Source organism: Drosophila teissieri, chromosome X, assembly GCF_016746235.2.
Source record: "Drosophila teissieri strain GT53w chromosome X, Prin_Dtei_1.1, whole genome shotgun sequence".
Lineage (NCBI taxonomy): Eukaryota > Metazoa > Arthropoda > Insecta > Diptera > Drosophilidae > Drosophila > Drosophila teissieri.
The window spans coordinates 20,326,415-20,387,362 of record NC_053034.1 but is presented as its reverse complement, the minus strand read 5'-3'; the positions used below and the strand labels follow the sequence as shown (position 1 = coordinate 20,387,362).

The following is a 60,948-nucleotide window of genomic DNA, read 5'->3' as shown; positions in this document are numbered from 1 at the left end:
GCAACTGGTTTATTTGGCGCTCGACAAAGCGACATCGAAACTTTCGCCAGTCGAAAAAGTTTCTGCTACGTATTCCAGCTTGCAACTGCAGATGCTCTTCTTCCTTTAGCCAAACCCCCCTTGGCCACCGCCCCTGAAGGGGGTTCCAATTGGAGCGTCCCTCTGGCTGTGGCAGCTTTAATTGGAGTCCGACTGGGCATTTAATTGGACTGTGATTTGTGGTGCGCATCGCAAACGTATCAATAACATGCTGCAAATGTTTAAAAAGCAAAAACTATACACACCGAAAAAGATACCCCGACGGAAGATAACTAGTTCGAAATGGAGATACTCTAGTGCAGGGAAGTAGCAGGGGAATTTTCGCGACTTATTAACGAAACAACTGAAACAGTAATGAGCAGTTTTACGAAGTGAACTTCAAACTTTCAATCGGGTAATCCATGCTTTTGAAATGCTTTCTTCTTGGGCACTTTAATACCAAACTGATATTCGGCAATATCTACATAGTGATGGCAATTTAAGCTAGTCTTTCTCAATACGATGAGTCATTATGTACGGAAACTATGATATGCCGCTCGAGCCTTTTTGGCTGCGGGGTATTGAAATAAAGGGCATCCCAGGTAAAAATTATGCGGGCGGCTGTCGACATTGGGGTGGACCTGTTTTGGTCCTTTCGTAGTTTTTTGTAACTCGCTTTGCGGTCGGACCACACAAACCGCAACGGTAGCTCAACCAGAAGAACCTGCCAACTCCAACTCCAACTCCAGCTCCACACATATTGTGCACACAATACCCGTGCGATTGGCCAAAGCATTCTGGGTCTGTCGGGATTTCCCGCAAGACGAGGCTAAATTGTGCTGACTTCAAATCGGATACCAATTAATTCGCTGGCATGCCACGAAAATTAATAATACTGCGGTGGATTTTCTTGACCCTTGTGGCAGCAGCTGGGGCCCCAGAAATCATGAGTGTTGAGACAATTAGAGACAATTAGGTAATACAAACAATTACGCTAGATTTATACGGAGAAGGATTGTAGCTAACTATAATAAATATAAGTTTTCTTTTTAGATGATTTTATTGAGATCAACGAGAATCCATAAAAGTGGAATCTCGTTTCAATGACTTGTATTCACAATATATTTAAGAGTTAAGCCAAGTTATTAACATAATAATCAAATTCAAACTTGCATTTCAAAATGATTGAATTCGTTTTTTGAGATAATGACTAGATATCAGTTCTCTGGCTCATCAATTTTACATTTGAATTAATTGCGCGGCGGCTAACGTTTGTTACCTTCAGTTGTTGCCCCATTTATTTGCCACATTTCCCAGCTTTCAGGCAGTTGCTTTGTGTGCTTTTGATTGAGGGACTTGCGGTGGTTCCTGTGAGCAGAAGGGCCCCCTGAGGGTTAAGGGGGCTGCGAGGGGTTAATACAGGTGGGCCTGCGGCACACGCACAGTGCACCTCGCCAAAGATTAAATCATATTTAGCACAATGAGCCAGGAGCCCTGGGATGAATGAGGCCTGAGATTGTTTCAATATTTGCCAGTCGTTTATTTTGCGCTAATTTAAAACTAACATTATAAATATTGATGGGGTTTGAGACCCTGCCACGCCCCCTAACCTAATCGCCATGCGAAAGGGAAAGCGAAAAGTGTGGCATGCCCCCTGTGGCCTTTACAACGCCAACGGGTTCACTGACTGCTTTTAATAAGCATGCACTGAAAGAAATTCAGCCGCTGAGCTCTACGGTTTTTGTTATGGTAATGGTATCACTTCTCTTTCATAGCACGAGTTATTCGAGAGATCTTTACTGTTTTTAATGACAACTTTAGAGAGGAAAAATAGTTTTGCTTTATTAATTTATTTACGCACTTTATCAACATTGAATTTGTTAATACTTTGTGTGGGTGATGACTCACCCGACCAGCTCCAATTTTTAAAATGTTTACTTCTACCGCTCATTGATATAATAATCCATCAATCTATTAATCCTTTTAATTGGTGTACCACTCTTTAAGATCGAGATTTTGTATGTTCTTGAACTCTTGGAGATTTATTTATTCTATTTTATATATATAAAGAATATACATACGCTCATTAAATGCTTATCAACTGAGTAACAGTTAAATAGTCTATGCATTTTACATACCATTCCTTATTAGTTTAATATGTCACTATTTTCAAAGAGATTGACACCCAGTTTTAAGTTTGTACTTATTGTGGAATTTTCACTTTATTTCTTGCAGTGTGGTTAAACGTCTTGCAGGCTGGCAAACATTTGCCGTGCGCTTAGTTAACGGCCTGCCACAGGTACGCGTACCACCGGTTGCCCAACATGGTTGAGTGCCCCTGACGCGGAGCGGCGCGAATTAAGCGCAAACAAACAGGAGGCAGCCACGCCTACTCCCCCTTCCCCCTCCCCCTCCCTCACACGCGATCCAGCCATCCACCCCCAACACCCACGCCCATGGATTCCCAAAGGCCCATCAAATACACGCGTGCCGAGCAGCTGAAAATCAGCGTTGGCGGCTTTCTAGTCGGAAAAGTAGCCAAACTAGAGTAGTGAGTTATGAGTTGGCTAATGATCAAAGATAAATGGTTCTTAACATTTTTAATAAATTTTTTAAATGCTAAATGTGTACAACATTGTTGAAAGGTTGTCACTTATTTCACCTAAAAGTCATAACACATTTGTACAAGCGCTACAGAGGATAGCCGCTAAAGTTGACGAAACTTAAGTTTGGCTATGGTTTCATTGCAGCTTTCAAAATAGCCAGAAAAAGCCTTGGAAAATATTCGTAAGTCCGCTGGAAAACAGGAGCAGAAGCTGAGGAGCGTTCGTGGGTCCCTCAGCAATTGGTTTGCCGCTTTTGCTATCATTTTCAACAACTGTTGCAAAGAATCAAGGGGATTACCCCTATGTCTTAGGACTAACTAACCGGCACACTCGATAGGAATATTACCCAGCACTTGAAGTTCTTCTAGTTATGTATTGCAAGTGAATTTGACATCCCAAAATTACAAATTATATCAGTACAAGAATTTCTGAATGCTAGCTAGCGAATTTCTTGCAATTAAAAACTTAATGGTAATTTGAAATACAATCCTTTGTGGGCTCATCCTTAAAATTCAGTCTGAAAAAGGCTTGAGAATTTAAGATTTTGGGCATACCCCATGGCGATACCCATTGACCTATTGAAACAGTTGAGGCTTGAAAAGCATGAAGCCATGATTCGTGAGTGGCCAAAGGAGTCCAAACAGCAGCCCAGTTCGCTTTCCTTTTGCCATTTCCCATTTCCCATTTTCCGAGCCCCCCCCTTTCACTTTTTTCACCCCCTGGGCACCATTTTCCTGCGTGGGCGCGAGTTGCGATGATTGATGACAATGTTGGGAGTCGCTTATCCCGGCCTTTCACTTCTCACCCCTCGCAACTAGCCCTCCCCCAGTGCACTGAGAAAAACAGCAATCTTCATTTTTAAATGATTTATTTTCAACAATAATGGTAAACCAATATTAAAATATTCATAAACTGCGAGCATAGGAATTATGTGTCTCTAGAGAAATATTACATTCTTACTAAATACCTTAAGGAAAAAATAATTGGTTTAAATTGTATTCAGTTTAAGGAAATCAGGCTGCCATCATTTTGTTTCAATGCCATCTAAGACATCATATGACTTTTTTTTCGGTGCAGTTGAACCATTACGTTTTGGGGCACACCTGCTAAGTTTGGTTATGACTGTTGTTGTTGTTATTCCTTTTACTTTTCTGATTTGTATGGATTTCCGACTTCCCCTCTTTTCGCGTGGGTTTATTTCTTTCTAATGTTTATTTCATTTTGGTTATGCCCCTGTCTTTTTGGCCTCAGATTCGGCGGGAGAAACATATGTAAAATTCATAAAGCAGCGGCCAACTTTTCCCTTTTCGAACCAGGCACTTCCCTCTTAATTCTCGCTCCCCTTTTGATACGTGGCTTGGGACATCAGGCAAACATTTTGGCCGTGGCCAAGGCAAACGCAAACACGGACGGGAGAAGAAATGCTTTCTCGGCCGGGCTTTGTCTTTTTTGGGTTTCTTTGTTATATTTCTGCAGGCCGTCTCACTTGTGTGTCCAGCATCCCAGTTGCCTTTCGCTTGCTTTTGTTGCACGCAAGGCTACACTCAGAGAAACCGCATGAACTGGTCACTCACACTGGTGCATTAGACGTCTAACATATAATATTGATATTCCCACAAATGGGTTATACGGTTCTAATGTCAAATTGCTTAAAAATGGTAAGAAAATATATTGGATTGATGCACACTGTTTATAAAAGTTTAAAATAGTACCATTTATATTTATATAGAATAACATTGCATTAATATGTAACATTCGTATTGCCTTCTTTAAAATTGTTTTTTAGATCTAAGATAAATAACACTTTAAAGGACACTGTTTCACAGTGAAAATGACAGGATAAGCGGCTAGAAAGTTGAGAACAAACCGCAATTGATGGACTTCACTTATGCTGCCTAACAAATTTGGAGCTGTAGCGGGTCAGCATTTTTTCTTACCTCCATAAAAAAATATAAAAAAAAGCGAATCTAAATCAGCCAAAATTTTAAAGTTTAAACTCTTTTTTTTTTAAAGCATAACGAACACTTTTTTCTCCATATAATAAGGATTTCTTGTACATTTTGTATATTTCGATGAAGTCTTAAACCCATAAAGTTACTCGGTCTAATGCTTGCGTTTTTAACTGGCTTTACAATATACAAACTACTTTAAATATGGCGCATAAAATGCATAATTTTCTGTAGTAAATAATTCACTTTAGATTTATGTCATGAGCTGAAATACAGATATACTGTTCATTGGTGCGATGTGCATACCTGATTTAGTTACTTTTCCTGCGATAATGCAATCATAACTTCTGCCTATTTTGTAGGCACTGAATGCATCAAGGAGATCGGTTATACATGGATTTTTCACATTGAAATTAAGTATTTGATAGGGACTAAAATTAGTTTTTAATCTATCCAACCAACTTGGTGTGCAGGAGGATTGTCTACCCGACCAAGCGACTCGGTATCCTTAAAGTGGTTTTTCTTCTGTGGGCGGGTGTCCAGCTAATGTACTCCTACTGCTGGCTGGTGGGGAAATCCCCGGCCATTTTGTGGGGGAAAACCCGTGTCCTTGTCGCTGTTATGCACAAATGTTTGTCTTTAAATTAAGCTTCATTTCGGCAACTTTATGCGGCCTGTCCCTGTTTTTCAGTCCCTTCCGCCCAAATTCTACGTGCCTCGCTGCCACTTCATTTTCCGTGGAAAAGCGGGAAAAGTGGGAGGAGCGGGAGAAGTGGAGAGCCGGGGGCGTGACGGTGGTAGTGGGCGGTTGAAAACGAGAAATTCATTTTTCAAGTTGTAGACCGGCCTGGTCGGATGCTGCTGCACGTTGAGACTTTTACTTGTTAACGGGGTCATAAATCATGCGTGAAAATATCGAACGGAAAACAGATTTTCCTGCTCTGTACCGCCCGTCGCGACCCACCCCATTCCACCCTTCAGTCCACCCCTCAGTCCACCCCTCAGTCCACCCCTCAGTCCACCAGCAAACAATGAAGAGCGGCTCAAGCTGATGCAACCACGCTTTTTGGCCAATACGCAATCCGTGTCCGAGTTTTGAACTTCTCGAAAGACTTCTCAAACAAGAGAAGGAAAAAAACTCACTAGCACACGCACAGAAAAGGGGAATAAATCCATCCTTAAAAAAGCATATCCTGAACCCTTTTCGGTATGCGTATGCGTGCTAATAATCGATTTGTTTGTTTGTTTTTAATTTCTTTGGGGCCGAACTTTGACTGCTCACGTAGGACACCAACTCAATGGCAATCCACGGTCCTTGAATCCCGACTTCCGAGTCCCGAGTTCCGTGTCCCGAGTCCCGAGTCCTGAAACCTAAATCCCGATCCCAAACTCTTTGGCTAATGTGCAGCTGCTTCCGCTTTTTGGCCCATTCATCGTTTTTCTATTTGTCATTTTTGATACTTTGTATTTTGGAATGGGTATGCTGCGAATGTGAAATTTGAGACCTACTTCCGCAATACATATCCTGCAGATTAAACGCAGTTTCTGGAAACTATTGCAAGACACCATTCTATTTGGAATGTTCAATAAACTAACCAGACTTTTAGAGCAGGAGCTGTGAACTCATTTGAAGGGCTTATGGGTAAAGCCGTTTTTAAGAGGTATTTAAAACCGAGTCGGAGTTATCAAAAATTCCCAGTCCCCTTTTTGCAGTTGATTTTGTTGTTTTCTCTTAGTAAGCTCTGCTTTTTTTGTTTAGCATCGCAAAGCTGATTTTATAACGATTTTCTTTTCAATACCTGGGTGGCTGGGTATAAAAAAATAAGTTCGAAGCCCCCTAAAAACCTGAACCACTCACGTGGTTTTGTGCACTGCGTGGCTTTCAGTCGCTCCTTTGGTCCTGCCCCACTGCCCCCCTGCCCCCTTGCACCTTGTTTTGTTGCTACCTGTGCTGAGTTTTTAATGAAAATCACATCAAATCGATATGCACAGGACGAGACCCTTTAAGCCATCAGCGGAGAGCCCCTCGCAGCCGGGCCATGTCGCCATCGCGCTAAACTTAAAACGCTCCACAAAACGCAGCTCAGGCCAGAGTCCTTTTCCTGTTTGCCAGAGGCGTTGGCACAGGGGGTTGGTCAAGGACCTGGCAAATAGGCGATAATAATGCCCTTCGATTGAAGTATTTTCCAATGCTCATGGCTGCAATTCCAGAGTAAGTTCTCATTATAGCGGTATCTTTCATATCGTTCGTAATATAATCTTATTTAATATTTATGTTTTTGTAAAAGTGGTCTCTTGTTTCAATGCAATGATTTGTTGAAAGATTTTCTATAAGTAAAACTCGTCTGTTATCCTTGGAACGTGTTTGCCAAACATTCTTGCTGAAAGCGCGCAGGGTTTATTATCTTATGAAGTATAGAACCCCATGATTATAATATTTATTTGCTTTAAGTATATATTTTACTAATAAAATATACATTAACATTTAAATTGAATGCCTTGTGACTTTTCTCGTTAGTTTATTTGAATTTATAAGTGTTATTTTGGAGGGAAATCGCGGTCCATTTGCCTCATTCGAAAACGTTACTAATTTAGCACATTTTATCGCCTACACCTCTGAGTCCTGGAAATGCTTTCAGACTCTTCAATATGCACCGGTGTATTTTCAACAAAGTGGATTAGAATGGTCCTCATGACCAGGCATGTCCAAGACAGAGGTCCTTCCAGGGGAGCACTTTCAGAGGGTTCCCGGCTGCCCGGAGCGAGAGACAGCAGTTAGATGAATGACCATCGATGACTAGATGGAGCATGGAGCATGGAGCATGGAGCATGGAGCATGGAGCATGGAGCATGGAGCATGGAGCATGGAGCATGGAGCATGGAGCATGGAGCATGGAGCATGGAGCATGGAGCATGGAGCATGGAGCATGGATCATGGAGCATGGAGCGTGAAGTGGGGAGCATGGAGCCACAGTAAACTGCGGTTAAGGTGCAAAGAGTCCAGAGAGAAAGAGACAGGCAGATCGAAGGGTCGAAAGGCATGGGTTGAGGGGGCGAAGGGGGAGGGCATGGGTATTAGCCCAATGCATTTCATATTTTTCTGTTACGATGGTAAAACCACCGCAAAAGCTCAATGGCCAAACGATGGCCCAAAGCAAAATCACAGCCAAAGCCCACAACCAAATGAACCATCACCTTTTTGGGGTTTGCCAGGATTTTTATGCCGTTCGGTCTGGAAAAAGCCTTTTACCATTTTACCCATTCGTACAACTATTTTTCGATATGGTTTTTAATACCTTTCCAAATGGAATTAAGGTCGTACGGGTATATTTGCTAATTTAAAGGCCTGCCAAGGGAAATTTCAAGAGCCAATATCTGTAAATTAGTGTACAGCCTGAGCTACACAAACATACTAAATAATTAAAACGATAGTTAGGCCTTAACTAGTCCATAATTAATTAGTGAATAATAAAATTAATAATTGAATATTGGAAATTTCATTCAAGTTTGGCGTGAGTTAGTGCATTCAAAGCATAATGACCATTTAGCTTTTCTGTTGGGAACATTTTCTGTTCCGTTGGCATTTATTTTATATATTTGATTTTCGACTCGCTTGTGTGTTCTTTTAAGTTTTTTTTGTTGATATCATACTATTTTGGTTTGTTGACGATTTTTTCCCATTTGTTTGTATCTACAGATACAGATACAGATTTGGGCGGAGAGCAGCAGCCACTGACAAATTCTAATTGAACTCCGGTGCAATTGGCAGGGAAAAGTGGGGAGCGGTGGGGAGTGTATGGGGCACATATTGGGGGAGTTGGGGATCTCGTTTGAAAGGCGCTTAGCAAGCCGAGACAAGGCAGAACAAAAATGTTTAGTTACAGTCGAGTGACGGTCGCCCTTCACCCTCCCTGGAGTTTTGGCAACTGTCAAAATACAGATGCTGGCCAGGGGCGCGCCCAAGGGGAGGCCACCACCCCCCATGGCCTGGGGTGGAGACTTTAACAGGGGGGAGATGAAACAAACAAACACCGCAGACGTGAGACGAACCGATGATGCCGACACAGTCGTATACACACGGGTTAAGCCGCTGGTCATTCGTTGATTGCCACACTATCTCTCTCGTTCCCTCGATCCTTGTGGCATGCAACCAATTAGGTGACCCTGTATGACACTCACCCACCTGCCAGCACCTCCCACCTTGCCACGCACCTTGCCACCCATCAGCCCTTTGAACAGGGCTCATAATGTCGGTGGAAATGCAAACTTTTTCATTCCCCTTATTTGCACGGCATTCTGTTTTTGAAGTTGGGCTAAACAACGGAAGTGAAGGGACATTTAATTGTATTTCATGGCTATGTTATAATTAAAAAGCTGAAAAACAATTGTTGGATTATATGTACATACATAGAACCCATGATCCTTTAACCAGCACATGCATATATAGCAAAGTAAACAATGCCAACAAAATTCGATAAATTCTTAATAAATAGAGGAAGAGGAAGATTCGATTGCATTATTGAATGTACAAATACCACCCATGTTTCTATATTTAGCCAATTTTTCACGGCTTACTTATGTTCAAACACTTTGATTAATATTCAATACAATGCACTAAAATTGTTTTAACCAACACAATATTGATTGAATTATTGTGGCATAGTGTATCAAATACGTGCTGTATGTTGCGTATTTACACTGCACATTGGGCAGAAACGACTACTTTTAGGGCAAAAAACTTATTACATTTTAGGGATACTTCCATTATTAATTGTATCTTATGGTGGAAACTATTTCGCTTATATATCATATATTGATATTTAATGCTTTTTATTTCATTATATTGGGGAATTAAACCTTCAAGAAGTGCTTCTTTGGTAATATGACTTAGTATATAGTATATTTTGTTCGACTCTTATTATTATAAACTATTATGACGAAAATATAAAATTAATTAGCTTGCCAGAAAATCGTCATTTCATCCCACTGTGCGCGGCATCTGCATCTGCATCCTTCAGTTTCTATCTCCGGCTGGCCAGAGTTGAACGCACAATTGCGGTGGCCAGTCGGCTTGCCACTCACTTACTCCCGCACACAGGCAGTAATGATGATACTGATGCACTTGAACTTCGCTGGCAAACTGGCAGAAAAATGATAAATTGTTTACTTCATTCCTAAACTTACAGTATAAAATAAATCAAATATTAATATGTTAAAGGTGATAATTTGTAAATAAAGTCCACAGTAATAAATGGCTTCATCTATTTGAGTAAATACACTTCTCTCAGTGTTACTGTGCTGCCAGCAGATGCTGCCCCCTGAATGTTGCAGATGGAGTTGCAGCAGCAGCAGCAGCAGCTGCAGTTGTTGCTGCGATTGTTTCTGCAGCTGTGCGCCTAATGAGTAGGGGCGGCCATGCGGCACGTAGCATCCATCGGTGGCAACATCGGGCAAATAATCAGCATATGTCCGCCGGAAGTGCACCTGCCCATTAACTCCCCAACTTCCCCGCCTTCCCTGACCCAACGCCACTACCCAGTGCCGAAAAATGAAGAAAAAGTCGCAGGACTATGTTGGTGCGTGCGAGAAATTAAAAAAAATATATTAGCAGAAATTACACTAATGAGCTATAATTCATTAAATTAGCAACTTTATGCATACTTATATTAGTTAATAATTAAGTGGTCAACACTTCAGCAAATATCGAGACAGTGATAGTCAGCCAGTTCTAAGACCACAGCCCCAAAATGCCAGGTGACAGTCCCCTTCGGGCCAAAGTTCACATGTCCTCTGCAAGTGAGTGAAGCGAAAAAAATGGAAAGCCAAGATGGCACACGCACACGCACAGCGCTGTGTGTGCGTATCTGTGGGAGTGTGTGTAAATACGTCAACAATTTTGTGCAAAGAAGGATTTCAATTTCCTTTAAGCGGAAGCGCGCTGTCAGTTTCGCATTTTGCGCCACAAATCATCAACTCTATCTGGCCCTCTGTCCCTGTGTCCCTCTGTCCCCGGCCATGGACTCTCCAGCAGATACCATGCCATATAGATTGCAACAACACTGCACTTTCGGAAGGGCCGCCGGGATGGACTGGGAGCTGGGCACTGGGAGCTGGGGGCGTGGCTGGAGCAACAGCTACACATCATCCATCCATCCATCTAACAATAAGCGTCCAGCAACAGCTACTACTTCAGGCCAAGAAGCGGAGGAACGGAGCGAAGCCATCCATCTAGTCAGCCATCAGTCAGTTCAGTTCGGGGCAGTTTTTGCATCGCAAGTGGGGCCACACTGCCCGGAAATGTGGGTGCATTCTTCGGAGAATTCCTACTATTTTTTTTAATAACGTTCTTTAGTAACCTTCACGTTTGTAAATTCCAAATTATTATTACTTTTATTCTAAAGTGCAGCTCAATTGCGTAGAAGGCACATTCAGCTGATGCAGCTGATTACTCGAGAATCACCCATAGTATTTTGAATGAAAGAACACGAGTGTGAATATTTCCCAGTGTAGTTCTGTTTGCACTGGCCTTCGTCTAAGGGGGCGGGGCAGGGCGGCAGGGCGGTAGGCGGACCAGGGCCGGGTGAATTTATAGCAAAATGTCAACAGTTGCCGCGTAAATATGTAAAATTGTTTGTAAATAGCAATTTCGTTTTTGAGCCCGCCACGTCGTCGATGCCGAAAAGCAAACGATGTGCGATGTGCGATGTGCGTCAATCGATGTGGAGGAGAGCAAACTTAATTTACCTTCAATTATGCGAGAGGTGTTAGATGAATTTATAGGGCTTGTTGACTGCTGGCTGCTGGCGGAAGTCAAGCGCACGTTATTGGCTTCGATTCGAGTGTTTATCCAGGCACAATTAACTAACTTATTTTCGCTCATCAATGCAACAATGCATTTCAAGGTATACGAGTATGTAGGTATGTTGGTACAACGGGGCGTATACGTGTTCTCAAGCGCGTTGCTCATACGCAGCGGTGCCATAACTGCATGCAGGTCATTGAACTTTTTTAAAAAATAAGACTCCGCTTGGGCAATAAATGGAGTTTATTAGGTTTGGCGTCAAGGATGTACGGCATTCAGGGCGAGTGGAATGGACATGGCCGGCTGGACCATCCGCTCACTATCCATTTCCAAGAGCGACGCCTGCCCAATGGCGACGTCCATCGGCTGCCAGTGATGGAAGCTTTCGATCCTCGAGGTCAATGGAAAGGTGCTGCACACGGTGGTCAGGCTGGAGTTTCTGTTCAAGTCCTCGATGTGCTCCTCCAGCTCGAAGTCCTCGCCGCGCTGCTTACTCACATCCTGCGGCTGCAACTGCTGCTGGACATCCATTGTGGTCGAATGATTTGAATTTTACTGGAATTTTTATCCAATAATCATGCCCGATCGGAGTTCGAAAGTAAACTGGAATTTCCCTGCCGTTTATTGACAACTAATGCTAATGGAAAAACTGAAAACTGACTCCTTTTCGGCACAAGTCTACAATATTGGGCTATCCCACTTTATGTTTACCTAGTTTCGTAATCAGTTGACGAGTAATTTACCTTTCAGAGCCATAATTTGATAGTTTTAATACCGATATAGGTAAGCTCTCTCATAAGAGAGCACTTTAAAGTTCTTTACATTTTTCCAATGGAAGGGAATCTGGAGAAGAAAGGCGCAAACTGCGTAAGGGGAGGCTGCAGCACCAAATCGCATTTGCATGCGGCTGACCATGAAGGAACCGCCTCCAGCTTTCCCTCGACTTCCCTAATTTCCGTCCCCCTGTTCGCCCCCTGTCAACTGCCAAATGCCACGCCCACTGACTAAACCGCCCCGCCCCCGGGTCAGCAACCTTGATGGCTGGCAGTGCGTTAATTGATTGTTCGGTTGGCCCATCATTATCGGCAGAGGGAAGTCCACTCGACTTTGGAGCTGGCACATATGCCAGGACGCAGGACGAAGGACGCAGAGCGCAGGACGCAGGACGAAGGAACACAGACGGTTAAGGCTGACCAGTGGTCATGCTGATGACGCTGATGGACGGCAGTCGGTGGGTTAAGGGAGTGACATGGGAAAAGGCCAAAACAAGCAGTGTTGACAAGAAAATTGCTTCGATTTGGGAAACCCAACAGTGGGTTTTTGGCATAAACCAAACGTAACGCATTATTTTTAAAATTCCAAGCAGAAAATGTATTTTAATACCTTTTCCTATTTCCGTTGATGTGCGATTCTTCATAAAATTTGATTCTTTGTAAAGTATAAGCGAATACTTACAGCTAAATGGTGTTAATTTTTAATTCAAGGCATTTAATCTATTCGGCATATAAGATGTGTTTGGACAATTAGCTAAGCAAAACTATGATTGCTCTGATTAAAAAGTGCTTCGGATTCAATAGAAAAAAGGATCTAAAATGGAAATGAATTTCGGTTTCTGTTTTTTTGGGCACTCGCAGCGCACTTGTACATGCCCGCAAATGATTCGATTTTATCGATACTTCGATACCGCTTCGCTTTCCCTTTTGCGACAGAGAGGGGTGCCGGGAGTGACAGGGAGAGATAGATGTGGTATCGGCATTGATTGTCCGTCCGGTTCATTGCAATCGCTGCAATTTAAGCTGGCAAACTTTTTGGCTCACTTCGCTCCACTTCCTGCGCTCCTTTCGCCCTTTTCGTCCTTTTCGCCCTTTTTGTTTTTGGCCTACATAGAACACGGATATGAAACGCCGACTCTATCTATCGCTCCATCTCTCTTGCCCTCTTGGCCACACTTGGAGAAATAAGCGTGCAATAGTGGGATACATTTCTGTGACCCAAAACGTTTTCTTAGGACAAACATTATTTATCTGGAGGGGCAAGAATACAACAGTTAGATTATATCAAATGAATCTTAAATGCCGCTAACAATCCAATTTAGGTACTGATATTTATCCATGCTTTCCATTGTTTTCTACTAGATTATTAATTCCACACTTAAATATAAAAGGCATACATTGCCGACATTTGTCTTAAAACACACTTATTGCAAGTGTTTCTATGGCCGTCTCGCTTTAACCAAAGCAGCCATCTCTGTCTCACCGCAGGGGAACTTTTTTAATACGCAACACGAGTGACCCGCTTGCGGACAATTGGAATTGTAACTTTTGATTAAATTCGTTGCAATGGCAACCGGGTGAAAAATCGAAGGGAACGCTTGTGAAGCGGGAACGGGTAGAACGGGTAGAATGGGTGGTATGGGTGGCATAGGTGGCAAGGTGGCATAGGGGTGGACCGGGTAAAAATAGGGGTGTACCGGAAGAAGAACCGGGAACGCTTGTGTTCAAGGCGAGCCAAAGGATAAACTTTTTGCGCTGGTTTTTCAATTGCATTTGATTACCTTGTTGCGTGGGCGGACACTCCGCGTGTTGCCCTCTCTCTCTCTCCCTCTGTCTCTCTGTCTCTTTCCCACCGTTCACCTTCATCTCTTTCGTTCGCCTTCGTACCTCTCTTTCTTTTCAATAAACTCAGATCCGTAACGCCCACTTTCGAGAGTTGTTTGGCCCCCACTTGCGAAATCAATTCGAAAACTATGCGAGCCCATGGTAAATATCCCTTATCCATCCCTTATTATTTCCATTCCCATTTCCATTTTTATTATTATGATATTTATACGTAGTACATCTATCTAGCGCTCAATGTTTGCCCGGCACACTGGCAGAAAACATAGAAATTCTATAAAACCAATTTCGCACGATATGCGATATTATGTGTATATAGTGTGTGCCGTATTCCGCTCTGATCCATGCAAACATACAAATGGACACGGACACAGATGCAAATATTTGCATTGAAAATGCACAAAACACCCACACTCGAGGTCAACAAAATAGTGATATATATATAACTGATCGAAATAATTGTTGTACATTAAAAAATGAAGACTCCTGTAACTTGCCCAGTTGATATGATGCATTTAATATTTCTTTGTATCCTTAGAACTCGAAAACGTCTTTATCCAATGTATTGAGCACCGGCGTAGGCCCACTCCTAGATAGAAAGGAACATTTTGTTTTTGCATTGGCCTCAAGCTAAACAAATATGTTTTTCAAAATTACAACAAAGAAACGAAATAACAATTGTTGATGCACCATAACAAACAGTTCAAGGAGGAAAAGGCAAGGGTCAAATAAATACATTTCGCATTTAAGTGCACATTGAAATTATTTAAATCAAAATATAGCGATGGCTTAACATGAAAGCTAGTACTTAATTTTGCATTGAGAATTGTTGCGCACCTATTGTCAGTATATTCCATGTTTAACACACTTTGTTATAATCCCAAAAGTCTCATCATTTTTTTTTGACTTTCCTGCTGCTCAGCTCGGCATTTTCCATTTGTTTTTTGATCAATTAATATTGGAATTTATGGGGAATTATTTCTTACAAAACATAGCCAGTGGCCGATGAGAGAGAGAGGTGAGTGAAAGGGATGCTCAGGAGAGTTTGATGGACAATGAGGGGAAGATAATAAAAAGAATTCTCATAAATTTTATGTTGCATCGAAAATCAAAAATCTAGTAAGACTTTACCTCTGTCCAATGTGTGTGAGGAAAATATTTACTCTGAAGGAGTTTCAACCTCCTTTTTGTTGCCCCGCCTTCCCTCGCTCCCATCGCCTGTTTCACTTTGTGCTTACTTTTTGCAATTAGGCGAAAAATTCAAATTCAAATCAATAGACAAGGAAAACTTTTGCTGCAGCACGTCGTCACAGCAGAGGGGCATATGGAATACATATAGGGTTGCAGGACCAAGAAGGACTCAAACCAAACCACACCAGACCAGGCCAATTGGCCAATGCCAGCGGCTCCGTACGTGTTCGGCCAAAATAATGCCGGTACACGTCAAGAAAATGGGTTGAATAAATTATGGATCGTTGCTGTGCTTTCGCAGTTCATTTCATACGTTTCATAATCCAACTATTCTTCAGCATCACAAAGCATCACGTAATAAGCTTCCTTGAATTATTACTAGCAGGATAAAAAACATACTAATAAACAGTTATACTGAAACACTGATTAGTGATGAAAGCTAAACATTTAGGGAATCGATATTCAAACACTCTATAAGTATTACAGTCTTTTTCTTGCTAATCAATTCATTATCCATGCACTAAATACCTTTTTGTGAGTTCCAATGGCTGGTTGTATATTTAAAGTGTACTGTTCCGTTTAAGGATCCGGGTCCTCGGCCTGCGAATATTTGGGGGTACATGTGGGGGTATGGGCATTCTCCCCAAGGAGCCGCTGCAACAAGCGAAGATGCTGAAAGGACAGGCAGGATCTGGAGCTGATTCCGAGGACTGGGGCTGACGTTGGGGCTAATGTGATTTCGTACGTTCAATTTGTGAATTGCCTGGAACACACGTACAGTGGCGGAGGACTCGGGGGGTTTCGGAGCTTCAGGGATCGGGGGTCCTGGGACAACGCCATATGCATAACTACGTGGCATGTGCATTTTGCTGGCTTTTCTTTTCTTCTCTCCATCTTTGTTCCTTTTTTTTTTCGGCGGCAGCTTGCTCATTGTCGTGCAACAATTTAACATACAACGTGGGGCAAGCTACTCTGATACTCGACTTGGCAAATACCCAGTGAGTTATTAAAAAAAGCGTTATAACTGCTGGAAATGTGTCTTTTTTTGCATGCATCCTGACTGCAAAATGAATTTTATGACTGTACATATCTTATATACATATGTATATAGCTAACACAACTTAAATTAATTGTTGGCACTTGGGCAAAGTTATCCTTAAAAATAAAGAAGGTGGTGAGGCAGAAATTGTACCAAAAGATACGCCTCAAATTTGTCCAGGGTGTCAGGATGAGCGAACTGTGCGGGAATAATGCTGTCAGCAACATGATTACCTACAGCGAACGGAGGAGTGGCAAGATCCGGGGGCGAAAGAGAGGCTAGACGGATGACTCGGCCTGCAATCTGCAGTTGAATGCAATTCGTGGCGAGGAGTTCAGTTGGAGTTCTCAGCTCCCAGCTCCCAGTTCTCAGTTGCCAGTTCGGAAATCGCATTCCGATGCCAGCTGGAGTTGGGCTGCATTAAATGTAAGGCACTGTGCCAGACACACACATTGCTGCAAGAGCTGAAAGAGCTGAAAGAGACGACAGTATACATAGGTGGAGATAGAGAAAGAGAAAGAGACGGGACGATGGGCCACGGACTGCGGCAGAGACATTTTGCATTAAAATTAAGGCAAATTTATAATGAGCCAAAATTGTCGTTGCGATGCAATCGCCGCAATATATAATAAATGGCGCATATAGGATCGCACATACATATGGTATATCTGGATGTGTGTATATATCAGCATATATGAGTGTATGCATATGAAATATATGTGTGCCTGGACGTGACTCCTGACTCCTGACTCATGACTCCTGTCTTCTGTCTCCTGTCTCCGCATCCTGGCTGGTTTCCTTGTCCTGCTCCCGAGCCCATTATTGGGGTAATTTATAATTTGTTCATTTAAATGATTACAACGGCAGGGGGCAAGCAGGCCACGTATGTGGTAGTGTATGCACTTGCAACTATAAAAATGTAGTGTCCTCTTTTATTGCCGCCAAGGAAATGGTTTGCTTAAAGTTATATTATAGATATTTTACTCAAATCGCATTTATTATTGGATTGTAAATGGTTGTTTGAAGATTTTACTTTTATTTCTTGTAAGTCAGTCTTACCAAAGTTATCAAGTGAATTTCAGGACGCTATTCCAACTGCCAAACGATATTGAATAGTTCCTATTATAATCCGTTTTTGCTGAAAGAGATATAGTTAGTTGTTGTTTGTTTTGATTTATAAAAGTCAAGGAAAATAAGGCTTAGCAGGATAGAACGGACTCTAAATTACTTAAAATAATTGCATATTTGAACTGCATTTATCTGCCTTTGCTGGAAAATTGCTATTTTTGCCAGGAGTGCAAGACATCTAAACTTTGGGGAGCATAGGAAAAGCCCACATCGTGTGCATAGCGAAAATGACATTCTCGGCTACATGAAAGAAAATGGAAGTTAATGTCTTGGGGGAATGCAAGATTTTACTGGAAAATAAGCACGTGTTTTTTTCGTTTTTTTTTTTTGTTTTAAGGAATGCAACCATTTGTGGCACCTGGTCATTAGGGAGCATGTGTGTGCGCATCCGACTGACACAACTGAAATTTAAAGTGCAACATCAATCACTGGTGCAAACGGGGACAAGACTTCTTCTTTTCTCGCCTTTTGGCAAGGAGCATTTATGCGTTGGCTAGGCCCAGAATATACATATATCCTGGCTTCCTGTTGCTCAACACTTCAGACTTCAGATGATCCCCCCGCAAAAGTCCCAACTCGAATTGTAATGACGCAACAATTTAAAGTTTGTCGTTGATGCTGCAAAACTCGGTGCTAATGGCGTCAGCGTCAACGTCTCTCAACTCATCTTTGAGCCCCCCTCTCTCCGCAGCCCCTGGCCCATGTCGTGCTCAGGAACCAGGACCCAATCCTGTCGTCCTGATCCTGTCCTGCCATCTTGTTTTTGTTGTTGTTGATGACGGCGATTATTTGCGCCATGAACACATGGAAGCAGCTGCAAAAGGTGGCGTCCTGCATCCTGTAATCCTCCTCCATTGACGTCCGCATTTTTAACCCACACCCCCTCACCTTCCCCCTCCCCCAGCTGCATCATGGTTCCAACCTTCGGCCAGGTTGTCCAGGCGGAAAGACACTGCTATACTTTCAAATGTCCTTCGATATAATTCTTCACTATATACTTTAAGTCGAATGAAAAGGATAAGATAAAATTCTATTACGTTTTAACACTCAAATTCGATTATTTCTCTAAGCCAAATGACTAAATTATCAATGTCCAAAGTTCAAACGATACAATTCCTACGTTCAAACGACAGTTTCCCTGTCAATCGCGATAAGAATCAGTTTAATTGCTAGTTTCTCTCAGTGGATTAGCGACTCCGTGTGCAGCAATTCAAACTTTAAGCTGTCGACGAGGCAAAGTCGAGCACTGCAATTGCAGACAGTGCGAGCGGAAAAGAGAGGGAGAAGGACAGAAAGAGACAGATAGAGCCAGACACTTGGCAATACAAATTGAAATACTTCTTCCTCAGCTTCTTGTACATCTATACATATACCTATAGCTATACCTATACCTATATCTATCTCCGTCTCTTTCGCAGTGAGTTTGACTGTTGCTCTGCAGGATGTATTAATATAAATGAATTATTCGGATGAAGCAGTATACGGTAGTGGTCCCCTCGTCTCTCTGATAGATATTATGATGGATACGCCTTAACGATGCTGACGACGACGACGGCGACAGGATGAGGGGGAGGAGGAAGGATGGAGAGCGAAGGATGCGGAAGGACGATGCAGTTTGTCTCCAAAAAGTTGGCCAAACTTTATGACCACACAGAAAGAGGGCGCATTATGGCCACGAAACCTCAAACCTGACATTCGCAACACAGTCTGAAAGTCAGCTAAGAGTACATGAAGAAATCACTGGAGGCCTGCGTCAGGATCTGGTAATTGAAATGAGCAATGGCATACATATGTACATATGTATGTATGTACATAGGTGTGTAGGTGGCACTGACCGATGGCCAACTGTACTAGTTTTTAGTTGGTCACAAACCAAGTACAAAGCTCATGGGCACACATCCTGACCCGGAAATTATCGTCATACCGTTCGAATTTCCATGCCCCCCGTTCGAGTTTTCGGTGTTGCACCCGATTTTGGGATTGTGGCCATGGCCCCGGGGCGGTAGCTGCATTTAAGACAAGTATATTTATACGAATGTGCGGCCCCGGGACACACAACGCACACAGCTTAGCACACGAGTGGCACACGAGGATCTGCGTCCCAGGATCTGCGTCCACTGCTGCTGTGGTCGAAACTTATTGTCGTCGCATGGCACATTGAGAACGCGCCCGGGGCAAGTTCGCCCGTCCAGTGCACTGGCAGCTAATGATATAATGAGCTAATCAATACAATTAATTAGCATTATCTGCATCTTGAACGCAGCTGTGGCAAAGGGCAAGCGGCGACGTGGAGTGGAGTGGAGTGCAATTGGAATGCAGTAGAACTGAGCGAGGTGACCCCAAAAATTCCGCAACCGAATCCCAATTTGACTGACTACTTGAACGGCCGAGCCACGGGTAACTTTATACCCGAAAGCACACTCGCAGAAATGACGCAGATTGTGAAGGTGCTCAGAAGTATGCTACGATATCCTGTTTAAATCCTTTGTCCAAGACCACATTCACTAAGTAAGAGCGAATGAAATGACCTTAAATGAGATCTATAAAAAAACAAAAATGTAGTTGAAAATCAGTGGTTTGTGGTGCTACAAAAAGTTAGTAATTTATTGAGACTTCAACCTTAACTAGTTATCAAAATCATTCAAAAATGTGGCTAACACCTGCTTTAAAGGTATATGAAAACCATTACACTCCACAGCACCACAAGCTTTTCATGTAAATATGGGTAAAGTAAAGTAAATTTTTCGGCTCCTTCCACATTTTGTTCTTGGTGTAGAGGAGGCAGGGGTGCATAAGAAGGGGTCACACGGGGCACCTTCTGGGGTTGGGGGTTGGTGGTTGGGGGGTGGAGGTTCCATTCCGTACTCCGGTTCCTGTGGTGCCCGCTGCTGCGTAAAAAGTGGGCTAAATGTCGTTGGCAGTCGACTGGCAGCACAGCTGGGATCTCCTCCCAATCCCATTCTCATTCCCATTCCCATTCCCATTCTCGTTCCCATTCTCGTTCCCATTCTCAGTCTCAATCCCAAACCCAAGGCAACTTGAGCGCCGTGAAGCGCTCAACGAAATGGTCCAATTGCCGGGCAAGTGGACCAAAAGTGCCGACGTCGCCTGTTGGATCTGTGTCTACTTTCTGTCTCCCACTTGCCCCTTTGCTCGGACCACCCACCCACCATTGCCGACTTTATATATTCAGCTTCCATATCCGGCTCGTTCACACCTTGGCTTTGGTCCTCTACTTAAACTTAAGCTGTGAAGGATTTATAGCAAGTACAGCCACTGTTCATCCACGATATAAGCATACGATTAACTCTCCGTTTTTGTGATGAGTTGATTGCAAGTAAACCAAACATCACCTAATTACGCTCAGTGTTATCAAGCTGATGTATTTCAAGCTGTAAACTTTGTAATTGACACACGTTTCGTCCATGGCAGTGCAACATTTTTCACATTTTAATAAGCTAAATTTTCATTTGTCCTTCGGTGTTCGAAAGTCATATGGAAAACAACCCGATCAATGGCGAGAAGTCCCTAAGCCCCCAAACAATTTACGCACATTTGCCAATTAATTATGGCACGAAATTTGATTTCGCTTTGCAATTAGAATGCAATTCCATTTTTATCAACGGATATGCGAACCACGATAATTTATGATGGAAAAACAATTAAATTTATTCAACCCAAATGTGCTGTAATGAACGTGGGCACAGCCAAACGAGCTATATCGTTGGATAGTTAGTTGTATATATTATTGATAACAATAACAAATAACTTAAGCAGCTTTTTGCGGTTGCAATTCCGCAATTGGGGCTTTTTGTTAAATGTTCCTTTTTTTTTTTGTTTTTTTTTTGGTTTTTGTATATTCGGGAGGAGTTGCACAAATATGTAAGCATAATGTAACTACAATGCATGGGAGCGAGACAATACAAAATGGCTGGGCCAAAAATTCTAAACAAAATTGTGGCCACTAACCGAAATTGCATTTGCTGCACTCCACCATTCGCCACTCTCTGCTCTCCATTCTCCATTTTCCACTTTCCACCCATTTTCCGGGTCCGCTTTTATTGTTGCATGTCATAAATGATGCTGCTAAAGAGTCAAAAATAATCCGCTTTTGTGTGCATATCACAATCAAATGCTAACCACCAAAACGCACGGCTATACGACACACTCCCCCCACAATAAAAAAATGCAGAAAATAAAAAAGGACGAAATAAGAGCTGAAGTAACAAATCCTCACAGTTGGCTTATCTGCGACAGCGAGGATGATAGTTTAGGGATGGCTCCCAAAGGATTCTGAATGCGATAGCTCTGCTGAAGTCGCATCAAGTGAAATCTACTCGTAGACCTGAGAAATCAGGCTAAATGAATTTTCCAAGGGCAGTTGAAAAAGTTTGGTAAGACTGCCAATCAAATAGAGCAGGAGCAGCTGGACATTCTATTTCTAACTTATAATTTGTAGAAATTTTAGGCATTTAGTTCTCTGATTAGCAGTTGAATGTTCTATGCTGCTTTGTAGTTTCCCAGTTCTATTGTAGCTAATAATATTTTCGATTATACTCTTACATCCACACCACGCAAAGCAGATCATTAACAAAAATTGCAACTCTCTGACATGTTGTACCAACAATTTTCCCCAAATTTACTTAAGATGGGGGCGTGGCAGGGTGTCGGGGCAGGGGGTTGGGGCAGGGGCAGGGGTCATGTGCGGACCATGAGGACGTTACAAACAACATGGTGCAGCATACCAGCACCGAAAGTTACAACAACAGCAGGCACATCAAACGCTGCAAGAACTGGGACGCTGATACACACGCAAACAAACACAATACTTAAGTACGGGCACACACACAGTTGCATGACCCCGTGGCACGATGGGAGATTGCACCAATTTTGTTGCCCAAATTCCGTTTTTAATGCTGCAAGCCAGAAACTTCCATAGATGCCGCCACTACAAGGATATTACCTCTGCTTCTAATATTGGCCCAAAAAAACCGTCTTTTTTGAAATAGTGAATGGACATTTGATACAATATACTTATTTTGTGTTCTTTGATTAAGTTAATAATCACTTAGGGAATTTTCTTTGGAAAGATTATTTGTGTTTAGTTTACTTTCCAAAAATTTAAATTTAATAAGAATAGTTTTATTTAGAATAAATGTAGGTTCTGTGTCAGCATATTTACATTATTAATAAACAATTTTTTTTGAAAATTAAACTGTTTAGCCCCGAGTACAAGGGCAGGATCTATACAAATGCCCGGTAGATAGCACTGGACCGGGCATCATACACACAAAAATATAGCATGTAATAAGAAAATGCATAATAATAAATGCATTTGAGGTGAGGAAATAATTATTATGGATACCAAAGTAAGCAACCTAACTTTATTTTCCGCTTGAGAAGGCTTCTCTCTTTTTTGTAAGAAAAATGATCTTCGAAACCGTAAAATTAAATTACAATTAGACATTTTAAATGCGAAGGTTGATGAAATAAACCTATGTGATAAGTCTAATATTATTTGAAGTCGGAAGACTACCATAATTTTTTTCACTGCACTCCAAAGTTGAGGTTTCAAATTCGAAGCCTAAGAAAACGCAACAACAGCTAGGAAACAACAACGAAGGGAAGAAATCAACAGTAACACATACTCACCACAAACACAGGCACACACATGCCGCCATGCGCATACGTATGCACACACACAATTTAAAAATGCAGATTTCTATTGCAACATTCGGAAGTGCTTGAAAAATTGTTGTTGCCACTGCCGCTGCCGCTGCCGCTGCATCATTCCCAGTCATCGTTATTGCCAGCTCCATGCCCCATCGTCCTCGTACACCACCTCCTCGGTCTATATGGAGTATCCCCATAGCTTCCTGCTGTTCCTGCTGCTCCTGCTGTTCCTGCTTCGGTTTAAAAAGCCTCGCAGAGCTCTCACCCTCATTGTTTGCCGCCCTTCTCTATTCTGCCGGTCCATCCTTCTCCAAATCTCCATCTCCACGTCTTCTGTGCTTCATTCGGTTGTTTTGAATGCTCCGAATGGGGTACCCAGAAATTCGGGAATATCCTTTAATCAAAATCTGATACCGGGCTTAAAGTTCACAGAAAAATGATCATAAAAGGCATTTGTAAAAGTCAATGGGTATCTTAACGAATAAAACAATGATAATCACTTAAAAAAAACCGATTATTTGTTCACTTGTCAAGAAAATATACAACACATTTTTAGAGGATGATGTGTATATGCGGCGATGTATCTGTGAAATATACCACTAAAACGGTTGCTTAAAATATTTGCAGAACACAAGCTTCTAAGAGTGTTAGACACTTCGTTTACTTTCGAGTCGGGGCGCACTTTTGGTTTTCTCCTTTTTGTGTTCAGCAATAGCATCAAAATTGCAAAGAAAAGCCAGCAAACAGTCAGTAAAATATTGTAGCTGGCAGCTGCGCGAGGGCTCCAAAAGAGGAAAAACGCAGAGGACTGGGGCTAGTTTTGTATGAAAAGCGAGCGTAACAAAACAATGAAAACATCGTCGTCATCACAATCATCGCCATGCGGTGTTTTCTTGCCATTTGTTTCCCGAAACTCTTTCACTCACTCCTCTGGCTATCTCTCTTCCTCGGCGCTCCCCTTCTCGCTTCAGCACGCATAAGACCAACAAAATGAAAGCGCAACAACAAAACAACAACAATAACGGCTAGAACATCCTAGTGAAACGTGGCCAACAAAAAGTACAAATAACCCACAGAGGAGGCGCTAATCCAGAGTCCAGCGTCCAGAGACGAACTTTCAAATATCCTTAAAAACAAAGGAGCGATGCAAATCGATAAGCCGTTTACTCCAAAAACTAAACTAAAGACTAAACTCAAATGCATGATAAAATCTTGACCCAATTATTTATTTTTGGCGCCCAACGTGGGGCCCTCATCGATCATATGCTCCTGTTGTTCTAGGTATATCGCAATTTGTATTGGATTTATCGTCCTTATTTACAAGCCGGAAAACTGAAAAAGCTCCTAAAGAAATATTCGATGGCCCGTTGTCTTGGCACCAGATAAGCTCTTTATCGTATTTGTGTTAGTTTCTTTAATATTTTCATTATTCTAGCACGTGTTTAATAATTATTAATGAATAAACAGCTGAGTAGTAGCTGAACTAAAAGAGACAGTATCCTGTAAGATTTTCCCCAGGAATATGGCCAATAAACTGGTTCTTAACAGACACAGACAAAAAATCCTGATAGCCAAAGGTGCAAATGGTGCTTACAGATTATCATCGTTTGATACTACACCCGGAATTAGGGAAACTGAAATTTCAGATCTGAAATTTACCAGCCATCGTGGGTGGTGGGTTGTGGGCCGGAGTTGAGGGCTTATACTGCCATCCTGCCCATCTTCTTTATTTTAGCCAAACCCAGTTACCAAAGTCTTGTGCTGCGCCATGGGCTTGCATCGAGTTGACCCCCTTCCCTCTTCTGGTGGTGCATGTGTGCATTGTCTTTGATGTTTGTTGTACGTTCGGCTTCATCTTCAGCTGCAGTTACAGCTCTGCACTAGCATTCGCATTCGCATTCTCGCACTCGTAGCCGTAGCCGTAGTCGTAGCTGTAGTCGTACTATATCTGTGCCACGTCTAAGTCTAATGTTTCAAGCGTCAGCAGCAGGAGCACTGCACAAAATACAACACACGAGAAAAAAGTGCACAGGGGGGAAAAGAACAAAAGCCATGGCCAGACAATTAACCAGCCATCAGTCATTTGGTTTTCCGCATGGCACGCATCAGGGAAGGTTGGTTAAGTCCCAGTTTCCCAGCACCATCCCGGCCAGAAGGCAGTGGGTGGTAAGGAATGATAGCAATGATAGTCCCGAGTGGAGGGAGGCGGCTCCCGGGGTGGTAGTCCTACGCTTAGGACAAAAAATATCAACGAAAATGGCACAAAAGCGGGTCATATCGTTTACAAGCGACTAAGAAACATACTAGAGTTTGCATGGAAATACTTATTTGCATACATTAGTTGTGTTGAAAATGGTAAACGAAGACAGCGATAATTTGGCATTAAACGACACCTGATTGTGTGATTTTCAAATTCAATAAAACGAACCAAATAAATAAATAAGCAGAATTTCCAAAGCAGATGACTCTAGAAATTAGTTGCCATGCTTCCTCTTAAGTGTAAGGCTTTCAATTGACACTCGAATAAAATAAACAAGTAAGTCAAATAAAATTGCTTTCTTTGCGGGATCTAATGATTTTCATATGCACACGCCAGTGAAGATAAATATGTGTGTATATACTGGTGAGTGTATGTGATGGCATATATGTATGTGTACCCGCGCCTTTGACTGCACAAAACTTCGCATTGAATTTTGAGAAAATTTCAAACATATTTAAAAGATGGCGCATAAATTATGTGCAGACATATTGGCCAAGTGCAAGACATGGCTTGAATCCTGCCCGAGTTCGAGTTTCCACACTCTTCGTCCCAGTCTCACCACCCTCTTGGTGTGTATGTAGAAATTTATGGCCACCATAAATTGCATATTTCCCTTTTATTGACTTAATTAATTTCACAAATAAAATTGTGAAATACAAAGAAGGCCAGAAATAAGAATTTTAAATTGCCAATATTGATTAAAGCACAATTTTACGACGGCGACATTGGGGTTTTATTGATCGATTTAATTAGGAAAATGTGTCTTAAATTAATACGCTTTTTTGTATATACCTTTTGCAGTAAATATTTAACAAATAATTGTACCAACTTGTATTGTCTTTACTTAACGAACTATAAAGTGTTTACTTAACCTCAAGGCTAAAAGTAGATGCAAAATAGTATCTAGATTATTGCTCTAAATACTTTATATATATTCATGCTATTGATTTTTGCTAAAAAAAAATTAGCACCTGCACTTTGAAAAGTCCGTAGCAGCGATTTTTCCACATTTTCCCACATCTCAAACTGGGAAATTAGACCACAACTGACAGGCGGCCATCAAACAAATAGCCCCGAAATCGAAATAACCAACTGCAGTGGATTGCAGTCCTTCGAGGGATATTCAGGCAGTGGATCAGTCGGAGAAGAGAGCTGCTGGCCAAGCCTTTGGGCTGACAGACAACATGTAAATTCCATTATATGTACGAAATGGAAATTAATTTCGGTTGCATACCAAAACACACATGTGTGTGTGCGAGGATTTTTATGTTTTCATTACGGAGTCGAATCTCCAATCGGGAATCATGCGCCAGTAGTGAGAAAGTGAAATGAGCTGTCAGCGGATAAGGGGTGGTGGGTGGTGGCTGATGGGTAGTGGGTAGGCGGTAGACGGTAGTGAGTCCTTCAGGATGTGAAGGGGGGTCACAGGGTGACCCCTGGCCAGGCCAATGCTAATTTGAATTGCCTGGTGCATGGTCCTTTGGCGCATGTCGTTGACTCCTTGCGGCAACTAAATCAAGTGCTGCACGTGGCAGATGCACTGGGCCACTCCTCCCTTTCATCTTTCTCCATTTCTCCTTTCTTTTCCGCCCCTTTTCCCGCCTTATGCTTCGCAGCTCTCGTCCTCCTTCTTTGCTCTCTGTCTCGAGCGAGGTTGATGCTCTGTTATCGCAGTTTGGGCACACTGCGATGAAAACTATAGCGCGTTGGTAACACTGCATTGGTTGTCTTGTTTCAGTTTCGCCTACAAATTGTCTATACCAAGTGGTATTATATCTTCGTCTGCGGAATATTTGAAAAAAATTAATACAATAAAGTATTATTATAAGATGGAAATAATTCTTATAGTACGCCCTCTGCGTGTAATCCTTTTAGTTTCGAAGCACCACGAAATTATGTTTATCTTGCAACATCGCTGTTCTTTTAAAGGCAGTTTTAAAAGGAAAAACGGTTTTTTCAGTGCCCGAAATGCTGGAAAAGCTGGTGGACTTGAAGGACGTGGGGGTGGGGTTGGGGGTGTTGGTTGGGTTGGCGGGAATGTGAGCGGCTATACGCCTCCTTTTTTGGCAAATGTCGCGAGTCGCGAGGCGTCGCTAACGTGGACATGGACATGAGCAATGTGCAATGGCGATAAGGAGGAGTTCTCGCAGCGGACATGGCCATTCCCATTCGAGAATACCCCACCCCCCCTTCGGGGGCATAATTGGCCAGTCAGTCACCCCGCGTCCCCCCGCGCCACCCCGCGCCCCGCGGCACTCCACAATCAATTGAAGCGTAATGGCAACAGTTCAATAACTTTTTGGCCATTCTCCACGGGATCCCGTTGCAGGCTGAAGATGATGGCCACCACGCCGATGCCGATGACGATGATGATGCTTCAATTATCTATTATGGATCTAATGAGTTGTCATGTTCGGATATTACGGGAATTGATTCGATTGCGACTGTTTTGTTACTTGCAGACGATAAAAGTATTTCAGGTCGAGGGGGTTCTTCATGTTTGCCAGCTTTTAGTGGCTTTATATCTGCCTGGATGGCTTTCAATGCGGAGTCTTTTATATATCCGTATAGTTTACCTGACCTAAAGTTTCTTACGTTATGACTTTATGTCGCATACGTTACATTTTAGCATAGTTAATGCCATTTCTCGTGTATTTGAAGTAAGAACAAGCTGATAGGTCTACAAAATTGAAATTAAAATTTAATGTATTTGGTTAAGTATAAACTTACCTGTAAAATGAGAATATACAAAATTACATTTTTGTTGTACTGATGTGGCGAATTGTAAGAAGCACTTTAATGATTGCACGGTAACGCTACTTAAGGGCATCTTAGCCCTCGTTTAAGCCAAGTCTCTGAGAGATGTCCGCTGCATTAATCAAAAGCCAAAGAAGTTAAAGGCAATGACTAATATTTTTGCTATCAGCAGCGCCAAATGGCCAACGAACCCCCACAGTGCCCCCTTTTGGCCCACATCTATGTGCATATTTAAGCTGCGGGGATACACATACATACATGCAATTGGTGGAGTACATGGTTTACCTGGCTTCGGGTTTTCGGAGTCGCTCGGTGTGGAGTTCGAGGGTCCTGAAAGGCAGGAGGAGGTGGTGGCGGGGGTGGGGTTTTCCGAGGATTGATGCTGCTGGTTTTGGCTTTCGGTGGTTCGCTATCATTGCACAAGTGCGCAAAATTTTGGACTCAATTCACGTGCTCGGCTGCCAAAATTGTTGCCTGGCCTCCGTACCGCCCAACCTACCTTCCTATAACAAACAGCACCCCTCCCCCCTCACCGCCCTTTCCGCATGCCCCACTGGTACCGCCTTTCGCTCCATAAATTTGCACATTGATCGCCCTGTGGCGCTGCCTCCAAATATATGTATGTATGTCTGTCTGTCTGTCTGTCTGTATGTGTTTAATTCGATAACAGCGCCAACGGTAAAGGGAGTTGTTCGAAAGATTTTTACCCAACTCAGCGCAACTCCAGCGCCGCTTTCGATCCAACTGCCCCTTTCGCCCTTGCGCCCTTTTGCCACACCCCCTGCCACCAGTATTGCACTCTCAAGTGCAGTGAAATAGTTGTGAAACACTTTGCCAAAGATGAAAGATAAATCCAAAAAAGCAAATGGCAGCGCACAGGCAGCGCTCCACACCCGAATCATTTTTGCATAACTTTAAAAAATTTAATCAAAAGTACTCGTATTCTAGGTATTGTAACTGCACTGCTGAAAGAAACATTATTTCTATGCTTAGAGAATACATACATACATATATCTTAAAACTCCTTTTCTTACTTCGCGCGTTACCATGGCAGTTAACAAAATAAATTCGCCATATAGTATTTATTTGGTTATTAATATTAAAAATTAAAACGGGCTGGCAATTAAAAGTCCGTCGATCGAACCACTGCTGCTGAGTTCTCTAACAGGTCGAACGAAAGCCGTGCATAATTTAAATGTCTAGACCTCATCCCGCCCCCTTGCCCCGCCCCCTTGCGCTGACCGCAGGCCGTGGAATGGCATGGAAACCTGGAAAAGGGCAAAAGAAAATGCTGAGGGAAAACAGAAACTCATTTCCGCAAGCCGAAGCTGAAATACACTCGATGGAAAAAGGATATGTTTCGAAAAACATCAATTACCCATCAAATGAATTAACTACAAATAAGAGAAAGTGAAATATAAGTATGCAGTAGACCGAAAATATTTATATATTTTCCAAATAAAATATAAATTTATATGCGCATAATAATGCTTCATAAGCAGCAGTATTCCGAGTGTGCGTGCGCAAGGATCCGCACTCCCCACTAGGTATTCCCTTTATCAAGAGCGAATACCTCAAGCTTCCGGCCTGCCACTGTCAATAATTAAGTGCGAACCTTGATATAAACTTTACGCCAACTCCGCTGACGGTCGCCGCGTCTTCCGTCTGTCTCGCTGTCAGTGCACTCGAAAAAAATCAGTATTGCGTAGTACATTTGGAAGCCCGAATACAAACGGGATCCACCCAAGCTTTTAGGCCAGAGCTATTGAGCCTTAGTGAAGGTTTATTCATTCTACAAATATTATATTTTATATATTATATATTTATATTATATTTAGATAACTAAAGTGGTGTCTTAATATATAAAGCTAAGTTCAAGGAATCAATTGATCTTCTGGGGAAGGTGTGGTTTCCCGATGTCTCCCAAACACTCTAACATAAAGTAATTTATTTGGCTTACAGTTAGTGCACCAGCGCTCTGTTTTCTTTCAGTGCACCACTGCATAGTCCATTTCATTTGCTCTGTCTGCGTTTATCCTTTCGCAGGCTCCCCTCACTTTGCGTTCGCTTCGTTTTGATTAAATTAAAAAGTTACCACAGCCTCAGTCGCCCACGAGCACAAACAAACCCACATTCGAATGCAACCGAACGAACAAGCAAGTGACGAGAGTCGCCTCACTTTCCCACCGCTCGTTCTCTAATTGTGTCTTCAGCCGTCAGTGCTGAATGTTGCTGTCTCTTTCTGCCGGCCACAGGCCCTCTCTTTCGCACGCCCGAGAACAATGTGACCCTGGGTGTGCTAATAGATTTATCATGAATCGTTTTACAGTCCGTTACTGTTATTGTTCCTAAGCCACAGGTTGAGCCATTGTCCTTCAGGTGTCCTTTCTGTATTCCCTGCCAATTCTTCAGGACACTTTGGCATGCCTGTAGAATTCTTCTTCGGGGGTATTCAGCCTTGGATTTAGTGATTTTCATAGGCAAGAATTTCTCGTATTTCGTAAAAATAAAAGGTAAACAATATGTGTAGACAAGTATTTAATAGAAAGCAGCGTTTTTGGTTTCGAGAACTGTAAAAGATATAAAATTGGAAGTAATAAATATAATGATTCTTGTTTCAATTCATTGACACCCTCAAACTGCCACAAACAGCAAAACCCTGTCATGCCCACATTGCTGAAACCTAAATAAACGTTTCATTATCAATTGTCAATTCATTTGGGTAACAATTATCAAGGGTCTTTGTTTTTGCCTGTGGATTTGGCCATCAAAAGACTTCTATGCCGCAAAGTATGCATCTTCCCAGTCGACAAGTTGACAAGGTCAAACTACAGAATGGATTGCCCCATCAAGATAAGTCAAGCTTATCTGCCAGTGGCATTCGCCGAATCTCCGTAATAGTGGACAATTTCGATTAGATTTCCCACATAAGGCCAAAGTAGATCGATAAGATATTACAGGCTTAACGGCAACCCAAGCAGCGGGGTTGAAATGTGAATGGACACAGAAATAAGTCTATTTACTACTCAGAGACTGCTTCACCGGCATTTGGAAGAATATTGCTAGGGAATCTCAAAACATTGTATTTACCGAGAACGATCCTCGAAAAGTTGTTTAAAAATGGGACACTTTTGCGTTCGACTTAAACATAAACCATTTGGTCTTAGATTGGAAGTACACATACTGGTTAAGTACAGATAGTGCAAGTGTTATAAATTAAGTTAAATGCCAATCTATATAAGGAGGAAACCCCCGTTGGGCTTTGCCCATTTGGAAAATGAGATCCGTCGAGGCAGCGATTTTGCTCGGCAGCTGTTTGCTGCTGTTGGCACTGCCCGTACAGTCCGCACCTGGTAACCTGAACGGCCGAGTGGTGGGCGGTGAGGATGCGGTGAAAAATCAGTTCCCCCACCAGGTGTCCCTCAGAAATGCTGGTTCCCACAGCTGTGGGGGCTCGATTCTCTCCAGGAACTACATCTTAACCGCCGCCCATTGTGTAACCAACCAGGACTCCACTGGAAATCACATTCCCATTGCTGCGGAGCGATTTACCATTCGAGCCGGCTCCAACGACCGATTCAGCGGAGGAGTCCTCATCCAGGTGGCCGAGGTGATTGTCCACGAGGAGTACGGCAACTTCCTGAACGACGTGGCCCTGCTGCGACTAGAGACCCCCCTGATCCTGTCCACGAGCATTCAGCCCATCGATCTTCCCACTGCGGACACGCCTGCGGATGTGGACGTCGTCATTTCCGGCTGGGGAAGGATCAAGCACCAGGGAGATCTGCCGCGCTACCTGCAGTACAACACCCTGAAGTCCATTTCCCTGGATAGGTGCGACGACCTGATCGGCTGGGGAGTCCAGAGCGAGTTGTGCCTGATCCACGAGGCCGACAATGGGGCGTGCAATGGCGACTCCGGTGGTCCGGCCGTGTACAACAACCAGCTGGTGGGCGTGGCCGGGTTCGTGTGGTCTGCCTGCGGAACCAGCTACCCAGATGGATATGCCAGAGTGCACTACCACAACGATTGGATCAGGAATAACTCGGATGTGAAATAATGCTGTCATAGCTGTACTCCGGAAACTTCATTTGAATAACTGCTGGACGATAATAAAAATGTTAAATTTCACTATGAATAAAACTATAATTTTTAATAGTTTTCGTCTTTCATGGCAGCTATAAGTCTCAGCATTTGTTAGTAATGATCGTAATAACAGGGGAACAAAAGCGGTTAATATTGCAATTTAATAAATACATATAATCATTGCATACCTATTAGTTTTCTAACCAGTTCATTCATTAGAAACTATTTAATCTGTAATATGAATGAAATGTTTGCAATGGTAAAATTAAATGGTTGGATGAGATATTCTTAAAACGATTAGTTTACAAAAATGCCGTTTATGTGGTAAATATTATAAAATAATACAAAGCTAAGCGGATTTTTTTAGACAGATACTATATATGCTTATGCGATGTACTTTATGCGCTCTTTAATTCATAAAAAGGATAAGTCACTTTTCATGAATTCTCTAGGATACGGAAATTGACTATGAATTCAGAAACAGTCCGCAGGAAGGTAAATCGTAACTTGGGGAATTCCGTACAATTTTGATGGCAAATCAAACACGTCTTTAATTGGTTACATTACACGGTTACATTGGCACCGATTCAAAAATAACCCTTTCCATTACTGTTGACGCCTTTTGCTATTTTTTGTATACCCGTTGTTAGTAAAGTAGTTTGAAAACTATACAACACGTAGAAGAAAAAGTTCTTTTGGTTTTGATTAAAAATCGTGAAACCTCATAGCATAAATGAAGTACATAAAAATATTGTAGTAAATATTGAATGCTTGTTTTGTGATTATTGGCTAACCAAACCATTCTAAATAGGTCGAACTGGCGATTACATCGTAATATTCATACTCATATTACATTGGTGGGGACCAAACAATACGAAAAAATTAACAAAAATATCTATGCATATACTCGATCTATAAATTCTTAATATTTAAAACCTTACAGTAGTAAAAAATAACCGAAAAGGCTGGGGAAAGATATTAAAAGACCTTTTCCCGATAACCAACTGGATCATCGCCAACTAATGATACAATCATTATCATTGTCAAAGAACGGAAAGTTGCCCTCAATATTTGGATAATGGGTTATTTTCAAAACTGGGCAAAGCCCAAATCCAAACTGCGATTTGACCACAAGATAAGCCCATAAGCCGTAAAACAATTAGCAGTGACATAATCAATCGCCACGACTCTCCGATTAGATTTATGCACATTAAAGCACCGATAAAATAAATCTCGCGCGATAAGATACGGATAAGATAGTGCCTGCTGCAAATCAGAAGGCTAGATCACCGGGTGATCACATAAAAGGGGCTTCGCCAAGTTGGGCATTGCCCATTTGAAAAAATGACAATCGGTAAAGTCACGATTTTGCTCTGCAGCTTTCTGCTATTCCTGGCACTGCCCGTACAGTCGGCCCCTGGTAAACTGAACGGCCGCGTGGTGGGCGGTGAGGATGCGGTGAAAAATCAGTTTCCCCACCAGGTGTCCCTCAGAAATGGCGGTTCCCACAGCTGTGGGGGTTCGATTCTGTCCAGGAACTACATCTTAACCGCCTCCCATTGTGTGTCCAACGAGGACGAGAATCATGTGATTACGCCGATCGCAGCTGAGCGTTTCACCATTCGAGCGGGCTCCAACGACCGATTCAGCGGAGGAGTCCTCATCCAGGTGGCCGAGGTGATTGTCCACGAGGAGTACGGCAACTTCTTGAACGACGTGGCCCTGCTGCGACTAGAGACCCCCCTGATCCTCTCCACGAGCATTCAGCCCATCGATCTACCCACTGCGGACACGCCAGCGGATGTGGACGTCGTCATTTCCGGCTGGGGAAGGATCAAGCACCAGGGAGATCTGCCGCGCTATCTGCAGTACAACACCCTGAAGTCGATAACCACGGAGCAGTGCGACGAGCTGATCGGTTTTGGATTCGAGGGCGAGCTGTGCCTGCTTCACATGGTGGACAATGGTGCTTGCAACGGCGACTCCGGTGGTCCGGCCGTGTACAACAACCAACTGGTGGGCGTGGCCGGATTCGTCGTGGACGGGTGTGGGTCCAGCTATCCGGACGGATATGCCAGGGTCTTCTACTTCAAGGACTGGATCAAAAAGCACTCTGATGTCTAAGAATTTGAAACAAGCAAATGCTTTTGTTAATCAAACTTAGCACATAAAAGGATATTTTTTTTTATTTAAAACTTTATAAATAAAAATACTTTATTTATAATATTGTTAATTATGAAAAAGCAGAAACTTAATAGGTGTGAGTTTTATTTGGTATATGATTTACTTGCTACTGCAGAAGAGTAAAACATTTTTATGCTACACTTTCCGTAAATGAAATGCTCTATGCTCACTATCTCTGAAAATTAAAAAGATTGGCGTTTTGTTTGCACCTGAGAGATAAGCAACAGCTCGGGAAATCACGGGTTTAGGTGTTTTGATCTAGACAATAAATTAATGTTTAGGTTCGATTGATCACGACGAATACCAGGGCTGTGAATCCATATCATATCAGCTTTGGTTCGGTTCGGTTCGGGGTTCGAACCTCAACGGATGATGAGGTTCCAGTTTGCGAACCGGTTCGTCGACATGCTCCGGACGAGGGTGATATTAATTGCTTTATATACATTTATATATATTTATACCCGTTATTCGTAGAGTAAAAGGGTATAGTAGATTCGTTGAAAAGTATGTAACAGGCAGAAGGAAGCGTTTCCGACCATATAAAGTATATATTCTTGATCAGGATCAATAGCCGAGTCGATCTGTCCATGTCCGTCTGTCCGTCCGTATGAACCCTGAGATCTCAGGAACTACAAAAGCTAGTTGGGATTAAGCATACAGACTCCAGAGACATAGAAGCAGCGCAAGTTAGTCAGTTGGTTTCTTATTTCGGTTTTTAAATTTCTATCTACTGCAGTTGCCTATATTATTACTCATATAATACCCATGGTTGAGATCCTTAAAGGATTCTTAGTGCATGCTCGTAGACTTGCATATGTTTTGTATAATTCACTTCGCCTTTAAAGTGTTGGCTTCTCTGAGCTGGCGCCCCTTCAGTGGGTTACACATTTTTTGCATATTTGTCAAGCAATTTTACTCTAAATTTGCCAATTATGCGCATTTTTTGAGCGTGACCCGAATGGCCACCAATACCCGCCCGAAAAAACACATACCGATACGGAGTTGTACGTGTGTGTGTATTGGGAATATGGCCTTTATCGCTTTGGCTACATTGTCTCCTGGCCATTGTTTTCAACGAGGGTTGCTACAAAATATTAATAGTACTGTCTAACTGGGCTGGAACTTAACTGAAAAACGGGTGAAAGTGGTATGAACTCAAAGAATATATCTCATGAATTGTTTGGTAATTGTGTTACTTACTTTTTAGGTTTAATTTTATCCTCCTTAGATTTAATTAATTTTCCAAGCCATGGTTCCAAAGTCCACGATCATAAAAGCTTACACATGGTTAGCGTTTCGTTTGCTTGGATTGTATGTCAATTCCTATTTTTTCCTATTTGTTGAAATCATAAGCAACTGCTTTTAATACCAATTTCTAGATGCCGCCCTAGCTTAACTTTGGTGCCACTTTTTCTCACTCGTGCCCCATGTTGTTGCTGCGATCTCGCGCATTTACCAACTTATATTGGCATAATTTATACTTTAGCAGCATTTTTATCGCTGCGCTCCGCGCGACACACCAAATACAAAATCAAATAAACAATGGGCCGCTGCACAGGAACAATAGCAATAACAATATGCCAGTTCAGCGTTAGCCCCGCTTCCATCTCCCCCCCCCCCACCATACTATATGTACATATGTATGTGTATGGCTGCCCTTAACCCTCTGCCTTAACCCTTGCTGGTGCACTTTTCGCGCAGTGTGCTGTGCGTCACTTTGCGCGCTTTATTTATTTACGATTTTTGCGTGAGCCCCGTTCGATTCTTGTTTTCTCGTTTATTTATTGATTTACAATTTATACATGCTCGGTCGCTCGGTCGCTCGCACATGCAGTCACACAGTACGTATGCGTTATATTTGCCAACGAGTGTGTGTTGTCATCATCGCATCGCATGGCATCGCATCGCAGTCATCATCGGCATCTTTATTTGGCTTCGGTTGCGGGTCCGCAGGAGTCCTGCGAGGAGCCCTCCCCTCCCTGCGGCCCTATGTCAATGCCATCAATCATTGCTAGCAGCATTTTTATGTAAATAATTAAAATAGAAAATAATCGTAAAATAAAAGGACCGAGCAGCGAGCACCGAGGACCGAGTGTAATTCTTTTTTGACGCAGTCTGCCGAAGAAGATGACTGCAGCGCAGCAGTTTGTGGCGATAAAGGACGGAATTTCCCATGAACCTTGTCGCGTGTCGCTCTTCATAATTTCCCCCCTTAAATTATCGCTGAAATCGCTGACTGAAAAGCCACAGCCACAGTGGAAATGAAGTGGAAATATTTGAGTCCGTAAATACGGGGACCTCATATCTATTTGCTTGCAAGCAATCCGCCTATTTGACTCCCAATTAAGGTAATTTTAATGAGTATTACGTATGGCACTTGTGGCGGAAAATGGCTTTATTACTCTGAATCAAGTGAGTGACCATCATATTGTGGGCCATCTATCAACTCATTCCTATGCCACCTGCAGGGGCACTCGCAATTTGAATATTGGCGGCCAAGAGTCAAGAGTTATTAAATTCCACAAAAATACAACCATATCGATCATTATTTTTCTGTTCGAAGCGGAAATTGTAAACAAGAGTGGACGAGTGGAGCACTGGAACTTCGATCTGGGAAACTCCTTCACGCCTCACTCTGCTGGCGGACACGTTTTGCGATGTGTCATCATTCGGCATCGATGAAACGGAGGGACTCAATTATATTGTCGATGCGACTAGTAGTGCAGGCACATTGGAATTTTAAATGAAAAGGCTGGCTCGACTTTAAATACTGGTATGATGCGATGAAGGGGCCGAGCCGTGTGTGTTGGTGTTTGTGTTTGTGTTTGGCATAAGAATGCGTCCAAGTGTATCAACGATATAAACTTCTACGTCCACATAGACAAACGAGTGTGGGCCAGCAGCATATAGCCATGTTTGCGCACATATCTGAGCATATATGTATGTGTGTATGTGTTTTTATTTAAATGAATTGCACGCAACAGCAATTCCGAAAATTGGTTTCGGCAGGAGAAAGCAGAAAGGAGAAAGGAGTTGTGCGATAAGAGATATTTTTTACTCCATGCTTTTTCAAGGAGCCAACTAAGTGACACGGTGTGTGCACGCCACTAATTGGCTTATTGCGCAATATTTATGTTCTACCAATGTGTAACATCAATACTAATGGTAGCATTGCTGGCAAATTACGTATACGCCACATGCTCGTTGGGGGTAAAGTCAAAGCTCAAAGTAAAAATATGGAGTTGTTGCTTAAAACCAAATCTTTGCTAAAAACTAAATGCATAGTACGAGATAGAGTACCGCGGTTAATTAAATCAATCATTCAGGCTCAAAGCACAGGCTTGTAGGTGCGCCGCTCTGAATTATAATTTCGGTTCATTCGTCACATTGGCTCCTACAATAATGGTTAAACAAAAATAATGGAAATAACTCTCTGGAACGCACACATAAATAAGTCCACCCACCCACACACACACACACACACAGGCAGAAGGCGGTGTGGTGTGAAGTGTTTGATGACGGACGCGTCGCGGTAGCGCTCCCGGAAAAACCCCAAAATTTCCGCGTTGAGCCAGCGTGGACGCACCAATGGGTGACAGCGTGCATTGGCGTCACGGCCCCGGTCACTTACATGCGGAAGACTGCTCTCCAGAGGTCCATGGACTGCCAGCAGGACCCAATCTCCAGGCCCATGGGACAGGTCAGGGTGAGAAAATTCGAAGCTTTCTCTTCCGGTTTTTCTCTTCCGTCCGCTTTTCCATGTGTGCAATTAGAGATGCACTGTCACACCAGCTGATCTCACTCTCAGCTGCTAAACCAGTGTTGGAATACGGCTCAGGCTACCGGTCTGGCAGCGCTGCACAGCCGAAGGCGACCCCAAACACAGGTGGCGCTTCTAGGGAAATGCTACTGATCAGAAGCAAATTGCTACATAACTAGCCAAACGATCTCGTCTCTAAACGTAGCATACTTTCCTGGGCTGCTGACGAGAATCCTTGCCAGCAACGCATGGAATCCTTGCGAAAATAGCACCAATAAGATGGGGCTAGGAATAAGAGGTGTCAAAGGTCAAGGAGCGGACCAACAGCCAACCCCGCCGCTAACGCGGTACACCGTAAGACGGGGCTCTGGCGACCGAGCAGGAGCGGTATAACTCCCACCGAATAAAACCCTTTCCCCTTCACACCCCTCTCACCAAAAATCCACGGAGCGTCTGACCCAGAGTGGGCGGCTACGTGGTCTGCGTCTGCGCCATAGTGGCCGGCAGTAAACCCAACCCTGGCAGAAGGGATAAATCTGCAACATAAACCTGGCAGTAGGGATAAAATGCACCCAAGTGAGGAATGTCGGTAAATAACATTACTACTCCAGGTGGCAGCCACTTAGTTGGAAATCCACCCGTGGTTAATCCCACGGCAGGGGCACGGATTCTGGAGGCCCCAAACCACGTTCTAAACCAACCTGGCGAGGTGGTGGCAAGCTTGGCCGCCTCGACAGTGATCGCAACAAGCAATCATTACAGCGAAATGGACAACGCGGGAGCGTTTCAAAGCAGTAAAAAGATCCTGCGTTCGCCGATCCTACCAAGATCACCTGGGCCACCACAGACTGGTGGGTCAGTCCTGGCCGAGATGGGAGATGGACAGGACACGCCGAAGCGGGCAAGGACCCCGAGCAGCCCCTCCGGCTCGAGCCGCAGTACACCTCCAAAGAGGACGAAGGCGGATGGGCAAATTAGCTGCGCCGACAAGCTATCGGAAATCGGACGGGTTCTGGATCAGCTAATAAACCTGACCAACGTGAAGCAGGTGAGGCACATAAACGTGCAGATGAAGGCGATGTTCGCCAGGATGAAGGCCCTCCAAGAAGACGCCAGCCGGGGGCTGGACATGGAGGCCGAACAGCGCCACGCCCTCCCAGGGTGCCCCAAGTGTGGGGACAAACGAAGGAAGACCGAGCAAAAGTCGCAGCAGACCACCCCCAGGCGAAAACGGGACAGTTTCGTGCAAACGGACCAAACGGCAAAGGGAAAGAAGCCGGTGGATAAGAGAGCGAGCCCCCCAAGACAGCAGGCGAAAGCAGCGGAGCAAATCCCGGCTCAGCCAGCGGGAGTCCCAAGCCGTGGGAAGCCGGACACGTGGACGAAGGCGGAGTCTAGGAAGAAGGCACGCCTAGCGCGGAGACCCGACGCTGTCATAGTCGAAGCGAAGGGAAAAACCTACAGCGAGGTCTTGGCTTTGGTCACCAGGCGAAGCGACGGACAACTGCAGGAGTTGGGAAGGAACGTGCACAAGGTTCGCTGCACAGCTAGTGGTAACCTCCTGCTCGAGCTAAGCAGGGATGGTGAGAAGAGCGCATCGCTAATGAAGAGCGATCTGGAGGCGGTGCTGGATGGAGTCGCATCTGTGCGAGCTCTGACGCAAGACTCGAGGTTGCAATTCCTCTCGATCTGCGACTTGGACCCATTAGTCGCCAAAGAGGACCTGTCAAAGGCGCTGGTGGACCAGTTCCAAGTTGACGCAAGCTCGATTAAGCTGAAAAGCCTCCGACCTTCCTTCAGGGACACCCAAACGGCAGTAGTGGGCCTGCCGTGCAGCGAGGCACAGGCGGTCCTTGCCAAGGGTAAGCTGAAGGTGGGGTGGACAGTCTGTAGAGTCAAGGAGAGCGACTCCAGACCCAGGTGCTTCAAGTGCCTTGAGCTCGGCCATATTGCAGCGCGTTGCAAGAGCACTGCAAACCGCAGCGACTGCTGTCTTAAATGCGGACAAACCGGGCACAAGATTGCTAGCTGCACTCAAGAGGCCAAGTGCTTCCTATGCACCAGTGCCAAGAGAGCCGACGCTAGGCATATTGCGGGTAGCAGGAGATGTCCTTTGAGTACCAAGCCTCCGAGGAAATGAAGATCGTCCAGATCAACTTAAATCACTGCGAAGCGGCGCACCATCTGCTGAGCCAAACCATGCGCGAAGTCCAAGCCGACGTAGCGCTAATAAGCGAGCCGTATAGAAAGACCCCCGGGTCTGACTACATATTGGATGGTACAGGAAGCGCCGCGATCCTAATCAACGGGACAAGCCGGCCAAGAAACCTGCGCATTGGCTCATTCTATGTAAGGGGGCTGGTTGGCGACCTGTGCCTGTACAGCTGTTATCTACCGCCACGCCTTTCCCTTCCGGAATTTTCGGCAGTTATTGATGAGCTGGCTAACGACGCAAGAGGAGAGCGAAACGTGGTTATCGCTGGGGACTTCAACGCCTGGGCAGAGGAGTGGGGCTCAGTCCACACGAACGCAAGAGGGCGTACCCTTCAGGAAGCCTTCGCGTCTATGGACGTAGCTCTTCTAAACACGGGGACGGAGCACACCTTCAGCCGAGCTGGAGCAGGATCGGTAGTAGACCTGACCTACTGCAGTGGCTCGCTTTTCCAGCGCGCACAATGGTCCATCAGCGATGCCTATACGGCAAGTGACCACAAGGCGATCATCTGCGACATCACCAGCAGAGGATCTTCTACAGCCCCATCAGCGAAGAGGCACTTCAACCCAAAGACGCTCCAGCGGGACGCGTTCCTGAGGGAATTTGGGAGCCCCGACATCGGTGAGAACGCAGCGGCAAGCGCAATCAGCCTGACTAGAGCAGTCGAGAGGGCATGCACGGCAAGCATGAGGGTGTCAAGGAGCCACCACCGCCACCGGGAACCAGTCTATTGGTGGACCGACGAGATCGCAGAGGCTCGCAGAACCTGCCTTCGGGCAAGACGGCGGCAGCAAAGGGAGCACGGCCATCCCAACAACGAGACTCTGAGGCAAGAATACGCCGACAATCGAAGGGCCTTAAAGAGACTCATCAAGCAGTCGAAGAAGAGATGCTTCTTGGAGCTGTGTGACTCAGCCGAGCAGGACCCTTGGGGCTCAGCATATAAAATAGTGGTTAAAAAGCTAAGCCAGGCGAAACCTCTAAAAGCAGGCGACGCGGCCACGATGACAGCGATCGTGGAACACCTGTTTCCAATGGTGCCCTCGGATCCGCAACCTCCTCACGCGGTTCCAGGCGACTTGTCGCAGATAGCGCTCCGACCGGAGGAAATACGCGAGGTCGCAAAGGATATGCCTTCGGGGAAGGCGCCAGGGCCGGACGGTATCCCAGATATCGCCGTCAAGCTTGGAATGTACGAGCACCCGGAAGCATTCGCAGCCGTCTTCAACCAGTGTCTCACGGAAGGCTTCTTTCCAGAGCGCTGGAAGAGACAGAAGCTGGTACTGCTCCCCAAGCCCAACAAGCCGCCCGAGGACCCATCCTCATACAGACCGATATGCCTGATCGACCACATCGGCAAGGCTTTCGAACGCTGTATCAGCCTCAGACTGCACGAGGCCATCTCCGCTGCAGGGGACCTCTCAGAAATGCAGTTCGGCTTCAGGAAAGCGAGATCGACAGTGGACGCCATAGCAACGGTCAAGGAGATCGCCTCGAAGGCAATTGAAGGCACAAGATGGCACGGTGGCAGCAAGGAGTACTGCTTGGTGGTAACACTGGATATAAAAAATGCGTTCAACACAGCGAGATGGGGCGTCACCATAAGGGCATTACAGCACCTAGGGGTACCGGACGCTCTGGTGGGCATAGTCAAGGCCTACTTCAGCGACAGAGTGCTACTGTACGAAACAGAAGGAGGCACACTTGAGCACAGGGTGACCTGCGGGGTCCCCCAAGGTTCGGTTCTCGGGCCGCTGCTGTGGAACGCAATGTACGATGGTGTGCTACGGCTGCCACTACCAGGGAGAACCAAAGTAATTGGTTTCGCTGACGATATTGCCGTGGTAATCGTGGCAAAAACCGTGAATGAAGCCGAGAGCCTCGCGAATGCAGCAATCGGCATCATAGTGGAGTGGCTCCAAGCGGTCGGCCTGGACATTGCTCACCACAAAACGGAGGCAGTGCTTATATCTAGCCGCAAGCAGGTAGAGACAGCCACCATCCGAGTCGGAGACACCACGGTCACGTCGGCGCGAGCGATTCGATACCTAGGGGTCTTGTTAGACACTAGGCTAACGTTCAAGGAGCATCTGGCGGAAGCGAACAGGAAGGCGTCGAGAGTCGCTAGGGCTCTAGCGCGAATAATGCTCAACTGCAGGGGCCCAAGACAGGGGCGCAGAATACTCCTACAGTCCGTCTGCAGGGCAACAGCCCTGTACGCAGCCCCAATATGGGCGGAAGCGGCGGAGAAGAGGTCCTACATAAGGGGCCTGGAATCGACGCACAGGCTGTGCGCCCTAAGGGTGTGCTCCGGCTTTCGGACAATCTCAGACGACGCAGCCCAAGTCATAGCGGGAACTCTGCCCATAGACCTGCTGGCCTTGGAGGCGAAGGAGATACACCACGAGGTGAAGAAGATTGTGGGACAGTGCAGCTCGGCCCAGAAGCGAGCCATAAAAGCCAACGCCAGAACCAACAGCTTGGAAAGGTGGCAAAGACGGTGGCAGCAGTCGACGAAGGGAAGATGGACCTTTAGGATCATCCCGGATGTGGTCGCATGGACGCGAAGACAGCATGGCGAGGTGAACTTTTGGCTCACCCAAATGCTCAGCGGGCATGGATGCTTCAGGAGCTACCTGGCCAGGTTTGGCCACGACGATGACAGCCACTGCTCAGAATGCGGCGTCGACGAGACGGCTGAGCACATCATTTTTAATTGCCAGCGATTCGACCGTGACAGGGAAGGCTTCATGGAGGACGTAACGGACCCTTCTACCCTAGGGGAGCGCATGATCTCGGATCAGACGTTCTGGGATCAGATGAGCAACTTCGCTGCAGTGGCGATGAAGAGGCTGCGGGCAGCGGAAAGAGAGAGAGCCGCTCGGAGTCAACAGGATCCTAGCTAGGGATAAGTGAGCGCATCCTGGCCCTGCGAAGCATAGCCTCGCGGTAGTACCGCAGGGACTCCAGGATTTCTCGCACCTCACAACACCTTACAACCCCCCCCCTCCCCCCCCTACACACAGCACCCTCCAACCCCCCCACACCATTACAACTTGTACATACTAATATCTACCCACAACAATAAACATGATAAAAAAAAAAAAAAAAAAACACAGGCAGAAGGCAGAACAAGCGGGGGCGACAGACATGTGTAAGTACATACATCTGTGTATATTGGGAAGTGTCGTCGGTTGGTGCTACTTTTGCCGCAGGAAGCGGTCGCAGCTGTGGGTTTTAAAATTTCAATTCATTTCCGTTGTGCATACCGTTGTGTGTACGTGTGTACGTGTGTATGTGCGGGCGGGTCTGTGTCTGTGTGTGTGTGTGTGTGTACGTGTGCTCTACAACAGTCAGCCGACAATACACACGCAGGAGGGCACACGCACTGGCAAAAATGAAAAACAAAATGCGGCTAAATGGCAGACAGGCCCAAAAACAACATACCAACAGAAACAGCACCGGCAACAGCAACAACAACAGCAACAACAACCACAACAGCAACAACACAGGCAGGTCCTTTCTGGTCTGGCCAGGGCAATTTATGTGCCGAAAAGGCCAAACAGAAGCGAACCTGAGGCCTGTTACCGGGGATCCCCCTACACACTACACCCTATACTCTATACCCTATACCCTACACACTATATCCTACACCCTATACCCAATACCCTACACCCTACACCGATACCCACACTAAAGCCCTATGCAAACAGTAGCAGGACCCATGGAGCATTCCACTGCCATTCCAGATGGGATTCGAATCGGTGATTTCCTCTAATCACCTTTTTCAGTATGGAAGCACTTTATAATTGAGTTGTAGAAATGTTGAATGCATGTCATCAAAAGACACAATGATGAGCCCACAAATAAACCCCTTAGAATACAGGGTATCTGCTAGTCGATCAGGTCGAGCATTTGGCTCTGCTTGCTTGCTTTATGTTTAAAATGTAAAATGCTTGAAGTCACAAAATTCAATAAATGCTCAGTGCCCAGTGCAGTGCCACTCCCTTTTCCCCACCCAACGCCCCCCCGTCCCCCGCTCACACCCACTCAGTGGGCGTGGCACAATGGGGTAAATTGCATAAATGTATGACAAATGAATGCGTTGAATGCAGCACCAGTACAACGTTCGCTCAGGTGGCATATCATAGGTGCTATTGTGTGGCAATGGCACACACACACACACACACGCACACACACGCACACACACGCTGTTTTGAGAGGGTTAAAGGGGGAAATTGGGTTAAAAAGGGGCTTCCCAGCGGTCGGCACCCTCGAAATTAAGCGATTGATGAGAGGCTAATGAGCGGGCACCGCAAAATGAAACGCAATGAAAAGTCCGCTCGATTGTGAAACGATGACAAAAGGAAAATGTGCACTCCACATATCAGTAGGCATTTTGCGTGATTTGGTCACTCCGAGGCTGGTTCAACGATTTTGGATTGCGAAAAGTGAGCAATTTGGCACCGAACCCGAACAAAAGTCCACTGGCTGAATATGAATGGCAGAAATTTGGGCATATATGTACATATGTATGTATGTATGTATATTAATGTCAATGGCAATTTGGTATACTACGAGTATTACTACCAAACTAGAAAATAAAATCTAGTTTCGACCACTGGACATCATAGTTTCTTGCTTAGCTTGTTTGATAAAGTTCTCACAACATCTGTTAATAATTTTCAGCCCACTACTGTGAAACTAAAGTGGTTTAAAAACGGCAAATACGTTTGCTTTGTAAATATTCGTTGTTTCTTTACAATTGGTAAATTGATAAACAACATTTGCAAGCACTTTAACTTGGATTCCAAAGTGCAAATGAAATGAAAGCATTAGCTTTTCAATTTGCCTGATTGGGCGTTATCCCAATACAAACTAGATGATTGCTTAGAACAACAAACAGGTAAAACGAGCCGAGCCGATCACGTGGCGAATTCCCCAGAGCAGCCAAACATTGAACATTCGCATCGATGTTGGTTATGAGTATCGCATAAAGTAAACATATTTTTGGGGCTACAGCCACGCCTACCATGGACCAACAACAGCAGCAACAACAGCATGCAATATCCAACAAATGCAACTACAGCTACAACACGGCTCCAACAACTTTGACCGCAGCAATGTTTGGGTCTCAAAACTTTGAGGACGTTGCAACTTGGCCTACACTTTCCCTGGGAGCCGTCAACTGCAGTTGAAGGTTTGGGACTCATTCGAAAGATTGAATAAGGAAGCAATAATCGCCATTTATTTGAGTGGTAAAAATCCAGGTGCATTGGTGTTTCAGTGCCCTCAGCTGTAAACATAAAATATATGGAAACAGTGACTTTTTCAGCCCGCATATACACTTCATTGAATTTGTAATTATATTGTATTAAATTTACACTTATTATGTACACATTACGCAGGGCACCAAGTAGTTCGTTTGGGAAAAATAGCCGGCAAAGTTTCACCATTTGCCCAGGTTGCTTTTTGTTGCGCTACTGGGAACGTGCAAAGATTTAGCAAAAGTACTTAGGCAAGCAGCCAGTTTGGCCGGGAAAATGGAAAATGGAGTTCAGCCCGTCTCGCAGCCGAATCTGAACCCGAATCTGAACCCGCATCTGCGGCTGGATCTGGAGCTGGAGCTGAAGGTGGAGCTGAAGGTGGAGCTGGAGCGGAAGGTGGTGTGGCTGCAGCAGCTCTGGGCCATGGCAATAAAGGTAACCTTCTTAATTTGTTATGACTGTCATTTTGGGGCACGTGTATGGGTGCGGCTCCGCCGGGCAGCTGTCCTGACCCGTCTCGAATCCTCCTGCGATTCCACTTCCCTGCTCCTTTTGCACGGAGTACTTGGGTATGTTAAGATTCCCTTTCTCAGCTTGATTGAGTTTGAAGAGAATTTGTAAAACTAACATATATCTTTAATAATAATAATATTTGTATTTCAGTTTTTATAATTTCCTTCTTTAACTGTATACAATATACATTATATTTCAATATTAAAAAATGGTTTAAAGTGAAACTGGTAATTTAGTTGCCTGAACACAAAAGTAAATATTGTTTTATAAGTTATTTAAAATAATTTAGGTATTTAGGTAAATAAAGAGCCATTTTGCTATTTAAATATAGAAATATATATTTTTAGAAAATTTTTTTTTTAGAAACTTTTTCTGATTTATTAAAATTTGTATAATGAATTTAAGCTTATGCGTTCATTAGCTAACTACTTCAAAATTTACATCAATTTACATTTACATTACATTTAAATAACATTACATTTACATTCTAAGAATTTACTTTTTCTGATTTATTTAAATTTGTATAATGAATTTAAGATTATGCGTTCATTAGCTAACTACTTATTCAAAATTTACATCAATTTACATTTACATTACATTTAAATATCATTACATTTACATTCTAAGAATTTACTTTTTCTGATTTATTTAAATTTGTATAATGAATTTAAGATTATGCGTTCATTAGCTAACTACTTATTCAAAATTTACATAAATTTAAATTTACATTACATTTAAATAACATTACACTTACATTCTGTGATTACAGGGTAACTTTCGGTCTAAGACTCCTGCCTGGGCTCTCCCACTGTTGCAGTTCTTTTGGCCAGTTGGCGTTTTTGGTTCGTCGCCGAAACGCCGCTGGCGATTTTGGCCCAAAAGTGGGGGCCACGTCTGCGTTTTGGCCCAAAAGTTGCTGGGATATTTGCATTGGACTGTCGCCGGCGTCGGAGGAACTGCGATTTGGATATGAAGAGTGCGAAACACAATGAAAAAAGCCACGGCGAAGGGGTGGAAAAGTTTGCATTGTTTACTCTTTGTTTTATTTTTCTTGTTATGAATACTTCTGATATTTCCCTTTTTTAACCACGTGGTGGTGTCACTTTCAGCCGGCTCAAAGCGAAAACTGAGGATAGTACAAGATGAAGTTGAGATGGCTAGCAGAAACTAAGAAAATATTTTGTTTACCTACTAGCAATGCGTGGCCATTTAATTATAACAAATTTTGAACATTTGTTGCGAAAAATAGATGGACATGAGCTGTTAGTAAATCGAAACTTGAGTTCCATGGGTACATACAAGTACATATATCCCCGATGGAAAATAAGAACAATTCCCCATTGAAAACTAACCAATAGACAGTGCCCAATTTTGGGCTTGAAGAGAGAAGAGTTCCCTTCAGGTCATCGATAGAAATGTTAGCAGGAGCATGTTCATCCCGCTGACTATTTTCCCACTCCCCAACAGCCGCCTGCTGTGCTACCTTGTGCCAAGTGCTCTGGATTTTTCCCCTCCGTATTTCCTGTGTTTTTCCTCATTTTTTTGGGCCCACGCTAAGCACACAAAAACATAATTTGTTTGCTTGTCATTTTGCCATAATACGCTGACAACAACAACAACAAGGACGAGCACAGCAAGGAGGCCAGGAAAATTCTGGGATGTTTCAAAAAGGCGCAAGGGGATGGGGATGGGGAAGGGGAAGGGGTGTGGGCTCCACCAAAAAGGAGCGGGCGAAAAAGAAAATCAAGCACAAATACTAATAAACGTGAATGGGGGGATGCAGTGGAGAAAAGCAAAGCTCGCGCTCACCACTAATGTGTTTTAATTTTTGGTCAAAGTGTGAAAAACGGAAGGTGGCTCGCTTCCATTGGATCAAAGTTTTCCAAGCACCAGAATGCTCTTTGAGTAAAATCGTTTCACAGAACTGAAATGTAAATGTTTCACCGAAATAATACAACATTCCGAAGACGTACAACTTTTTAATGCTACATATCAGCTTAACGATTAAAATTTTTAAAAAATGTTTATTAAAAATGTATTAAAACTATTTGAAAGTGGCTAGTCACGAGACTAGTTATATGAGCCGCAATCATTCATCATTTGCAGTTTCGCTTCATACTACAATTATGAGTAATTTTTGCTGCCTAGTTTGTGTTCACGAGTATTCCAAATGCTAAGCAATTTGGTATAAATAAATATTCTTTTCAGCTTGAAAGACACGGCTGAATCTACAAATATATTTCAAATTGTATCATTGCAATGAAGAGGCTTGTCTTTAAGCCAAGATTTCGCTGGCCTTTTCAGGGTGAGGCTATTTTAAAGGTATCTACTCAGGAAACTCGGGCCAATGGCATGCCTATTTTCGGACTCAGGACTCAGGACTCTGCTTACAGAGCGTAATGAATGTGCTTACGAATTGGTTATTATATTCTTTGGGGGCAGAAGGACTTGCAGGACACTGGGGCCGAGACAGGCGGAGGATGCAGGACGCTCTGTTGGTTTGTTTGCTGTTTGCTGTTTGCAGGCAATGTGTTTGCTTTTTTGGCTGCCTGTTGACCTGCAGAGCACAAATGGCTAAAAAGAAAATTGAGCGCAAAATGCTTAACAAATATTTTATGACTCCGAAGTTCAAACGCTTAAATGTGGCAACATTGTTCTTGGCCCTGCTTTTCGGCTCTTCTTTTGTTGTTGCCGGCAAATTACCCACAGCAGCAGCAGCAGCAGCAGCAACTATTTTCCGGCATGGCATATTTTTGGTCCTGCTCCTGCGAAACAAAGGGACAACAGCAGCAACACATAGCACACAGGGAAAAATAGCAGGAAAAGCAGGGAAATGAAAAAAATGTTATACTCGTATATGTATGCGAAAATCAAAATAACAAAAATCAGCAGCAGCGGCAGCGGCAGCGGCACAAGAAGCCGAAAGAGTGGGAAAAAATGGTTCGAAATTCCTAACAAAGCATTTTAACAATTTGCTGACATTATAACGGCGACAAGTTGAGCGAAGTCAATAAACTGTTAACTAAAACTGAACAACAAAATATGACAAAACGGATTCGGCAAGCCGAAGATTATATACCCTGGCAACAGAATGACATGTTCGTTGAATAATTCGTTTTCTATATATACATTTTTATACATTTTAGCAGACTAGATCGACAGATCGGCAAGGTTCATAAAATGTTATTTTGAAGTGAAGATATGTAAAAATACTACCACAATATTTTAATTTCTTTATTGAGCGGATGGAATGTGCTATTGATAGGGTATAATATCGTAGTATTCGGGATAAATTTGTAAGGTTATGTTTTCGTGTTTCCTGATACCCATTAAATGGTCTTTCTGAAGAATAGTTTTTTTTCTGTAAAAAGGTCAAACAAAGAAAATTTATCAATCCATGTTTCTATAGGTTTCAAAAAGAGCCCAGTTCAGTCCTTTTAATTAGAGCTTAATATATTTTCAGTGTATTAATTTCCCTGTAATCTTAGCATATTCTACAAGTTTTTGTTTGTTATAAGCGAATGCAATACCTTTTCTTGCTGAAAGTACAATGCTTCCTTGAACACCGAGTATATGATGGGTATAAAAACCAGGAAAAACGGAATGCGCCAAAGTGAAAATGTGAAAATGTGAAAAAGTGAAAAAGTGCTGATAGTAATAGACTGGAAAGACGTGCATCAATAGCGCCTCAAATGCCCCATAACATTGCTCGGTCAGGATGGGATAAACGGTGGCGAGGATCCATAGAGGAACTCGCCGTGGGATTGACGAAAAAGTTTTTAACAAAATTTCCGCAACAGCAGCAGCAACATCATCAATGTTTGGCAGCTGGCAGCATAAACGGCATGAAACTTCATTATAGCGATAAAAATCAGAATCGAGGTGGCAACCAAAATCGAGCTACTGAAATGGCCAAGGAAACGAACAGACAACTGGCTGCCCTGCGATCTAAGCCAACAATTATGTACTATTCAATATACGGAAAATTACAATAAGAGGTGGATGAAAAATAGAAAAAATAGAAAAAACTTCTAAAATAAAATATGGAAAATATGTTTTTAGAACTTTCGTGCATATGTAGCTGATTAAACGTTTGCCATTTTCAAATGGAAAGAGTAAAATCAGAGGCTCCGAGTGAAAATCCGGGCTCAAAGCACGCCCTGCTCGCCACAGTCAAAATATCCGGAGGAGCCACATCACCTAAACGTGCAACCGTGGGCAACAGGGGGTTAAGCCTCGCCAGGATGGACCCCCGCAGAATACAAAGGCTCCCAAAGTTATTAAACTTGTTCGAGAGCATGTTTATGCAGCAGGATTCCCGCAGGTTCCAGCAGATTCCCACTCACCTGGACGTGGACCACCTGCCTCAGCTGATTAAACGCCGGGCTCGCCAGTCAAAGATTTATGACGAATTGTCTGCCCTCCTTGGCGGTGGATGCGGTGGTGGGATTATTAATTAAGGGGTGTGGCATTCCCAGGGGGGAAAAAGTGTGATTTAATGTGCAGGTGCTGCCAGCACATATTACTATAGCCTTTTTGCACTCGCCTCGCCCATGATGGACATTGATGGACGTGAATGGAAGTTTATGCCCTGGTACTGCATATGCCGCAGATCGCTCCGAAAATGTATGGGCTCGTATGTGAGGGAAGGGGGAGGCGGGGCGATATTCACTTGTGCCTGTCAGCCCAAAAGTAGGCATTACACATTTTCGGCATGGTAATTCCCCTTGAAAGCCAAAAGGATGGTACAGCATGTTTTTGGCAAACGTATGTAGTTTAAATGAACTATTACTTAATGAACTTTCCAGTGAGAAAAACAGATAGGCAATCAACACTGCGCCTACCTTGAAATGCGGCCTGTTCATTGGGGCCAACTTAAGTGGATCTAGCCAAGTCGAGACTATTAAGACAAGATTTTAGTGGCCAACCACCAGAAAGGCGGAAGGAAAATGTTATGTAACGAAAGGAATAAAGGGGCAGCAGCCCAACAAAAGAGCGGCATAATTTGTGCCATATCAAAAATAGTTGCCCGGCTGCGTGTTTCCTTCGCTTTCGTCACTTTCCCGCTCCAGATTGGAGCGAACCCAAAAGAAAAGCGGAAAATCCGGGGGGAGATACATACACACATAGACAGGCGTAAAGGAAATCAACTATTTTGATTGAACGCACACACACATGAGCGCACAGCGGAGCTGAGCAGCGCTTTTCGGATAGCAGAGATTCATAATTACGATAAACAACGCAGCACTGAAAGAAAACACGGGGTGTCAGTGGGGGGGCGGGAAAATGTTGGGCGGCAAACAGCGGCGTAGATAAGCAAATGCTCCCCAGGCTGAGGTTTCCTTCTTGTTGCCAAGCGGTTCTACTGCTGCTGCTGCTGCTACTGCTGCTTCTGCTGCTTCTTTGTGATAAATCACAAGGGGATGCCTCCTTCGTCTTGACGGGGCCATAAAAGTGCTCAGAAAGGGGGGAAAATCGGGGGGGAGGGAAACTACGGGGAGCAACGGGGGTGGGGGAATGAGGCCAGAGGCGGAGGCCCAAACATCAGTGGCCCAGGGATAAGAGCCGCACTCACCGCAATCAGTGTTCTCTGTGCTTTTAATTGATATCATTGGCCATGATTTTAATTGAACAGTGGCTGGCCATAAGCCAGTAAAAATTATCCTTGCTCGGCCGCATTCCACAAAACGAACGCAATTCATCATCAGTCTAGAATCAGATTGACATAAAAAATGAGAAAAACAATTAAAAGTAAAATAAAAGAAGGGCTTTTACCCAAAGACGACGTATTTAAATAAACAATTAAAAGTAAAATAAAAGAAGGGCTTTTACCCAAAGACGACGTATTTAAATAAATGATGTTACAACTTAGGCGATACCTGTGGTACTGTTGACTTTTATAGCAAGGGAAAGATTTCTCCAGCATCTGAAATAGCGACAATGTTTGCCACATCCGGGAACATCTCCCTAGCCCGAGCTGTATGTGCAACCGTACGTGTCTCTCAGTGTTTACCATGCCATTAATTGGATTATCTAGCGCTTCGTGGCAGCACAACAAAATAATTATAATTTTTATAGTTTTTATTCTCGCACACACTCGTGGCTTCACTCGCATTCATTGTGGGGTGAAAAAATTAATTAAAAGTTACTATCTTGCGTGTTGCGATCCATCGAAGGCCAATCAATCGATAGCTGCATTGCCATCTTGGTTGCCATTTTGCATGGCATTTATAAGCCACCACACAACATCACACACCACCCCCCCTCATCATGATTTTCCACCAATTTTCACCAGCTGACGACAACGCAGTTAGAGACGATGGGGCATTTTCCGGACTGCTGTTGAACTCATGCTGTGCAGGCTTTTCCATGTGTTGGTCAAATGTGTGTTTGACATTTTCGTTATGTTCGTTGGACGGAGGCGGGCAGCGGGAAAAGCGGGGGAAACATTTTTGGGGAGCGGGGGAGTTTTGTGTGGAAAACGTGCGCCATTTAATGCAACCAGCTGCTGATGCTGATGCCTTTGTTGCTGCCACTTTTTGCGGCATGTCCTGCCTCCTGGCTCCTGCATTTTGCATGAAATTTCTCAAAACTGTGCGCATTTGTTGAGGTTGTTGTTATAATTTAGTTGGAAATTGCTGTCACACCCACACAATCGCAGCCCCCACACACACACCCACGCACACACACACCACACACACACACATTCGCACAACATTAACCCACTGAGGCAGCGGTGTCATCTCAGCTTGTATTTAATCTGCAGTAATTTGTTTGATTTCTGTTATTGGCCTGTCACTCCACTGCCGGCCACAAGGAAGCCCAGCAAACATTTGCCACAAATTTCCAATGATGGAAGGGCTTTCTTTCACTTTTCTTGCATTCCTGGGGCGTTTGACATTTTTAAAATCATTTAATCATTCATTTAAAGCTGCAGCAGCTTTAGTTCGAGCTTGCATTTTAGCATTTGATTATTATTTTTAATATAATTCAGTTGTGTAGCAAACTCTACATATTATTTGCTCTTGTCCTAAGCCCTTTTCCATTGAACTATATCTATTTATAATTTTAATTATGCTGCTTAGGGTTAAGCGTTTATGAGTTTCCAATTTAATTTCAGAGGCAAAAATAAAAACAGAACTAGTTGCAGAAAATGGAAACCGAGCTCATTCGCTCACGCGCTTTCGCTTGGCTTCAGCTTCAGTTTCGGCTTCAGTTTCAGCTTCAGCTTCAGTTTGCCAGTTTCAGTTTTAGCTTTCAGTCTGGCCAAAACCCCCTGGACTGGCTCTAACCAGCCAGCCCCCTTCTCTCTGGGCCAATTCCACGGCCATGGCCATGGCCAGTTGGCCAGTTGTGCAGTTGGCCAGTTGTGAGTTTTGTCAGTGTTGATAACTTTCTGGCTAGTGAAGAACGAGCAAGCTGGCTAAAATAGGCTAAAACGGGCTAAAGTGGGCTAAAATGCGCTAAAGTGCAAAGGGGTGCTGGGGGTGCTGGGAGGGGGGAAAGCTGTTGAAAATGGGTTTTCGGCCTGCTGCAAGTGTAATTTTAGCCAAAACGCGAATTGCGAATTGCGAATTGGATTGCGGCTTATAAGCACGTTTATAAATTACTGATTCGTCTATGGACTACGGCCAGGTTAGCCGTAGTCCACCGGTCGGTCCATAGTTCATCGTCCCAAGCCGAACCCGGGCTTATGTCAGCGAATGAATAAATTAAATATTCCATCTCCATCATTGAAAATGTGGCCGTGTGTTTATGTGTCTGCTCGCGCTGGGCTTTAATTAACTTTTTTACGTATGGCTGTGGCAGATTGGCAACTGCTAAAAATTGAATTTCCCCCTTTGTAATTAATTTGTATTAAAAAGCAATATTAGACGGCCAGCAGCATTGCCAATCCCGGCCAGAAATTCCGGCTTAGTCCGGCTTAGGCCTTGTCATTTGACCCAAATGCAACAACTGACTTTGCTCCTCCGCTTGATTGCATTAATTGGGCAAAAAATGGACAAGTACGAGTCGAGTATGGAAATGCAATAAAGTGTGTGTATAATCCAAAGCAAATACAACTGCTAATTGGATAATAATTGAAAAGTTTCGACTGGAATGAATGCATCTGGATGAGAGCAGAAGATGAATATGTCATCCTGACACTTTGACTCAATTAAAAATATTTTAAATAATAGTTTCAAGTATTTGCCTTAATTCAATCCATTTGCTTGCACGTTGTAAAGTGTAAATTCATTAAAATGAAAACACAGAACAGAACAGAACAGGGCAGAACAGAAAAAACCCCCACTTATCTCATTCCAATTTCCGTTTCACTCTTGAACGAATCCCGAAATTCCCCAACTAATTAAAAAACGCATTATTCAAAGTGCCACAAAAAATATTGAAAATGAAAGGAAATCCCCAAGGGCAGCCAAGTGAGTTTCCCTTTTGGAAATCGGGTTTTTGTTTGACCGCCGGTTTTATGGCCAGATTGCAGATACGGAGATACAGATAAATACGCTTTTCCGGCCTTTCCACGCATCCAATAACCGATTAATAAATATGCGCAAATTTTATTTTAATGCCTTCTCGCCGGCACGTGAGTTATGACCTGGTTAAGAGTCCTGGCTTTTGGCTTTTGGCCTTTTGGTCTTTTGGCCTTTTACGACCTATGCCAAGCCGCCTAAATTGGCCACAAATCGTGCGAAAATAGCGAAGATCTGTTCTGTTTCGCTTTTGCATTTGCGGGCCTTTGCACATGCCGCAGCCAGCGCAAAATCAATTAATTTAAATTTTTATTGCCACACTTGCCACACTTGCCACATTAATTCGTTGATTCGCCTCAATTTCTGTGCGAAATGTGTTGTCTGCTCACACGGATGATTTATGTGAGTCTGCCAAGATGCTTCTAATGGATAATTCATCTGCATGGTGTTCATGTGTTTTCCTTCCCGTCTCCAGTTCTCCCCCATGAAGGGCACTTTGGAGCTATAAATATATATTTAAATAAATATTTATATTTAAAATAAATTCATAGATATCCTATTTACTTAGAAATTTGAGTTGAAGTTAGAAATAAGTGCAACAAATGGTAAAAAATACACTAGAGGGGTGTTTGCAATGGTAAACTAAGAATTCATACATTCATCGTACACTGAAGTACACTTAAAATTCACAGTTTACGAACTCAAACGCACTTGTCCTGCTTTACGCCTCCAAAAATACTCAAAGATTATTTGGGCATTCGATGGGCGCCATTCACGTGTTTATTTTCTGGCCGAGATGTTCCAGCTCATTGGGTTCATTTTTGGCATTAGCACTTGGCATTGTTAAAGCACTTTGAATGGCAATTAAGTGGAGGATGAAAAACATTCCCACCCACACACACAGCAGCAATGGAAATGTGGGAAAATACAAGTGCAAACACACACAACACACCACACACCACTCACACTCTTACACGGACAACTCAATTTGCACTTCATCTGTTGATGCGAGTGTGCTGGTAATTGCTAATTGATTTTGCCATATGCATTAGTTGATACATTTATAATTATGCCTTTCAATTGTCGGGCGCTTGAAGTGCCGGCGACTCGATGAGGCATGAATCTTAATGCCGCACGCATTTCTCATTAGGTGATTATGATTGAGGGCGAGAAAATGTGGAAAAGCAGCAGAGGCTGGCACAGCAACCCCAAATTGCTTGGCTTACTGACCACGGTGCATGCGGACCACGGAACAACACTCTAAAACTCGAAACTTTATTAATTTTAATTAAAAACACTCGACTCATTTTGAGGGTTAAGCGATTTTCCTCCAGCTTTTCTCTGTGTGTGTCTGGTTTCCATAAGCCGCAGAACACTCGACCGGCCAGCATGCGGCGAGAACAGTTAAAAACAAGGAAGCCATCGTCGGGAAAACTTACTCCATTCGCCCTTTGCAGTCTCGCCGACTCAGTGAGTTCCCTACACCAACGGGTCCACCTTGGGATGCCCCCAACTGGTTGCATCTCAATTGATGAATGATACATGTAAATATAGTAGTACTTTTTCGGATTAAAATATTTTGAAGGCTTTGAATTGGTGATGGCATAGGTATAAAAATGAATCATTTCCCGCCAAATGTTTCCAGATTCCTTGCAAAAACTCAACACAATCACTTGTAGTCCTGCGAAACTGTTAGGCAATCGTAAACCGAGTAGAGCACCCGGGCTTCTCCCGAAGCGACTAGGAAATATCATTAAAAAATCTGAAGTGAAGTTAAACTTCTGCCCAAAAGGCGTAAGACGTTTTGTGTATTCCGGAAGTCCAGGACCAGCGAACAGAGACCAGCGACCAGAGAGGAGGGCACCAAGGAGCCAGGATAAACAGGGGTTGGCCAGAAGCCCGGGGCCGGGAAATCGTTGGGTTGTGCGACTTTTTGTTTATTGTTTTGACGCCGCACGCGGCAGTTGGTCGCTTTACGCCATAAAACGCAAAGGTGCGACGACGATAAACAATGGGCAATGGGCAAGAGGCTCAACCCCCCACTGTTAATTGTCTTGGGCCAAATGCACGTTTTAAAGGAGAAATTATCTTTATAAATATACGCAAAAATGGAAAATAAGAATGGGTTAACTCCATTTCCACGAACTCAGGGCTGGATTAAGTGCTGGGTTGTAGTTTTCGAATGGGAAATTGTGTTCACTTAACTTCATCGAAAACTTTATTTACTTTGTGTAATATTAAGCTAAAAAATAATACGAAAATCGTTTTCATACACAAAGATAAGTTAAATGTCTTTTTTTTGTCGTATTTGTTCGATTTATTTTTACATTAAGAGCTCATGGTTAATGGAAAAATCAGACCGTTCTGGGCAGGCATACAAAAGATTTCAGACACACACTGGCAGGCACACCTTACTGACTAAACATATATTTGTATAATGGTTTCCTTATTGGGATCCCATCAGTTGACTGTGATGGGCTCTACACTTGAGCTTCTGGCCAACTTATGCAGTGGACCCAGGAGACTGAGCAGAACCGGCAGCAGGATCAAGCCGTGGGCGGCTCCGATCAGGACAATGCCCAGATACATCCGGAAGTAGAAGACCTGGAAGATCTGCGAGTTGGAGAAGCCCAGAACAACGATGCCCGCGAACTTGGTGAGAGTTATGCCCGAAAGGACACTGCTTCCGGTTACATTTAGGGAGTGAGTAGCCCGCTCCTGGGCAGTTCCTTCCGCCCTCTTAAAGGACCTCACAATATGGGCCACAAACTCAACTCCAATGCCCACGCACACCACCAGATTCACCAGCGATATGGCATTCAGATTGATGCTCCACGCCCACATCATGCCCAGCATATTGATCAATATGCAGACAACCATGAAGAGTACGATGAACGTGGAGGTGATGTCCAGACCGGTTATCAATAGGGTGACCAGGAATATGGCCACCAAGGACATTCCCAGCGAAAACATGGCGTCCTCCCAGATCGTCAGGTACTGCTCGTAGTAGATGTAGAACACGCAGTAGGCGAATATCTCCGCATCCACGCCACTCTCGTCGAACATCGCGTTTATTTCCCCTGCAATCCTCCGAACTTCGCGCAGCTGGGAGTAGAACTCCTCTGAGGTGGTCGACGTTGTGGAGTATTGCATGAAGTAGGTGTCCTGCACGGTGGACATGCCCGCATCGTCGATGGTGTAGATCACGGCCTGGAAAAAATACGGAATGTTATTCAATTATATTCACCTCCGAGGCATAGAATGCTTTATGTATAATCTATATCTATAACATGTATCTCCTAAAAGGGCTTTCGTTTGAAAACAACGATTTGGTCCTCTAATTATGCTAGTACTCACATCGGCGTACGAAGCTCTACCAGCCTTGGCACACTCGGCATCTGGCAGATCGAAGAGGAAGTAGGGAATGTACTTGCTGAAGGTCTCGGCATCTGGTCTTAGGCCATTCTCGGTGAATCCACGTTCACAGGGCAGGCAGTCTTCACTCTTTGAGTCTGGAAATGACAATCTTATCAGTTCCAAATTTTTTATAACCCATTAAATATATTCTGAGAAAACATGTGGTATCTAAGCACCACCTGCAAACTAAACACTTTCATGAATTCATTAATGGTGATTCAATCACTTATAGTATAAGTTGCTGACATTAGGTGAATGTGCACTTTTCTTGTAATGCCATTACAAAGTACTACATTTAAGTAGCAACAAAGATTTAGTGGATACTCACTGCTGGAGCAGAAGCCGCCGGTGGTGATGTTGTACTTGCAGCAATCGCTGATGGCCAGCCAATCGATGTAGTCATCCAGCCAGGAGGAGGCCGGTCGGGCCAAGGCCGTGATTTCCGGGTACCGCGACTGCGTGTACAGCTGGACGGACAGTGAGTTGTTGTTGCACTCGACTCCGCCGCAGATGAGGTTCTGCTGCAGCGGCTCGGAGTAGTTGAGTCCGGGCTTGAGGACCCAGTAGACCGGAGCTCCCATCGCCAGCAGGTCGACCATGTAGCGGAAGTACTTGACCACATGCGAGTTCTTCGGCATGGACATCTCTTGGTCGAGGCCCTTCTCAATGGAGGGCGTCACCATCAGCGATAGACATGTAACCACGGTGAAGATCAGCAGCACGGACACCTTTACGGGCCTGAAATGGAAGTTAAAAGTGAGTTTGAGTATAAATGTACATTATGTACATTAACTGACTTGGAGAGCAGGAAGGGGGAATAGAAGTTCTTGAACATGGTCTCCAGCAAGCCGACCTCCTTGGGTCGACCATCCACGCCCTCCTCGCCCACGTCCTGCATCTTCTTTGCACCGCTCCTCACGCAGCACAACATGTCCAGTCGTCCGTCCTTGTAACGCTTCTCATCGATGGCCATCAGGGCCACGAACGCGGTGATCTGGAGCAGGAAGTCCAGCAGAATGGCGATGGCGGCATACATGGCGAAGGTCTTCACAGCCGGCATATCCGATATGCAGCCGATGGCAAAGCAGGCCATTTCGCTGCCCGCCGTCTGGAGGATCGATGGACCCACCTGGCCAATGGCTTCTCCGATCGCCTCATGTGTGGTCTCAAACTTGGAATGGTCCAGTCTCTGGTACGTGTGCACCATGATGAAGATATTGTCCACTCCCACGGCGAGCACCAAGAACGGAATCACTTCGATCGCCAGCATTGTGGTGGTCACGTCGAGATAGCCCCAGAAACCCAAGCTGCACACCACCGAGGCCAGGACAATAACTATGCCTCCTATGGCCAGCATAATGCGTGACTCCCTGAGGAATCCCCGACAGCTGCGAATGTGACCCAAGGCGATGGCCACGTAAACGAACATCACCACATAGCTGATGACCACTGTGCCCACTTCTCCCTCGGAGAGCTCCACTATCGCATCCTGGATGGATCTCTCGGCCATGTAGGCGATGTCCAGGCGATCGCTCTTGTAGTCCCGCAAGAAGTCAACGAACAGCTTCTCCCACTGCATATTCGGCTCCAGCTTGGACTCGTCGTTGGAGTTCCGACCCAAGAAGGTGATCACAAGTCCGGTGGCCAGCATGTAGTCGGGCTCCTCACCCACCGCCACCTTGGGCATGCCACCCACCGCAATGCCGGGCTCGATGGGTCCGCCGAATGTTCCAAAGCAATCCTCCATCATGGGGACTCTAGGAACGTGAATTGGTATATACCATATGTTAGTTGTCCCAAGCTAATTATCTTTCGTTATTGTGCTAGTGTAATTGAAGAAACATCTTGCTCACCGAAGACAATCCTCCATTTGATTGAGGTAGTTAATGGTGTAGTTGTTGCTATCGACATAGGAGTTCTCGAATCGATCCATGTCGTGCTGGAAGTATCCATAGACCGACTGGATAGCACAACGCTCGACTGTGGGCGTTTCGCCAGCCATTAGCACAGGGGCATAGCAGATCTTGTCGAGGCCCTCGTTCTCCGCCATGCCCAACTTCATAATGGACTCCTGCAGTTCAAAGACTTCCTTCAGGAAGTTATACTCGAAGGCTGGACCAAAGTTCAGCACACCGCTGGGGGCGTCATGGGTGAACTGTAAAGAGTTTCGCGGATTTCGATCGGTTTTTAGGAAGACTTTCGAACCAGTTACACTTCAAGCGATTACTTCTAAACTGCAGATGCCATTAAAGGAGAGGGATATATGCTACTTACATATGTCTGATCGACGGCCTTAATGAACATCTGGTTGGTGCGATAGAACGGGCCGAAGTGCAGATCGAAGTAGTCCTTCTCGATCCTCGTCTGACTCTGCTCGCTCGCCCACAGTTCCACGGGATCCGTGGTGATGCTCATGTAGCGAATGCCATAGGACAGTCCAGCGATGGCCCAGGAACAGAGGGCCAGGACCAGAACCGGGTGCTTGGCACAGAAGGTGCCCCAGATGCGGAAGCCGTGGTAGAAGAACTCCCCGAAGAGGGTGGGCATGCAGACACTGGGCGCCGATCGCTTTCCAAAGGCGCCCCAGAAAATAAATATGGACAGGGCGCAGGCGATGAGCAAGGCCAGGATGAAGGTGACCCCGTACAGTCCGGCGATCTTCCACAGCTCCTCGGGACCCGTGGGAGCATCCGTCAACGGGCAGGACTCCTCGCAGTCGATGCAGGCGCACGCATAGCTGTCCTCGTAGCTCTCGCCGCACTTGAGAGGGCTCAGATCGAGGAAAATCTCCGTGGAACCCTCCTCCGCATCCTCGGACCACTTGTAGTTGATCTGGAACGGCACGTAGTCGCCGGTAACGTCGCCCATGAACTCGTACCATCTGCGGTAGCTGCAGGTCTTGGCATTGTAGCTGCCACAGCCCAGATCCATGGCAGGACGTCCGGTTTGGGTGTGCTGTATGCCAATGCAGCTGTTGTAGATCCTCGACACCGTGTC

General features: G+C 44.3%; 5 protein-coding genes across 5 annotated transcripts in view; 2 read left to right on the top strand and 3 right to left on the bottom strand.

Annotated features, from left to right (window-relative positions):
• Positions 1-10,961: 10,961 nt before the first annotated feature.
• Positions 10,962-12,000, bottom strand: LOC122624548. The gene has a single exon (XM_043804184.1). It carries the CDS (start codon positions 11,904-11,906, stop codon positions 11,634-11,636), a length of 273 nt encoding a protein of 90 aa, XP_043660119.1. The 5' UTR covers positions 11,907-12,000; the 3' UTR covers positions 10,962-11,633.
• Positions 12,001-17,947: 5,947 nt separating this feature from the next.
• On the bottom strand, positions 17,948-18,215 carry LOC122624969. The gene is given in 2 exon segments (XM_043804777.1): positions 17,948-18,053; positions 18,055-18,215. Coding segments are annotated over 2 exon segments (267 nt in total).
• A 13,078-nt stretch (positions 18,216-31,293) lies between these two features.
• Positions 31,294-32,194, top strand: LOC122624387 (serine protease SP24D-like). The gene has a single exon (XM_043803898.1). The coding sequence runs from the start codon at positions 31,316-31,318 to the stop codon at positions 32,096-32,098; it is 783 nt and encodes a 260-aa protein (XP_043659833.1). The 5' UTR covers positions 31,294-31,315; the 3' UTR covers positions 32,099-32,194.
• Positions 32,195-33,452: 1,258 nt separating this feature from the next.
• On the top strand, positions 33,453-34,379 carry LOC122624476 (serine protease SP24D-like). The gene has a single exon (XM_043804028.1). It carries the CDS (start codon positions 33,469-33,471, stop codon positions 34,246-34,248), a length of 780 nt encoding a protein of 259 aa, XP_043659963.1. The 5' UTR covers positions 33,453-33,468; the 3' UTR covers positions 34,249-34,379.
• Positions 34,380-56,841: 22,462 nt separating this feature from the next.
• LOC122623320 (NPC intracellular cholesterol transporter 1 homolog 1b) overlaps positions 56,842-60,948 on the bottom strand; it is a 4,678-nt gene continuing 571 nt past the window's right edge. The window contains exons 1-6 of the mRNA XM_043802404.1: positions 60,226-60,948; positions 59,805-60,106; positions 58,749-59,708; positions 58,280-58,689; positions 57,892-58,046; positions 56,842-57,744 (exon numbers count right to left, since the gene is read on the bottom strand). The exon at positions 60,226-60,948 is cut by the window's right edge and continues 571 nt beyond it. Of these exons, the coding sequence (XP_043658339.1) occupies positions 56,995-57,744; positions 57,892-58,046; positions 58,280-58,689; positions 58,749-59,708; positions 59,805-60,106; positions 60,226-60,948 (3,300 nt within the window). The 3' untranslated portion in view covers positions 56,842-56,994. The remainder of the gene's footprint in view (positions 57,745-57,891; positions 58,047-58,279; positions 58,690-58,748; positions 59,709-59,804; positions 60,107-60,225) is intronic.

Coding starts and splice junctions, on each gene's coding strand:
- LOC122624548 (XM_043804184.1), bottom strand. CDS start 11,906: ATGGATGTCCAGCAGCAGTTGCAGCCGCAGGATGTGAGTAAGCAGCGC.
- LOC122624387 (XM_043803898.1), top strand. CDS start 31,316: ATGAGATCCGTCGAGGCAGCGATTTTGCTCGGCAGCTGTTTGCTGCTG.
- LOC122624476 (XM_043804028.1), top strand. CDS start 33,469: ATGACAATCGGTAAAGTCACGATTTTGCTCTGCAGCTTTCTGCTATTC.